Source organism: Ziziphus jujuba, chromosome 9 (assembly GCF_031755915.1).
Source record: "Ziziphus jujuba cultivar Dongzao chromosome 9, ASM3175591v1".
In the NCBI taxonomy this organism is placed as follows: domain Eukaryota; kingdom Viridiplantae; phylum Streptophyta; class Magnoliopsida; order Rosales; family Rhamnaceae; genus Ziziphus; species Ziziphus jujuba.
The window spans coordinates 25,411,874-25,472,821 of NC_083387.1; the positions used below are offsets into that span (position 1 = coordinate 25,411,874).

Sequence of the window (60,948 nt, forward strand, 5' to 3'; positions counted from 1 at the left end):
ATCCAAGACTTTATATAAACCTAGATAAGCATGTTAAATGGGAAACAAAGCCCTAAATACCCATTTTTTCCCTAAAACCCGATAAATTCTCTCCCAGACCCATGGGTCCGAACTAGATCATTTCGATCCGTTTACCGTTGAACCGGGTCATCGCTATTTTGCCCATTTCCGACCAACCACCACTGACACATGCCAGCTAATTAAAAAAGTCACTTGAAGGTGAGCTTAGCCGTGAAATTTCACGGCGAGCGGCGGTCGGACGCGCTCAGATCGGTCCGGTGCAATCTGCGGCGAACGGCGAGGTGGGTCGCCAGATTTTCTCATTTTTTGTCCATTTCAGGCCAACCTATACACCTTTTCCACTTTTTTCAACCCCTCTGAGCTCATTTTCGTTGTTATTTTGTCCATATTCCTCACTGTTTGAAAGATCCAACAATGGGAAGTTTGACTGATGCTTCAACAGTGTTTTTCGGCCACCAGAGGAAACTTTGGAGCAAGGTGAGCATACTGATGAGTTCCTTGTCTCTTGGGCTTTCCATCAATATAAAGTTTGTAAATTTTGGAGGTCATTTGATAATTTTTCCATTTTTGGGTTAATTAGTTAATTTTTGAATAAGTTGGGACTATGTTTGGATAAAATTGGTCAAATTGGTTAAAATTGGAGTTGGATTAGTAAAATTGGATATTATTAGGACCCATAAGGAGGTTCAATTTTGAAAGATTAGGCTACGGGTGAAAATTCCCAATTTTAGATACCCGATCTTAAGGGTACGCAGTATAATTAGACTGTTCGATATCTAATTTATGTAGTTTTATTGTACCATAAATTATATTAAGACATTTGTGTCGTACAAGTGTCTTTGGTTTAGTTAATTGGAGTCTGAGAGTTATGTTATTAATTACAGGCACTCGAGTTGAGCTTGGAGGCGATCCTATAGAGGAGCAGACGTGAGCATCTACAGTACTGTGAGTGGTTATAATTTTAAAAATGTTTTGGGTATATAGTATAATATATATGTGGTTTGAGTATTTTACATATACCTATCATTTGATTTGAATGTTCATTTTATGGATATATGAGGATTTGCTTTTACATATATGTGTTATCATTTTATATGACTTATGTCAATATTTTAAACATTTGGCAATTCTAATGAGTTCATGAATGAACTTTTGGTATTTAAATATTTTGGTATTTGAATTAAGGTTTTAAATCACTTTTGAAAATAATTGATTTGAAAAAGCAGATTGAAAATTATATGATTTTAAGCATGTTCAAGTATTTTAAAATTTGTTTTGCTTAAAATTGGTTTATGGTGAATATGTTTTACTGTGGTATTTTTGGTTCTATATGAAATGATGATTTGAAAATTTTGGAATATTTAAATAAGTAGATAAATTTGGAAATTAAATAAGGCCTTGTGATACAGTATTGTTCGGAAAAGTATTTGAGATATTACAAGATTGTTTTAAGGATACTGTATCGGTCATTTTTAAATTGATGTGCCATGTAATGTCAATATTTTGGATCAGTATTATATAATATTATATTACAGCATGCTGGGTTTTACCACGGTACCGTGAGGTTTGGTTCAGCCTATAGGATATTATTGCCACGGACCGTAAGGTTGGGATGTTCCTATATGTTATTATTGCCACGGTATTGTGAGATTGAGCTCAGCCAACAGGATATTATTGCCACGGAGCATGAGGTTGGGTTTATCCGATGGTTTATTATTATTGCAACGGTACCGTGAGGTTGGGCTCAACCCACAGGATATTATTGCCACAGACTGTGGGGTTGGGTACGGCCCGATGGTTATTTATTATTTCCACGATACCGTTCGTATATTGAGGGTCATGAGGTGGGTGTATCCTACGGTTTACAGATTGGTGCATCGTTTGGTATATCGTGTACATTTGAACATATTGTTGGTTTACAAATATTGTGGTGACTTCTGCATTTTCATATTTATTTTGTGGAACTGTATTTATTATATTTTATGCTCAAATATTTATATCTTGATTTGAGACATTTTATAATATTATAATGATCGTTCATTTTATATTTGAGTATCGGTTTTATGATATATTAGATTGGGATACAATTTTGGGTTTTGTGAAATGATTTTTAAACGGGGAACTTTTCAAATGAGTGGAATGAGAGGTCGTGAGAGAAAGGTTTTTCAGAAATAAATTATTATCTTTCTATTATACTATACCACTCACTGAGATTTCTTTATCTAAAGTTTTATTGTTTTAAATTCGTTCCCCTAAGCCCAGGCAGCTAGTAGCAGTCTACCTCGTGCACAGCTTATCGTTTTGTTCCTTCTATGATAGCAGCTGTATTTATCTTTCCTTTTCTACTGTTATCTTTTGGATTTATTTATTACTTATTTGTACTCCTGGACTTCGTTGATGCTCTTAGAATGCTCTGATTTTAGATATGGGACTCAGCAGAGACCATGGTACTTATACGTGTAGTTATGGCTTGTAGTACAGTAGGCCGGTTGTGGACTTTACACTATTGTGGATTTATTTTTTTTATATACATATTGAGGTATTATTGTTATCGCTTGTGTTTGTTGTCCATGTTTTAAGATGAGGTTCCATTGGATATTCTCTAGGGATTGTCTAGTGGGACTTCACTAGGCGGGGCCACTCGGGAGATCCTGGGAGGGTTCCTGGGGCGGGTCCTGCCAGCTTGGTATCAGAGCTTTAGGTTCTAAATTCCTTGGGGTTGTGCATTGCTGTGCAACTAATCCTATATTTTACCTTCCATACCTACCCTTTTGTTGGTTGTTAAATATATTTTGGCTTATTCCAATATAGAACTTTTTTCTTAATGTCGTGAGGAGGTAGGCGTGGTTGCCAGCATGCTATAGCTAGAGGTATAGAAGAGTCCACTTATTTGGAGCATCTTGTCGAGCGCCTGGCTTGATCACTCAAGAGGAGTGGGTTGATTAGGTATTCTGTTAAGTAGGCTTATAGACTTGGAGTAGTTGGTTGTGATGGCTCCATGGATCCTATGCAATGTCCGGATGAGGACAAGGTCACATTAGTTAGCTTTATGCTAACGGGAAACTCGAGGAAGTGGTGGACGTATGAAAGGACTAGGAGACATCACCCTTGAGCATAGTTTAAGACTGCATTTCACACCGAGTCTTGTTCTCCAACCTTTATTAAGATTAAGAGATTAAAGTTGAGACACCACTTAGGGTTCAGGACAATGGACAGTGAACAACGATAGCAGCCTTTTTGTTTTTAGAGATCTGCAGTCTGAGGTAGCTTATGTGGCAGGTTTCATGATGGATAGTGCCAGTGGGATGGATCATACTTTTATTACAAGCAGTCAAAATACTTTAAAAATGATTAATCTTATCGAGAATATGGTCATGCTAGAGCTTTACGATCGGGTGCACAATTTCAGCGAATTGGTGAATACAAAGTACGTGATACATAGACATGCCAGACTTCATGAGGTTTTGCCAACACTGGACAATGGTCATCATCCACAGCTAGAGGCAAAGGTCAGAGAGGACTACTACTTACCAGAGGTAACGTATATATTATGATTAGTTAAAAGGCACAAATCACCCCGATGTTGTGACAGATACATGATCTATGCTTGGTAGTGACGGACATATTTTATTGGCCTAAGAGCCACACGCTTACGTGAATATGTTGCATAAGTCAGGATTACTCTAGTTCATTTGGGATGTCATTTGAAAATTTCCACCTCCACAAGAGGGTGCATTTGACTTAATCAGATGTTTGATAGTAGTTGTTTTCGTTTCATGGAAATTAAGATTCTTAATATTAGAATCTGGTGTAAATAAAGTTTGGTTGATGCATTTCGGTGATCTGATATGGAACAACTTGTTGAGAACTAAGCTATAAATCTCATAAGTTGGTTTTATGGCATCTGCTTTTGGGTGATGATTTTAGATCTTGGTTTTGATATTTTGTTTTCTTGGAGATTGAGGGTTTTATGCCAACAATGTTTTATGGATCTAAGGTGGTTGATATTCTTGATGATAACTTAATCTCCTAACAAATATGATTTTGAGGGCATAGCTAGATTATAAGACAGTGATTAATGTTTCCTTATGGTTTGAGGATCTAGTAACTAGTTCTTAGTACTTGGTTGTGATATTAGAATTAAGATTTAAATTTCTTTATTGCTTGAGGTATAAATTCTTGGAGTTTGTTTGAAATTGGAAGAATTTGAGGTTTCTTCAAGAATGATATTTGAGATGACAAGAAGACTCGGACTTGATCTTTTGGCTTCATATTTCTTGGTGTTGACAATCTTGAGGATTTTTTTTAGGCTTTATAAGCAATCTAAAGCTCTCCATCGGAATAAATATAAGGAACTTTGTTTTATGACTTTGATGAATTTGTTTAAAAGAAAGATGTTTGTCGAGGTTAAGGAAATTGGATAATCAATGAGGAACATGGATCTTATAATTGCAAGTACTAGGAGTGTAATCGGAGGCAAAGAGAATAATTTAAATTTTAACTTTGTGACACTGATATTTGGCTTGAGGAAATTAGATTTAAGTTCTAAGCCTTCTTTTTGAATTGATGGATGGATTTTCTTTTAGAAAGTTATGATTTGTTACTTATGCTTCTCGACAGTTGAAGAAGCACGAGCTGAATTATCCGGCTCATGAGTTAGGCTGCAATGATCTTTATATTGAAAGCTTGGAGGCACTACTTGTATAGAGTTGCTTGTCGGACCTTTACTGATCATAAGAGCCTTAAGTATTTGTTTACTCAGAAGGAGTTGAACTTAAGGCAAAGGAGATGGATAAGATTGCTCAAGGATTATGATTGCACTATTTCTTTGATGTTTGAGTTGCACAGTTGGGTGTTAATTTATGCATGCATACTTCATGAGGACTTTTTACTAGCTTTTGACTACGAGCAATACTTATGGATTATGTTTTTGAAGTCCCTTACTTGATGAGCATAAGAAGGAAAGTTAAACAAGGGGGAAGTCAGATTTTGCTATTAGAGGCAATAGAGCTTTAATGATTGGTTCTAGGCTTTGTGTTCCTGCAAATAAAGAGTTGAAAAGGCAAGTACTGGATGAAGCGCATAGTTTTGCGCCATGCACCCCGGTAGCACCAAGATGTACCATACCCTGAAAAAGCATTATTGGTGGGCAGGGATGAAAAGTGAAGTTATTGAATATGTATCCAAGTGTTTCATTTGCCAATAATTAAAAGTAGAGAGACAAAAGCCTTTTAGACTTCTACATCCTTTACCCATTCCAGAATGGAAATGGGAATGCATTACAATGGATTCTATATTCAAGCTTCCTTCCAAAGTTCAGAGACATGATGGTATTTGGGTGATCGTGGATCGACTCACCAAGTCCGCACATTTTTTACCCATTCGTGAGAGGTTTTCTTCTCAGAAGTTAGCGAAACTCTTGATGAATCATATAGTGAGCTTGCATGGAGTGCCAATATCGATTATATCTAACAGAGATCCACGGTTCACTTCGAGATTTTGGTGAAGATTAATGAATGAACTTGGTGTCAAGTTGAATTTGAGTACCGCTTTTCACCCTCAAACCGATGGGCAATCTAAGAGGACTATTCAGACATTGGAGGATATGTTGAGGTCATGCGTGCTGCAGTTGAAAGGAAAGTGGAATGAAGATCTACCTTTGGCAGAGTTCACCTACAACAATAGTTATCACTTGAGTACTAATATGTCACCTTATAAGGCGTTGTATGGGAGACAATGTCGGACTCCACTATGTTGGAATGAAACAGGTGAAAGAAAACTTCTAGGCCCTGAAATGGTACAAGCGACAGTGGACAAGGTCAATGTTATACGGGCCAGGTTGAAAGCAGCACAAGACAGGAAAAAGAGCTATGTGGACGTGCGTAGAAAGGATCTCGAGTTTGAGATTGGTGATCGAGTATTCTTGAAGCTCTCTCCTTGAAAAGGTATAGTACTTTTTGGAAAACGAAGGAAGCTAAGTCTTTGCTACATTGGACCATATAAGATAGTAGAGAGGATAGGTCCAGTGGAATACAGGATCGACTTGCCGGAGGAGCTTTCTTGAGGTCATGATGTCTTTCACATCTCCATGCTCTACAAGTATATCTCAGATCCATCACATGTGTTGGAGACATTGGAGTCTGAGTTGAGGGACGACTTGTCTTATAAGGAGCAACCAATGCAGATTTTAGGAAGGGAAGAGAAAAGGCTTCGTAACAAGATTATACCTTTGGTGAAGGTTCTTTGGAGAAATCACCTGAGGATGCGACTTAGGAGTGAGAGGATCAAACGCGGAGTTAGTATCCTCAACTCTTCCAAAACTAAGGTACGAATTTCATGGACAAAATTTCTTTTAGAGGGATAGGTTGTAACACCCCGTACCAAAAATACACATGATTAAACAAGTTTGACCAAGTGAACAATATGTGGGACCAAGTTGACTTTTTCAATAGTCAATATTTTTTATTTGACTGAGGTACTATTGTGTAGATCTTGTCGATACGAGTTCATAGACTGGCGGTACACCAAATTCTGAGTGATGGATAAAAATTTATGGTTTTGAGAAATTTTAAGCATTAGTTTTATATCAGTATCCAAGCCAGTCCCCAGTTTTTATCTGTTAGTGACCCAAGGCTTTATATAAGCCTAGGTAAGCATGTCAAATAGGAAACAAAGCCCAAAATACCCATTTTTTCCCCAAAACCCAATAAAGTCTCCCCTAGACCCGTGGGTCCGAATTGGGTCGTTTTGATCCGTTTACCGTCTAACCAGGTCACCACCATTTTTCCCATTTCTGGCCAACCACGACTTACATGCACTAGCCAAGTAGAAAGGTCACTTGAAGGCGAGCTCAGCCGTGAAATTTCACGACGAAAGGCTATTGGATGTGCCCAGATCGGTCCGGCGAAGTCCGCGGCGGCCGATAAGGTGGGTCACCGATTTTCTAATTTTTTGTCTGTTTCAGGCCAACCCATATACCTTTTTCAATTTTTTTGACCCTTCTGAGCTCATTTCAGTGGTTATTTTGTCTAGATTCCTCACCGCTTGAAAGATCCAACAAGGGGAAGTTCGGCCAATGCTTTAACAATGTTTTTGGGCCACCAGAGGAAACTTTCGACCAAGGTGAGCATACTGATGAGTTCCTTGTCTGTTGGGCTTTCCGTCAATATAAAGTTTATGAATTTTGGAGGTCATTTGATAATTTTTCCATTTTTGGGTCAATAGTTAATTTTTTAATAAGTTGGGACTGTGTTTGGACAAAATTTATCAAATTGGTTAAAATTGGAGTTGGATTAGTAAAATTGGATATTATTAGGACCCGTAGGGAGGTTCAATTTTGAAAGATTAGGCTGCGGGTGAAAATCCCTAATTTTAGGTACCGAATCTTAAGGGTACGCAGTATAATTGGACTGTTCGATATCCAATTTATGTAGTTTTATTGTACCATAAATTATATTAAGACATTTGGGTTGTACAAGTGTCTTTGGTTTAGTTAATTGGAGCCTGAGAGTTATGTTATTAATTACAGGCACTCGAGTTGAGCCTGGAGGTGATCCTGTAGAGGAGCAAACGTGAGCATCTACAGTGCTGTGAGTGGTTATAATTTTAAAAATGTTTTGGGTATATAGTATAATATATATGTGGTTTGAGTATTTTACTTATACCTATCATTTGATTTGAATGTTCATTTTATAGATATATGAGGATCTGTTTTTACATATATGTGTTATCATTTTATATGACTTTTGTCAATATTTTAAACGTTTGGCAATTCTAATGAATTCATGAATGAATTTTTGGGTTTATTATTATTGCCACGGTATCGTGAGATCGGGTTTGTCCGACGGTTTATTATTATTGCCACGATACTGTGAGATTGGGCTCGGCCCACTGGATATTATTGCGACGGACCGTGAGGTTGGGTACGTCTCGACGGTTATTTATTTTTTCCACGACACCGTTCGTATATTGAGGGTCATGAGGTGGGCGTATCCCACGGTTTACAAATTGGTACATCGTGTACATTTGAACATATTGTTAATTTACAAATATTGTGGTGATTTCTGCATTTTCATATTTATTTTGTGGAACTGTATTTATTATATTTTATGCTCAAATATTTATATCTTGATTTGAGACATTTTATAATGTTAAAATGATTGTTCATTTTATATTTGAGTTTCGGTTTTATGATATATTAGATTGGGATACAAGTTTGGGTTTTGTGAAATGATTTTTAAACGGGAAACTTTTCAAACGAGTGTAACGAGAGGTCTTGAGAGAAATGTTTTTCAGAAATAAATTATTATCTTTCTATTATACTATGCCACTCACTGAGATTTCTTCTTTCTATTATACTATACGTCTCACTGAGATTTTTTTATCTCACATTTTATTGTTTTAAATTCGTTCCCCTAGGCCCAGGCAGCTAGTAGCAGTCTACCTCGTGCACAGCTTATCGTTTTGTTCCTTCCATGACAGCAGCTGTATTTATCTTTCCTTTATCTACTGTTATCTTCTGGATTTATTTATTACTTATTCGTACTCCTAGACTTCGTTGATACTCTTAGGATACTCTGATTTTAGATATGGGATTTATTAGAGACCATGGTACTTATGCATGCAGTTATGGCCTGTAGTACAGTAGGCCGGTTGTGGATTTTACACTGTTGTGGATTTATTTTTTTTATATACATATTAAGGTATTATTGTTATCACCTGTGTTTGTTATCCACGTTTTAAGATGAGGTTCCATTGGATATTCTCTAGGGATTGTCCAGTGGGAGTTCACTAGGCAAGGCTACCCGAGAGATCTTGGGAGGATTCCCGGGGCGTATCCTGTCAGCAAATCTTTGAAAATGGCTACTACTGTTGTTCACTCTCTATTGTCCTGAACCTTGAGTGGGTCACTTCTTTAGGACCTACTGTACCTGGGGCTATGTCTGCCTCCTCTAAATCTTCCACCATCCAATGACCTTGAGCTAAAGCTACAGATGATCGCTAGCTATGGGCCTCCAAAGACATGTCCTCATCTGATCGGTGCTTAAACCTACACATAGTGGTCTACCTGTCTACATCCAAGATAGCATCTGTTATCAATTGGTACTTGCAGTGAAACGACACTTGAGATACTCAGCATTTTAGGCTTACTCAATTCATCAAGAATCTTTTTATGTTTATTTTCATTTTTTATTAACCTCATTGGCAATCAAATTAGGACAGAACTCTGATAGCTCTCTGAATCTCCGCTTGCACTCAGAAACTGTCATGCTATCCTGAATGAGCTTCTCAAACTTTAGTCCTTTAGTCTTAACAAAGTTTGGGGGAGAAAACTCGGTGTGAAATGCAGTCTTGAACTATGTCCAAGTGTGACGTCTCCTAGTTCTTTCATATGTCCACCACTTCCTTGTATTTCCCTCTAGCATAAAGCTAGCTAATATGATCTTATCCTCATCTCGATATTGCATAGGATTCATGCAGCCATCACAACCTACTGCTTAAAGTTTACGAGCCTAATTAATAGAATACCTAGTAAACCCAATCATCTAGATTGATCGAGCCAACCACTCAACAAGATGCTCTTCATAAGTGGACACATTTGTACTTGCAGCTGTAGCATGCTGGCAACCACATCTACCTCCTCACAACATCAAGAAAAAGTTCTATGTGATAGAATCGGTCAAAATATGATTAGCACAAATAAAAGGGGAGGTATGGAAGACAAAATGCAAGATGAGTTGTACACCAATGCGCAACCCCAAGGAATTCAGAACTTAAAGCTCTGATACTAAGCTGACAGCACTTGTCTCGGGAATCCTCCCAGGATCTTCCAGGTGGTCCCTCTTAGTGAAGTCCCACTGGACAATCCCTAAAGGATATCCAATGGAACCTCACTTAAAATATAAACAATGAATACAAGCAATGTCAATAATACCATAAAAATATATATATATATATAAAATAAATCCACAACAGCATAAAGTCTACAACCGGCCTATTGTACCATAGGCCATAACTACACACATAAGTAATATGTTCTCTATTGAGTCCAAAACATAGATCAGAGTATTCAAAGAGCGTCAACAAAGTTTAGAGGTAGAAATAGAAAATAAACAAGTACGAAAAGATAAAGGTAAGATAAAAAAAAAAAAAAAAAAGATAAATACTACTGCTGTCGTGGAAGAATGAATGACAAGCTGAGTACAAGGTAGACTGCTACTAACTACCTGGACCTATGGGAACAAATTTTAAAACAAATAAAACATGAGATAAGAAATCTCAGTGAATGGCATAGTGTAATAGAAAAAAACAATTTATTTCTGTAAACCTTTCTCTCAAGATTTCTTGTTCCACTCGTTTGAAAAGTTTCCCATTTAAAAATCATTTCATAAAACCCAAACTTATATGCCAATTTAATATCATAAAATCGATCCTCAAAAGTATAAAAATGAACGATCAATATAATATTACACAATATCTTAAACAAGATATAAATATTGAGCATAAAATCTTAAAAACACAATTCCACGAATTGAATATGAAAAATGCAGAAATATCCACAATATTGAAAACCAACAATATATTCAAACGTGTACAATGTACCATACGATATACCAAATTGTAAACCGTGGATACACCCACCTCACAATCCTCAATATATGAAAAGTATAATGGAAATAAAGAAGAACTGTCAAGACATACCCAACCTCACGGCTTGTGACAATAATAAACTGTCAGGTGAAACCAACCTCACGGCATGGTGGAAATAATAAACCGTCAGATAGACCCGACCTCATGTTCTGTGGCAATAATAAACCGTTGGATGAAATCAGCCTCATGGCACCGTGGAAATAATAAACAGTCGGATAAACCCAACCTCACGGTCCGTGACAATAATAAATCGTTGGATGAAACCAACCTCACGACACCATGGCAATACTGATCCAAGATATTGGTACTACATGGTACATCAATTTACAAATAAATAATTCAGTATCCTTATTACAACCTTGTAAAATCGTGTATGTTTTTCCAACCAATACTGTATTATAATTCATAATTAATATTCAAATTCAATCGCTTGTTTAAATATTTCAAAAAAATTCAAATCATCATTTTATGTAAAAACCAGACATACCACAGTGAAATATATTCACTATAAACCAATTTTAAGCATCCAAAAATTATAAAATATTTTAACATGTTTAAAATTATATAAATTTTCAATCTGCTCCTCAAATCAATTATTTTCCAAAATGATTTAAAACTTCAATTCAAATAGCAGAATATTTAATTAACATAATCCACAAGTTCATTATGAACTCATCAAAGTTAGAAATCATTAGAAATCTTATTAAAATCCACATAAAATGATAACTCATATAAGTGAAAGTAGATATTATATATGCATAAAGCAAACATTTCAATCAATTGATATATACATAAAATATTCAAACCATGCATATATATTATTCTATACACCCAAAATATTTTAAAAATTATAACCACTCATAGTGCTGCAGATACTCACTCCTGCTCCTCTACGGGATCGGCTCCAGGCTCAACTCGAGTGCTTGTAATATAATAAAATATTTCTCATGCTCCAAATAACTAAACCAAAGACATTTGTACGACCTAAATATCTTAAATTGATTTATACTACTATAAAATTACGTAAATTGGATATCGAACGGTCTAATTATACTACATATCCTTGGGACCCAGTATCCAAAATTGGGGATTTTCGGCCGAAGACTAATCTTTTGAAATTGAACCACTTAATGGGTGCTAACAATGTCCAATTTCACTAATCCAACTCCACTTTTAACCAATTTGACCAATTTTGTCCAAACACAATCCGAATTTATCTGATAATTAACTAATTGACCCAAAAATAAAAAAATTATCAAATGACCTCCAAAATTACAAACTTTGATATGAACCTAGGACGACATACTCCTAAACCCGTATTATATTAGCCCGGATCTCAATTAAGTTCAAGTTCTAATGGAATGGACCTTAACCCCTAACCAACCTGTGGTTAGAAACCTTGGTATAATGTAGATGCTACAATAGAGGATGGAAAACCTATTGATAAGTCAAGCTAAAACAACCAATTCTCTAATGGTATTTTAGGTGTTCTCAAAGAACAAAGAGATAATCAATCTCACAAGTATTTTTCTAATCAAATCAAAGTTATATTCTTATTGATAGCTAAGCCTTTAAATAGGCTTTGAAAAGACAACTTAAAAACCCTAGAACATAAAGAAAACCGGCCACCAGTCATAAAGAAACCTAGTTGGCCGAAACTATACTTCATTTCCTAATCTAAGTTTGATTAATTAATTTCTTTATATTAAATTAGGAATGAATTAATTTACAATGGAAAGAATAAAATAAAAACCTTCCTAAAGTTATTTGTTCAATAAGTAAATAAATACAAATCCAAAATTAAAGATAGTTTCCTAAATAAATACAAATCCAAAATTAAAGATAGTTTCCTAAAACAAAAAGTAAAAACAAATTAGGAAACTAAATATGGTAATGACCCTTCTATGATCTAATTGGACTCCAAATCGGCTTCAATAGTCTATGTGGAATGCCAAATAAGCTTATTGTGAAGTTCCTCACGTTGCCCTTGCTTGGAAGTATGAGAAAAGGCTAATACAGTAAAATGCAGTAAAGCCAGCAAGGAATACAGCAAATTCGGCCTTTTCTTCCCCTTGTGCGCAAACCACCCTATAGTTCGGCTTTGAAGCTGCTTTGGCTGATTTCTATGACTCAACCCCATATGAATTGAACCCATGAGGATGGGGTTCTAATTCATACAACCCGATCTCCATATTGTCACCAAAAATGTCACTCGGGCCCGTTTTGGCTTCTATTGCTTGTATGAGTAAAACAGGCCTTGGTTCTTTAGATATGGCCAACCCCTCTTGACTATGACTTATTCCTTGTATGAAGACAGCAAGATTGTCCTTGAACCTCTTGGCTTGGGCTCTAGTGATCGGCCCCACCTTCATCTGTATTGGGTCAGCACCTCAGCGGGTTGTCAGTTGAACAGTCTCGGGCAGATTCGCATCAAGAAGACACTAGGATGGATTTGATAACTAGGACTATCCAGTATGATGCTCCAAGGTAAATGTGGGAGGGTAGACATGTTAACATGTTGTGTTGAATCGTGTTCGTGTTCATATGACATTTAATTAACTCAACCATGACTCGTTAAGCTTTTGTGTGAAAATAGATAAATCTGAACTCATTCATTAAATTATCGTATAACTCGTCGTTCGATCCATTAAACCATTAAGATTATATACAAATTTGAAACAAAAACTTAATGGTTGAAATGTAAAATAGACGTTCTCTTAATAAGTACTTCAAAGAGAGTAATTCTAGAATAAATAACTTCTTAGAAAGTCTTAATAAAAAATAAACATTCCCTTAATAAATCCTCTTAGAAAATCTAAATAAAAAATAGAGAAAATTTGAATAAAAATAGATATTCTCTTAATAAATACTCTGGTAAAAGTAATTTTAGAATAAATAATCTCCTAGAAAATCTAAATAAAAAATCTTATATCAAAATGGGGCCAAAAGAATGAAACCCCAGTGGAGACACAGCAAATCCAGTGGCCACTTAAAAAATGTAACAAAACATCGGAAAATTTTAAACAAATATGTCATGATAATTAATATATATTATTGTATTATTTACATTATATACACAGACAAAGCTAAATTAAACTGTATATTAAACTGCAAAGTTATTAAACAGCAAGTCAACCTAACAAATTTCAGTTAGACTGGAAGGTTGGTTGGTAGCTGACCATTTCATGGCAATCTGAACCCAACATCCCATTCCACGAAATTGATTCCCAACCCACAGCTACAATATATTTATGTTAGTTTTGATTAATTGGGTGTGAAAATATGCCATTGAATTTCTTCAACTTCATTGGCTTCCCACTAAGTTATCTACTTCTGCTATTCTTACAAGCAGCGCTACTTTCTAATGGGTCAATCGTGAAGACTCTTCCGGGTTTCCCCGGTGTTCTACCTTTTAAGCTTGAAACAGGGTTAGTGTTTTTTTTTTTAATTTTTTTAATTTTAAAATTATTTAAGTTATTAGTTGTTTAAATTGGTTTTAGTTAATTAATTAGAGTAGGAGGCTTTTGTTGATTCAGATATGTTAGAGTGGAGGAGTCTGAACTTTTCTATTACTTCGTTGAATCACAAGGCCAAGCTCCATTTGATCCATTTATACTCTATCCTAATGGTGGACCTAGTTGTTCTGGCTTAAATGACTGTCACTACCAAGCTGGTAGGCTTCCAAATCTGTATTAATTCTGATGAAGTAAAAAGAAGGGAATATATATACGGAAATTCTATGGTGAGGACTGTCCGCATGAGGACCGCAATATTAGTGATGGTTTTTCATAGTATTAACAACGGTTTTTTAAAAAATCATCACCAATATTATAGTCAGCATGAGGACCGTCCGTACCATAGACGGACTGTATATATATATATATTTCTACAAATATATTTGTTATAAGAAAAGGCTTCAAATTTTATATCAATAAATCTAACGATAAAAATTTGTTCATTAATTAATTTTTAAATGCCAATTAATGTTAAAAGTTCACATTTAATTTGTTAACCATTAATATGTATATGTTGTATATGGTTTTAATTTGTTGAAACATGTTTCCTGTTTATGCTTATATGATGGAAATCATGCTACATCCACACATATACTACTAAAGGTTGTTAGTTGATCCTTTCAAAATTTTATTTAGCTTTAAATAATTGATTGATGTGAGAATATTTTGACAATGGATCCAAATCTCATATTGTGTATAATGTTTAAATGAGAAAGTTGGTATAAACCGTAACAGTATTGTTTTTTTTTTTTTTTTTTGGCTTGGAACCGTAACAGTAATACTATTCAGTATTCATCATAAATATTTTGCCCAAACTCAGACGCTGTTTACCTCTAATTTACCGCTGGACGATTGTGCATTATTGCTTCTGTTTCTGTTATTTGCTATTTATAAATACTTATAAATAATTATACGATATTTTGCAGGTCCATTAGTTTTCAATATAGCTGATTACACAGGGGGTTTACTGGCTTTGTCCTGACCCAAACTCACGGACAAAGGTTTGTATAATCTCTAAACTAATATCATATTATCTCTGTCGAAACCACTGGATCGCTTTCAAACAAATCATAGGTTAGTTCATCATTAGGCGAAATTTTTTTTTTTTTTTTTTTTAATTTAGAAACTTTTGTGTGAAAAAGTATTTAGCGACCATGGTTGGGTGGGGCTACAGAGCTTTTCGTTGGCGCAAATAGAAACATCGTTGGTCGTTACAGGCCAAGTGGAATGGGCCTCAAGCCCAACCCAAGAATCTTTTTTTTTTTACTTTTTCTTATGAAACCCAAGAATCTAGTTATGGTGATGAATTTGCAGACAGCTAGTATAATCTTTGTGGATGCACCAATAGGCACTGGTTTTTCCTATGCAACGACTCCAGAAGGTAATAGCGTCTCTGACACAAAATCAGCAAGACAAACTCATAACTTTTATCACAGAGGTGCGTCAAAATATATATATATATATATATATATATATATAAAATCAAGTTTAAATAAAAATTTTAATATTATAAATTTTTTTATTTATTAATTATTAGATTAATTTGTTTTTTTTTAAATACAATTTTAATATATTATTAAATCTATTTAATTATTTTTTAAATTTTAAATTTTATCTTTTAATTTAATCTAAAATTAATAAAAACTATTGCTAATAAAAAAATTTGATATTACAATTATCAAGTAGTCTTACAATAAACCTAACTCAAAATATAAATAATGTATGGAATATTAATATATTAATATCAGAATATCCATACTATTTCGAAATTTATGTACATTATATAAGGATCTAGATTTTCTGCCTTTTTTTTTTTTTTTTAACCAACCACTAACATAATATCCTATAAGCAAAAGAATTAATAAAAATTGAATAAAAGAATAATTATTTTTTATTTTAAGATGAATAACTAGTCCAACAAAAATGGCAACATGAAAATATGCACATTTCGGACCTTTTATTTTTAATTTTAAGATGAATAACTAGTCCAACAAAAATGGCAACATGAAAATATGCACATTTTGGACCTCTTAGAATACTTTATCTGTTTTCCTTGGTCTCAATTTTTTTTATCTACCACCTATTAGATATCCTATTATTTAAAAAGATTAGCAAAAGAATAAATAAAAATCGAAGAAAAAAATAATTATTTTTTATTTTAAGATGAATAACTAGTCCAACAGAAATAGACATGGAAATGTACACATTTTGAACCTCTTAGAATACTTTATCTGTTTTTCTTGGGCTGAAATTATTTTCTTTTCTTTTTTTTAACTATCGTTTATTTTTCTGAACCTTAATATATTGCAGTGGTTAATTGATCATCCAGAATTCATAAAAAAATGAATTCTTCATTGCTAGTGATGCATATTCTGGGATAGTAACGCCTGTAATCGTGAGGAAATATTAATGGTATACTCGTGAGTCCTGATTTTTTTTATATATCACTAATTTAAAAAAAAAAAAAACATTCTTCTGTATATGCCCACTTTAAGGTAGGTTAGATAAAATCACTTCCAATATTTTAAAAATGCAGGCAATGAAATAACAGTTGAGCCTCTAATAAACTTGAAAGTAATGATTAATTTGCAGAATTCTTTTTTTTGGTCTCTTTAAAATTAATTAGCTTTAATTGTAATGTTAAAAAAAATGCATCATGCATATTTATGCAATTAATATTTTAAATTAGATGGATATTTATAATAAAAATAGTGTCCTTCTTGAATGGAATTTAGGGGATTTTGATTTTTTTTTCTTTTTGAATACTACAAATTATTCTAAATATTTTATCTTTATAATTCGAACTCATACTTTCATAGGTAGAAATAACACTTATATCAGACAACTTTATCAGGTATATAATACCATTATTAAAGCAATTTTTCCAACACTTCTTCTTCTTCTTCTTTTTCTTTTTTTTTTTTTTTTAAACACCATTTTTTAAATTTTTTATTTTTTATTTGATTTTGCTGTGATAAAAAAATTGATTTTTTTTATTTTATTTTTTTTTTTTTTTACTTTTGCTAAAATTTGACTACTTGCCAATATTATATTTGTTCAGTCTGAGAGAATAAGTTGCAATGACCAGTATGTCATTGTAGATCCATCTAATGCAAAATGTTTGGCGGATCTTGAAGCAATCTATGAGGTTGATTACCCTTACTATTATTTTTTATTTTTATTTTTTGGCTTTTTATGACTTAGATAGTACCTATATAATTAAGCAGCTTTCTAATGAATTATTTTCAAAGGAAATAATAATATCTTAATAATTATGAAATTATAGTGCATTGGACAAATAGACTTTGCCAACATTTTGGAACCCAGATGTGATATTAATCTGGTCGCGGGAGAAAAAGATGGTCAACAAGATAGAAGATATCTCAAAGAGAATCAAACTTATAATTTCATTTCGTCCGTACAAAAAACTGATAAGAATTTTGGTGCCGGGTTTGTTACTCCCCCACCTAGCTAGTCCTATCTTTCATTCTTTTTAATTAATAAATATAGATTTATCAAATAATAATAATAATAATAATCAATACATATCGATCCTATTAAGAATGTTAAACTGTGTAAGATTCAATTTGTTAGGAAAATTAACATATATGAAGTTATAATCCATTTTTTTATCAATTTAAAATTTTGAAAGAAATAATAATTTAAATAGATATGAATGTATTAAGTTTGGCTTGATAAAATATGAAAAAGTCTAATCCAATTTAGTATAGTTCAACATTTTTCAAACGTTTCCACATAGTGTGATAATGAATTAATCATTAGTTTGATCATGTATGTATTTTTGGTTTTTTGCAGAATTTTGTTTATGCATTGTTTAACATTTGGGCTAATGACAGAAGTGTTCAAAATGCATTTCACGATCGACAGGTATGAAAAATAATGAGTAAAACAATCATTATTTATATTAATATCAATTTAGGTTAATTAATCCTCTTTTAACTCCATGAAATTTTCACCTTTTTTTTTTTCTTTTTCTTTTTCCCTCCTTAACGGTTGACAGAGAACAATTAGAGAATGGGTCAGACGCAACAACAGTATAATACAACAAACATACTTGTATGACATTAGGAGTGCAATTGGTTATAAGAAAAATCTTACCAACAGCGGCTTACAAGTCCTACTTTACAAGTATGATCATATAAAGTCGCATTATTTATCTTTTACATTTCTCCATAAATTTTATATATGTTTGATGTAACAACCCATACCAAAATGCACAAATTTTACAAGTTTGTCCAGGTTTGACCAAGTGAGCAATATGTGGGTCTAAGTTGACTTTTTCTATGGTTGAGACTTTTGGTTTGACTGAGATACCATTGTATAAAGCTTGTTATACGAGTTCATAGACTAGCAGCACGCCAAATTCTGAGTTGCAGATAAAAAGTTATGGTTTTAAGAAATTTTAAGCATCAGTTTTATATGAGTGTCCAAACCAGTCCTAAGTTTTTGTCTGTTAGTGGCCTAAGACTCTATGTAAATGTTGGAAAGTGTGCCCAACATGAAACAAGTTCCAAAGTACCCATTTTGTCACCCAAACCCAAGAAATTTCTCTTCGAACCCATGAACCTGAATTTGATTGTTTCAAACCCATTTAACGTCGAACCGGATCACCACCATTTTTGCCCATTCCGGCCACCAACCTTTTACACCCGCCAGCCAGGAGGAACACCAAGTGAAGGCAAACTCGGCCGTGAAATTTCATGGCAAACGGAGACCGGACACTCCCAAATCTGGCTGGCGAATGCCACCGCAGTGGGTCGCTGAATTTTTCCCTTTTTCGGTCTTTTCAGGCCAACCCATACACCTATCCAACCATTTTTGGATCCTCTGAACTCATTTCCGTGGTTCTTTGCCCAGATTCCTAACCGTTTGAAAGATACAACAATAAAAAGTTTGGCGAAAGCTTCAACCAATGTGAGCATACTGCTGGGTTCTTTGTCTCGTGAGCTCTCTATTGATATAAAGTTTGATACGAACCTAGGACGACCTGCTCCTAAACCCGTATTATATTAGCCTGGATCTCAATTAAGTTCAAGTTATAATGGAATAGACCTCAACCCCTAACCAACCTGTGGTTAGAAACATTGGTATAATGTAGACGTCACAATAGGGGATGGAAAACCTATTGATAAGTTAAGCTAAAACAACCAATTCTCTAATGGTGTTTTAGGTGTTCTCAAAGAACAAAGAGATAATTAATTTCACAAGTAATTTCCTAATCAAATCAAAGTTATATTCTTATTGATAACTAAGCCTTTAAATAGGCTTTGAAAAGACAACTTAAAAACCCTAAAACATAAAGAAGACCGGCCACCACTCGTAAAGAAACCTTGTTGGCCGAAACTATAATTCCTTTCCTAATCTAAGTTTGATTAAATAATTTGTTTTAGGAAACTATACTTCCTAAAGTTATTTGTTCAATAAATAAATAAATACAAATCCAAAATTAAAGATAGTTTCCTAAAAAAAAAAGTAAAAACAAATTAGAAAACTAAATATGGTAATTTTCGGCTACGTTGGTAATGACCCTTCTTTGATCTAATTGGACTCCAAATCAGCTTCAATAGTCTTTGTGGAATGCCAAATAAGCTTATTGTGAAGTTCCTCACATTGCCCTTGCTTGGAAGTATGAGAAAAGGCTAATATAGTAAAATGCAGTAAAGCCAGCAAGGAATACAGCAAATTCGGCCTTTTCTTCCCCTTGTGCGCAAACCACCCTATAGTTAGGCTTTGAGCTACTTTGGCTGGTTTCTATGACTCAACCTCCATATGAATTGAACCCATAAGGATGGGGTTCTAATTCATACAACCCGATCTCCATATTGTCACCAAAAATGTCACCCGGGCCCGTTTTGGCTTCTATTGCTTGTATGAGTAAAACAGGTCTTGGTTCTTTAGATATGGCCAACCCCTCTTGACTATGACTTATTCCTTGTATGAAGACAGCAAGACTGTCCTTGAACCTCTTGGCTTGGGCTCTAGTGATCGGCCCCACCTTCATCTGTATTAGGTCAGCACCCCAGCGGGTTGTCGGTTGAACAGTCTCGGGCAGATTTGCATCACTTCTTGTTTACTGATTTGTCATTTCTTACCTCATATGCTTTATAGGTCACAGGTCTTTCAACACACCTTCCTGGGGCTCATAGCATACTTTCTAATATATTTTCGACTGGGTATAACCTTTGATACCATCTGTAACACCTCACTCTTTTACACCATCGATATTGTCTCTAAGTTAACCATCGTATTCCAAATAATATAGAATTTTTTATTCAGACTTCTTAAAAGGTCATCTATACTAGGATTGCTCTAATTAGAGCATGTTTAATTCCAAACTTCTTTTGAATTTTGAGATCAACCACTTTGAAAAGGACTCAATTGTTAATAGAATGATTATCTTTACATTTAAACCATTATTATTTTACACCTAAGCGATATGGGATTGCTCACTAATTTTGTTCCTTCTTGCCTCGCATCTTTCAAGGCTTAGAGGTCTTACGATCTACCCCTTTATTGTTTAATGATCTTATCCCTTCTTGCCTTATATTTTTCAAGGGTCACAAGTCTTACAATCTACCTGTAACAGCCCAGACCACCCGCATCAGAATATTGTCCTCTTTGGCCCAGGGTTCACACCCTCTCTCCCCCCCTGGCCTCAAGGTTTTGCTCACAAAACGCGTCCTGAAGGGAGAGGTATCCACAGCCTTATAAAGACCGCTTCGTGCCCCTCTCCAACCGATGTGGGATGTTACAATCCTCCCCCCTTGGGGCCCAGCGTCCTCGCTGGCACACCGATCCGGGTACTGGCTTTGATACCACTGTAACAGCCCAGACCACCCGCATCAGGATATTGTCCTCTTTGACCCAGGGTTCACACCCTCTCTCCCCCCTGGCCTCAAGGTTTTGCTCACAAAACGCGTCCTGAAGGGAGAGGTATCCACAGCCTTATAAAGACCGCTTCGTGCCCCTCTCCAACCGATGTGGGACGTTACACTACCTCCCTTAGAGCTCAGCATCTTTGTTGGCACATTTTTTGTAACATCAAGTCCCGAAATACACCGAAAATTTCTCAAGTTGACCGAGTTTGACTGTCGTTGACCGAGTTTGACCGTCGTTGACCGAGAAGGGTCAAATTTTGACTTTTTGATTCGGCAAGAATTTTAGGTTAAGCGACGCATTGTTGTAAAGTACGCATCGATTCGAGCTCATAGACTAGTAGCACATTGAAAACAGAGCTACGATTTAAAAGTTATGAGCAAAACAAGTTGAGGTCCGAATTGTCCGAGAATGCCCGAGTTGACTTTTTATTCTTGTGAAATTGAGCTTTGACTCATGTATGGTTGTGAAGTACTCATCGATATGAGTTCATAGACTAGCAGCACTCCTAATTTGGATATTTCGTTGAAAAATTATGGATTTGCAAAATTTTCCGAATACCGTATTATTTTAATATTATTTTTTGAATACCGTATTATTTTAATATTATTTTTAAATGTGTAAACAATGTGTGCCACATGTCAAAAATCCAGCCAACCCATGAGTGCACAGTGGCACCCATGGAGGCTGTTTTCACTTGGTGGAAAAGGGGGGAAAAAAGAGAAAGAAAGAGAAAAGAAGGGGAAGGACCGGCCACCGTCCGTTGACCCATTTTTTGGCCACCTCATCTTGAAGGCCACCTGAAAACCAGTGGCCCAGCCAAAAATTACTGCTAGATCGCTGGCGATGTGCCCAGATTGAGTCATTTTTCGGCAAGTGGTAGATTTCCTTCTCTGGCCAATATCTCCCAATATAGACCTTTGTTTGCCTCACCACTGGTCCCATTGGCTTACCCATCACCAGATCTATCTCCCCATCAAATTTCACAACCAATGGCTGCCAGACGCGCAGCCAGATGTGGTAGATTCTAATGGCCACGGTGGCTCACCGAAAAACCCACCTCCGACGCGTTTTCGAAAACACCTCCTACCCTTTTCCCCTAATTTGACCTCCCTAAATCCAAATCTGATATCTTTTTCCCCCAATTCTTAACGGTTTGTGAGATCCAAGGATATTAAATTCGAGACCTCTCCGGTAAGATTCCAGCCACCACGGATCCAATCTTCAGGAGGTAAAATCCATGATCCTCACATCGTAAGCTTCGAATTGGTATATTGGTATGTCATTTGTGAATTTTGGTTAATGTTTGTGTTAAATCCTACGGATAACCGTGTATAATTTAATCGATCAAAATAGTAATTTAATCGGTTTTGTGTATTGTTGATATTTTAGGAGCACATGTGAATTGTGGAATCGATCCTATAGGGGGTCTTTATTAAATTGCATGCTCAATGTGAGTGACCTATCTTCAAATTATTTTTGGGAGTTAAATTATGAATATTTTGTGTTAATTGAATATTTGAAAATTATATTTTATGTGTTGAATATTTAGTAAATTTATAATTGGAATCTTGATTCAAAATTGAGTAAATTAAAATAACTTGTACATTAAGAAATGTTTTGATTTTAAAAATTTTATGAATTTGGGATTTAATTTAATAATTTTTTAATTTGTTTGTTGGAATATTGCATAATTAAGTATTTGAAAAATATGTTTTATGTATTTGATATTTAAGAGAATTTCCATCTTATTGTCAATTTATGATAATTTCTAATATATGTTTCGGTACCAAAAATATTTGGGAATTTAAAGGAATATTGGTTTTAAATTCTTTTAATTATTGTTATGTTTACTATTAAATTTATTGTGTGTAATTGTATGAATTTAATTGTATATGGATTTATGTGGCATAGATTGATTCTTTGGATTTGAAAGAAACTGTCTCTTTTAAATTTATTATGCATTGATGAATTGTGAGATTTAACTATGCATGAATTTTATGTGATTTTAAGAATATTCTTGATTTAAATAAATTTTGAGAATTTGAGAAAAATATTGATTTAAATTATTACATTCAAAAAATATTTATACATTGAAATATTAAAAGCTTGACCTTATGCCATTGGAAAATTTGTATATTCAAATTGATGGATTTGAAAGTTGATGGATTTATGAGGATGATTTAAAAGAAATGTGAAATATTATGGGTTTAAAGGTGATGTGAACCTAAATATTTGAAAAGTGGAATTTATGAGATTTCGATATTTAAAAATATATTAATTTTATGATTTTTAAATGCACTCGTACAGTACTGGTATTTTGTACTGTATTTACATGAATAAGATTAGCGCGCATGATTAGGCCAATGGACTTGAGGGTTGGCAGGGTATAATGCATAGTGTGCATCAACCGCCTCCTCCATGGCTAGGATGATAGTTGATAGTATCGGTTCGGTGGGACGCCACAGTGATCGAATGCAGGTTCTCTCTTAATCTCACCGTCAGATGGTGCTTTGAGACGCTGGACACCGTTGGACATACTGGTATATAGTATGGTGCGTCAGAATATTTTCAATATGAATTTTCAAATAAAATATTTTAAAATTGTATTTAATTTAAAATGTATTTAATAGTGTTTTATTATTTATTTCAATTGACACTTTAAAAAATGTAGTTTACCATGGTTTTATTAATTAAATTGATTTGATGATTTAAAATGGATTTTATTGTATTTTTACCATTTATTTCAAATAGATGTTTAAATTGATTTAAATAATTTTATTATTATTAAATTGGTTTATTGCATATTATACTGCATTTTATTTATTATTAATTCTTGATTATTTCATGGTTTGATTAATATATTTTATAATTTAATATTGAGTTAAGGTTGTTTGGTTAGTTTGATATGTGCTAGTTTCTTCTAGTATGAATTCTACCATTTATTTGTGACCATATTTTATCTTGTAATATTTTTTTTATAAATTCAATTAATTGTTATTAAATTGTTCTCAAGGTAAATTTTAGATTTTCAATACTGTAATTATTTACTTGTGGATTTCTTAATTTTTGGGATGTACAAATTCCGGAGTCTTGCAAAAATATTTTAAAAGGGAAACTTTTCCAAATGAGTGAAATGGTGGAGGTTTGAAGAAAAAAATATAAATTTTACTTATTTACAAATGTATAATTATGTATTTACTTATTATTAATTCATCAAGTTTATTATTATTATTATTATTATTAAATGTATAATTATTTATTTACTTATTATTAATTCATCAAGTTTATTATTATTATTATTATTATTATTATTACTATTGCTATATATTAGTGTATATAGACTGGATCTCACGGAGATGATTAGCATCTCACGTTTTTAAATTCGTTCCCCTAGATCCAGGTTAGTAGATGTGATCGACCGAGCGAGCTCGACGTTTTAGTTTGCTACTGAATTCCATAGAGTTCTTTCTTTCTTTTCCTCTCTATCTTGTAATATTTCTTTTATCCTTTGTTGTATTAAATTCCATATGTATTTATAAACCTTTGAGGCTCTGTATGCTATTGGAGGTTTATTTATATAATATTGCACTTTTTCCCTGTTAAATTTTGAAGTGCTACAAACTTGTGGGATCAAATTGTAATAAGGTGAGAGGAATAAGGTGGTGCAATTAGAAGTGTGTTTTCTATACAGGAAATTTTATGGTAAGTCCAACCCTTAGGGGAGATGCTGCCCGATTTTCTATTAGAGGGTTCGGTGAGATTTTCCTAGGATCAGGGCTTATCTAGGGTTCCGGTAAGGAATTATGAACGGGTCCTGACATTTTTAGCATGGCATAAGCTTTAATACTATCCGTAATGCTCTACTCTTTTACACCACCAATATTTTCCCCAACTTATCAAGCGCACTTTAAAGGGGATGTAGTTTTTATTTAAACTTCACAGAAGGTCACCCATCTTAGAATTATTCCACTGGGGTACGTTTAATTATAGAGTTCTTTTGTACCTTAAAGCTAACCACTTTAAAAAAATCTCAGTTGCTAAGAAAGTGTCTATTTTACATACAAAGCATCCATTCCACATCAGATGATATGGATTTAGATACCACCATCCAAGTAACCTTTGCCAGTAAAGTAACTTGCTAGTACCTGCACCTACCCACCCCTACGTTGTAGGATCACACAGTTTGCCAACAGTAGTCACAATCCATCCTAGTATATTATTCATTGATCTGACCCTTTTTTATCTCGCATCTTTTAGGGCTTATAGGTTTTACACCTATGGTACATGCTAATGCTTATATAGCATTCATAGGTTTTACACCTATGGTACATGTTAATGCTTGCACAGCATTTTTATTAGGACAAGGACCTATGGTACGTACTGGTATTTTTTGTTTAAGCTTAGTATATTTAGTGCACCTTGTATGGTATACTTAATGTTGCAATTTTAATGAAAAAGATATTTGGTGGTAAGAAACATAATTAATTTTATGTAAATTGCATTTTCATAAGTATCATTTTAGATTTGTAAAAGATATTTTAGTGTTAAAATAATTAATTGGTGGGATTTTGTGACAATCAAGGGTGAAATTGTATGAGGCTACTAGAGCAGGTGTGGGATAGTGCAAACAATACTGGAAAACTACCTTATCGGTAAAGGTCATCTAGTGTCAAATCTTACATTGCTTAGTGTGAAATGATGATGGTTCAAACATTAAGTAGATAATTTCTTAACAACAAAGATCTTTTTCAGAGCATTTGATATTAAGATTTGAAAGAATTTTGGAGTATGATAGTGAACTTTTAGGAAGTCTGAATAAAAATTTCATATCATTTAGAGTGTGTAACTAAATTGAAAATAGTATCATAGCAAAAATTCTATATCGTTTAGAATGTGTAAATAAATTAAAAACAATATCAATAGAGTAGAATGTTAGTAGAATTGATAAAATCAATAACAAATAATATTTTGTGTGAACCAGCAAGATGTTACAAATACAAATATCGACACGTGTAATTTGGAACTGTCTTCATCCCTCCTCTCCCCTTTCTTTTTTTTGGGGTCACCAAAAGATACACAAACTAGTCAGTGTCAATACATGGTCCATAATTGGAATTTTGTGTCAAACAGTAAAAGGTCACACTACTAACAGTGACATTTGTATTTTGTAACTGTATATTTTTATTGTTTTGTGTCAGATAATAAAATGGTCACAAAAAGACTTAGACAAAAGCATTGTCACTGTTTGTATAAGTTTGACAAGATGAAATGATGTAATCAGTGATAATTATATATACAACTTACAGTGATAAATTTATGATCATTCAATGATACTTGCGATTGAATTGAAATGGTTAAAATCACTGATAATCCTAACGATTGTCACAATTGCGGACCTTTTCAATTACAACCAACTTCAACTTCAGTTGTAATTGAAAACTAGTTAGTGTGAAGTTTATAGTTGCGATCCTAAATAGTTTAATTATATTAAAAATTATAATTGTAGAAATATAAGAGATGCTGAGAATGTAAATAAGTAGAAAAAATATTGAAAAAATGGGAAAAAAATTTAAAAGCTGTTAGGGGATAAATTGAGTGGGGAACAGTCAGATATTTTTGGCACAAAACAATAAATATGTAAAAATTAAAAAAATAAAAGTAAATGGCAGGAAAATTGAGGGGAGCTCGTTCCCCTGGATACCGTGTGGAATGTATATATATATATATATATATTTATACATAAAAATTTGATATTTTATAAAATCTAATAAAAATAAGTATGCACTAAAATAAAATAAAAAAAGGACTGGATCCAAATTAAGTAGCATGCAAGGGTGATATGCCTTCTAGTAAAGGATATATTAGAAAAATAAAATAAAATAAAATTTAACGAGGGGCTAACGAGAAGCATACCAGGGGATGATGTACAGTTGTCTTGAAATAATTTTGCAACATTCATTGTGCGAGTGGGGGTCCCGGTTTTGTATCCTAAAAGAAAAACAATAATAATAATAAATGGTGTCGGTATTAGTCTTCATTTCTTACCTACGTCGTACACATCCTTTGAATGCTTAGAGATTCCTTTGTCATTATTCATTCAACCTTTCTTCTCATCCATATTAAATTCAGAAGGTGGTCAGTGTTGCACAAACTTCCAAACATTCAATCGGTGCCATTCATTGCATTGTTTGAGCAATGAGGTTAAAGCAATTATTGTGGTACTTTTTTATTTATTTATTTTTTTTATTTTTTTAATGAAATAATTGTTATTGGTGGTAGGAGTAGATGTCGTTGTGAGGGGACCCAAAACCTGACACTGCGATGGAGAAATAATAGCAACCATTTGGAATTCATGGTAGCTATGGACTATGGTGATACCTGTCAATTTTGCACATCCAACCTTCCTCTTAACCGCGGTTGGGGCGTAATAGTTTCCATAGTTTCTATACCGCGCCTAACAATCGAAGCTTTTGCGAACTTCCTATTTTTTTCAATGCACGGAAAGAAAATTTATATTTTAATACAATTTTTATAATATTTATCAACATTTTTAAAATTTTTATTTTGATATATTTTTCATATAATTATAAATTAATAATTAAATATATAATAATATAAAAATAAAATATTATAAAAAATAGGTGTTAATATTGATTTTATTAATATTATATAATAATTATTATAAAAACAATTATATTTAACACAAAATCTATATAATAAGCATATTAATAATTTTAATATAAAATTATCAAAAAAATTATTTTTTAATAATTATTTATTTTATTTCACATCTTAAAATAAAAATAATAAAGAGTCATAATCTCCCTCATCTCCTCTCCTTCAAGAGAGATATCTAAATCTGTGGCAAGCGGCCATGAATTTATGTTGCTGTTTGGATTGGTGACAAATAATATCGGTTTGCTCTGTCTTTTAGATTTACAATTTTTTATATATATATTTTTAAGACTACTCTTTACGTATATATTTATCTCTTTTGATTTTTTTTTAAATTTTTTTGATAAAATTATAAATTTTAAACTTAATCTTTTAAAATTGTTAACTCTGAACTCAGATTGCCTTGCTTTACTTGTAAATTTTAAAACTAAAATATTTTCACTAAAGGAGCCTTTTGTCATACTTTTAAAACCACAGGGTTTAATATGGAATTATACTAAACCTTAGGGTGTATTTATGGTACTAAACCTATTTTACCAACAACTATGTACTTTATACATTCTCCTTTAAAAAAAAAAAAAAAAAAAAAAAACTACTTTTGCACATATACAAGCAACCACTCAGGTTTTGGCCAAACAATGGCGTTTGCTTCGTCCATCCAGTTCTGCAGTTTGCAATGGCTTCTTATCTTGCTTTGTTTGGGAAATACTTTCTCCCAATCAATTGTGAAGACCTTGCCAGGCTTCTCTGGACTCCTACCCTTCAAACTTGAAACAGGGTGAGAATCTCTAAATTATATATATTCACAATATTTTTTATTATTTAAATTTTTCAGAAGTATTTTAATAAAAGTATTGTTTATGAATCAATTTTCATGAAATGTTTGGGAATTAAATAGTAACAATATGTGTGGTTTTCTATTAGATATGTTAATGTGGAGAGATCTGAGTTCTTCTACTATTTCGTTGAATCGCAAGGAAATCCTCTTACTGATCCTCTCATACTTCTACAAATTGGAGGACCTGGTTGTACAGGTTTAACGGGCCTATTCAATCAAATAGGTAGATTTTCTCATCATTTTGCATGAAAAATTTGTGTATGTGAAATGGAAAAACAACATCAGTCACACACACACATAAATATATATATATATATATATATATATATAGTAAAATGGCTAAAATGTTAAATATGAGTTAAACATTAGATAAAGTAATAATTAATTTTTGAATTCAAATTTAAAACTTTATGCGATAACTTTTAGTATTTATTATATAGTCTCATTCCTTTTTAAAGTTTAAGAATCCCTGACAAGAATATATACACATAACACAAGCTCAGCCATTATTTATTTATTTATTTATTTATTTTTGTTAAATGAACTTCAATGATATTTGAAAATTTTATTAAATGAGAAGCCGAAGTATACCTAGTTAAAATAAGACATAATAAGTAATACCTCTTAATATTCATATAGCTATGATACTACATTAACTTTTAAAATTTTAAATATAAAAAAAATTAAAAATATATATGAATGTAAAATATGGTACATTTAAATACAATAAATATAACATAACATTTTGATATACAAAAAGAACAATAAGAAAACATAAAATATAATACAATAATAATGTTTTTACTTATACTATGAGAGCATGAGTTCGAATCATAAAAATATAGAAATTTATGATAATTTATAATGTTAAAAAAAAAATCCAAAATCACTTTTTAATATATGATTTCACTAATTAAAGTAGCACATCGTAACTCATAATCACAATTTTAACATGAAATTACTTTTAATTAAAAAAAGATAAAATATCATAGTTTTAACTCCTAACTACCCACATTTCTTTTTCGTTGAAAGGGCCAAAACAATTTTTATCAAACACAAAATAAAAACCACTTAAAAATCCAAAATTATCTATGTTTTTAGGTATTTATCCTTTTTTCTTCCTTTCTTTTTACGCAATTTTTCTTGCCTCTTCCTTTTTTCAAATTTATTTATTTTTATTCAATTGGTTTTTTTTTCTATATAAATACACATACCAAAAAAATAATAATAAAAAAAAAATTAGGTTGGGTTGGTTTGAGCGCACGTAGCCCCTTATGTCACTGGACTCACGTCAGGTCCCCACTTTTATCAATCATTGTTCACTGTAAAGGCTGACATTTAAAAATTAATTAATGATAATTAATAAAGTTTTATTTAGATAAAGTAAATTAAATTATTAATTAATTTTTAAATCTTACCTTTTTAACGTAATTTAAAATTAGTAATGTACATCTAATTATGTGTGTATACATATTACTTTAATTGATCAAAAAAGAATTTGATTATTTGCATTTGATCAAAAAGAAATTTGATTATTTGGCATTCTGAAATAAAAAAAAATATTGCACTTTCTGCCTAGTTTAAAACAAATTAATCATGACGTAAACGTCGACCAAATAAAAAAAACAAAATTGAAAAACACCATTCCATGACATTGTCATTTTTGTACTCTTGTCATCAAATTATAATGCTAATAATACTACTAATAAGAATAATAATAAAAATGATTTTTGTGTTTTGGTACTATTGCTATTATTTATTGTAATTTTTATTTTCTTTCATTAAATTTCAATGTTTAATTAAAAAAAACAAATTATGAGAAAAAAAATGACATCTGTCCTCACTAGTAATAGAACATTTGGATTTATAAGCTATATGGTAATTCATGGGACTACAATTAAATGGTTCACTTTGTCACATTATGTATTTAATATTAAACGCTATTAATCAATAATTGTTACATTAATGTTGTTGATGATTATCATACATAGTGACAAATAGTAAAAAAAAAAAATTCAATTTCTAAAACTAAATTATCTAATTTCAAGAGTAAATTATTTCTTATCAAAAAGAAAATTGAAATTTGAAAGTAGATCGTCCGGCAATGATCCTTATTCCTAAGTTTGATACTTCATATATATATATATATACATATACACATATATTAAAAACAGAAACCTTAAAGAAATTTTTTTTTTTTTTTTGAAAACTTTAGTTATTGCATTCTTCTAAGAATTTGTGTTTATGATTATGAAGTAGGGTTAACACAACAAACTTAGGTACTCTTTGGTAACATGATCAATTTTTAGTTTTTATTAGGCATCTAACTAACTACAAATTTAAAGGAGAAAAAAAAAATGACATAAATCCAAAATTGAATACAACTTCAAATTAGGTTATTTTTTAAATTTTTTTAAGCTTGTAATTGTTTAAGATGTTTAATAAACTATAACTACTAGTAACTAATACTTAAGGTAAGCAAATTAAAAAAACAAAAACGAAAAACAAACAAAAATACTAAACAACATCTTAGTTTCAAGATTTCCAAAATTCAGTATTGACCTTATAAATGCTATTATCAACATTTATTTTTAGGTCCATTGGCTTTCGATTCATCAACTTATCAAGCCGCTTTACCATCTTTAAAATTGGTCCCAAACTCATGGACTCAGGTATATACCAAATTTCATTTTAATAACTTTTTACTTTATATAATTACCTCACCACCCCCCCCCCCCCCCCCCCCCCCCCCCCCCCCCCCCACCCAAAAAAAAGAAAAAAAAAAAAAGAAAAATAATTTGAGGGCCAAAAGCAGGCTCAAGCTATACATTTTATTTATTTATTTATTTTGCTTTTAGATTGCGAGCATCATATTTATAGATGCACCTATTGGGACTGGTTTCTCCTACTCAACTTGCGCTGAAGATTATATTGTTTCCTCGGATACAAATACAGCTTCAATGCTTGGCAAGTTCATAAGGAAGGTTTGTGAAAACCATTTAATTAATTATACCAAATAGTTATATTAAAAGGTTGTAATACATGAAAAATTATTCAGTACGCTGGTCCTTTTAAATTAATTTCCCTTCTACAAAACTCACGTTAGGTTCACATGGAAGTAGAGATCTAGTTCTTGTCATATATTTGTTAAGTGGAGGATCCAATAGGATAGACTCCATAATCAATACATAAAATATATGTGTGTTAGAAACGTTTCTCATTCATATATATATATATATATATAATTTTTTTTTTTTTTTTACTTTTCTTTTTCCCATTTTCTTTATAATGCAGTGGTTGGAAGGTCATTTACGATTCAAGGCGAATCCATTCTTTGTTGGCGGTGATTCATATGGTGGATTATTAGCACCAATCATTACACGGGAAATAGTAGAAGGTAATATTTATTATAAATATCATTTTATGATGATCCAAACTAAGGTCAGAAAATGGTCAAAAAGACCAATCAAGGACTATTAAATAATCACAAAACAAAAAGAAAAAAAAGAAGAAAAAAAGGCCTTAATGCAGTGATAACTATGTTTATATTTGGTATATATATATATATATATACACATATACATATATTAAAAGTATGTGTCAAATAGCCAGTGATGTGTCAAATACCAGTGACTAAAAGTTTTACAGTATTAAATTATATTTATTAGAATAAAATTTAGAAGTTATAACTTCAAGTGTGCTCCACACGAAAATCAGACCTTTGCCTGATCAGGAAAAAGTGACCATCTTTTTTAATTAACTGGACTAACCTTGTGGGTGTTTTGGTAATGTTCTTTACCCTTTAGTTTGGACAAAGTTTATTTTTTGCATTTGAGAGTTTTTAAGTTTCAAAAAGTTGTATATTGTTGACAAAATCTTTAAATACTAACAAAAACCTAACTGTTAATCCATTTCCAATCCTAAATTCATCTTTTCATTGTCTTTTTAGTTTCTAATCATTAATTCATCCCAAATAATCCAAAAACTCACCAAAATATTATTGGACAGGTAAAAAGAAAAGAATTAAAATTTAAGGTCAAAATGGATAAATTGCTATGGTTCCCTTATATTTAACTGTGTTGAGCGTAACTCAAGCTTGACAATTGCATGCGAAAATAACACCAGTAGGTTTGGGCAAACTAGAAATCTCATACTGACAGAACTGTTTGGTAAGTAAGAAAATGCATGAAAAGGGCTAGAAAAACATAGAAAATAGAGAGAAAAGAAGAAAGAAAATGATGCCGTTAGTTTTCAAAAACTATTTTCAGAGAATAAATGGAAAAGAAAACAATAAGAAGATGTTTTTTTTTTATAGTTTTTAAAAAAATTAAAAGTATGTTGGTTCACTGTATTTGGCACTTGAGTATTGATAGAGGAGAGTAAGAATGACAATTTGCCCTGCACAATTTAAAACCATGTGCAGCTCCCCTAAAAGCATGCTTTTGGCTTTTGAAAATTGTTTTTAAACACAATTAGCCAAAGAATCATTATTTTCGTAAAACAATAGAAAACTATATTTTTGTTCAATATTTTGAAAACAATGTTTTGAAAATAAAAAATAGAAAACATAGCCAAACAGACCCTCATTTTTTTACATTAATTGTTTTTCAACTTTCTATAAAAACTATTAATAGTACATGTTTTATAGCACCCAACAACTCACGCATGCTTTCTCTTTAAAGCTACAGTTGTAACAAACTAAACACGTGACTAAGCTAACTGTTACAACAAACAAAAAAACATATGACTCTCTTAAGCCTCTTTTACTCTCATAACCTGACATGGAGAATATAACAATACTCTAACACAACAAAAGGACTCCTGTTGACCAAGTACACAACAGTATTTATAGCTTCAACCCAAAACTGAACAGATAACTTAGAGTGTTTCAACAAATTTCTCATTCTCTCCACAATGGTTTAGTTCATCATATTACTTAAACAATTCCTTTGAGGAGTTACCATTATTGTCTTTATCTGACAATCCCATACTCATTGCAATAACCATCAAACAACTCATTGCAATGTTCAAGACCATTCTCCGTGATCAATCTTTTGATCTTCTTTCGAACTTGAGTTTCCACCATAATCTTCCACTCTTTAAATCTTCCACTCTTTAAACTTCTAGAATACATCATCTTTGGTCGTCAAGAAACAGACACAAACTTTCCTTAAGTAATCATTAACCAATGTTATAAATTACCTGCAGCCTTCAATAGATAGTATTTTTGTCAATCCCCACAAGTCAGAATATACATATTCCAAAGTATCTTTGGTTCCATGGGTTGCAATGTTGAACTTTACATATGATTGCTTGCCAATAGTGCAATGATCACAAAAGTCCAACTCCTTAAGCTTATCTTCTCCCAGTAGGTCTTGGTTGTTGAGCTTCATTAGTCTTTTCTCAATAATATACACAAGCCTCCTATGTCAGAATGTATCTTTAATTAAATTCTCAGAAGTAACAACTAATACTTCACTTGAAATTGCAGCCTCATCAAGCACATATAAGCCATCGGCTTTGATTACTTTCATCACCATAAACCATATTTTCAAAACTTTAAGGTTTTTAGCTTTATATGCGTATCCATTATCTTCTTATTTTCACAATGAAATCAAATTCCTCTCAATCTCAGGAATATACATCACATTGATTAGGACCTTCGAGCTACCTCCATGCAACTTTAATTTTATAGAACTAATACCACCAAAGTTATATGCTATAGCATTACCTATGAGGACTCTTCTATCTTTACTCTTAATGAAAAATTCAAATAAACTTTTGTAATATTGATAAAGAGTGAGAGGTCTGCCAGTGGAAGTGTGGTATTACACCAAATTTTGACAAAGAGTAATTGGTTTGCCAATGGAAGTGCTGTATTACACCAAATTTTAAACCTAGGGCTCCGATGCCAATTGCTTGAGCATAATCCAAGCTTGACAATATGTAAAACATATTTTCTGCATGTAGAAATAACATTAGTAGGTTTTGGGCAAACTAGAAATCTCATACAAGTCTTAAGTAAACAATATGTGACAACAAGATAAGACAAAATCAATAGCAACAATCAAGCAATAATCAAATATGAATAAAAAGAAAACAAATGAACAAGAAAACACATAATATTTAATGTGGTTCAATGTTAATGCTATGATCTACATCTACAGGGCAACCAATGAAGATTGCTTATATTAATCTAGAAGAATTACAAACTTTATCTCAAGAATATGCAAATCCTTAGGAGAAGAGATACCCGAGAGCTTCCTTTTTCTTTTTCTAAAAGTACAAGAACTCTAACCCTTAATTTCTCCTTAGACCTCTTAGTTTTTTATGTTTATATAAAAAAACACAAACTAACTAAGGACAAAGAGGTAATTCCAAGAAACTGGACATTAAGAAACGTCATAGTGCCATGGCACTATGCAATCAGCACCACGGTGTTGAAGTTTTTACCAAAAAACATAACCAAAACCATCTAAGTGTCATGGCATTGCAGCACCTAAAACCCAGGGCTGCAGTGCCCAAGCTGCTGTCTAGCACCTTGGTTTAGCTCTTTCAGCTTTGTTCTTCTCCTTTTCCCCTCCATTTGCACCATAGCTTCACACATGCTATACTAAAGCTTCACTAACTCTACATTCAGAGTCACACAACCTCAACAAGCTAGTTTTTCATAATATGTAACTTTTTGGAACTTAAAGGGTACCAAATGCAAATAAATAAATAAATAAATAAATAAATAAATAAATAAACAAATAAAATAAACAAATAAATTTAGAGATTCCAAAATTAACTTTTCTCATACCAAAGGGTAGTAAAATACATTTAACCCATAGAGAAATAATAATAAACCAATAAAAAACCTCATAGCATATAGAAAATTTATTTGGTATTAGAAGATATTATGTATACAAAAGATTAATTAATTTATTGAAGTATATAAGCTATGTCAAAAAAAAAAAAAAAAAAGAAGAGTAAAGTATATATAATTAATAGAGGTTTTGCTATATTTATCTTTGAGATCACAAAGCTCAATAATGGCTATCTTGCAGGCAATAAAGCTGGACTTGAGCCTTTTATCAATTTGGAAGTAATAATCTACACTCTTTTTAACTTTTTAGCTTTCCAAAATTATGCATTGCATGGTGATTTAGAATAATTTGGCATATATAATACTATAATTAATAAATAATTATTCGAAATGAACACAGGGATACTATGTGGGATCCCCACATACAGACACAAACCTTGAAGAAAATTCAAAAATTCCTTATGCTTATGGGATGGGGCTTATATCAAGCAGGCTATTTGAGGTAATTATATAACTTCCATTTGAATTTCTAAGTTTTGTCCACCAAATTGAATTTTAATTCAAGGAAGGTTAATATTTGAAATACAAAAATTTGCTTTAATGTGGAGATTCTTCAAGATTTGTGATACAAATTTAGATTGAATTCTAAACATGCATGTTTCCTGTTAGTCTCTAATAAGAATATTCTGATAGATTTTCTATTAGGACATTTCTTTTTAATCTTTGAATTTCTTCAACGGTTGAGATTTAAAAATGCATTTAGAGATTTATATAAATCTAATGAAATACTAAAACCGTAGAAGAGTAAAACGCAACTTGTCAGGACTCTTATAAACTCTAAATATCTTTTTAAATTTCAGCTTTTGAAGATATCTAATGAATAATAAAAGAAGTCCTGATGAAAAATTCATTATGCATGTTATCCTGATAAAAGAATGATTAAGCATGTCTATAATATTAATAAACATAGACTACAAGGAGTCCATATATAAGGGACCCGCATTTAAAGGCAGTTCTAATTAATTTTGGATAGAAAATGAGTATATCGCCTATGATTAAATGGCAATTAATATATTAGAAATATATATAAAATTTTGCTACAATAGTGTGGGTAGGTGCTAAATTACATAAATTCGGGGTAAAGTGCATGTAACACCCTATCAATTATATATAATTTGGTGCGAATCCGCACCATGATGCTTGTTAATGCATATGGTAGCAGGTCTTTATATATACTTGTCAGGACCCGTCCAGAATTCCTCCCCGGAACCCTAAACAAGCCCTGATCCCAGGGAAATACCACCGAACCTTTTAACGGAAAATCCGGCAGCACCTCCCCTAAGGGTAGGACTTAACAAAAATTACCTGCACTGAAAACACACTTCTATATTCACCCCCTTATTCCTCCCGCAAAACTACAAGTTGTTCCACAATTTACAGCACTTCACAACAATAACAGCAGCCCAGTGCATAAATAAAACATAAGTGTCCAAATAGTATACAGAGCTTTATGAAGTGCTAATCAACAGAAATACAACAAAGATGAAAGAAATAATACAACTGAAATGAATGAGTACAAAGGTACTTCTCGAAACACGATAGCAGCGGAAAATTGGTTCGCTCCGGAAGAACGTCTACCACCCCTTGCACCTAAGGGAATCGGAACTTAAAAACGTGAGATGCTAATCATCTCAATGAGTGACCCTAACTACTGAACACTTTTAATGATAATAATTATAATAATATAACAAATAAGGGAATTGAATTAATACCAACAATTAATAAATAAATAATAACAGTTGGAAATGATAATTTTCCCTCAAAACTCTCACCAATCACTCCGTTGGAAATGTTTCCTTTTTAAAACGATTTCACAAAACCCGATATTTGTACTTCCCGAAAACCAAGGGATCAAACATTTGATAAACAATAAATAAATAAATACCCCAATATATAATTAAAATGTAATAAATTATAATAAACAAATTTTTGAACACCTTTGGGGTTTGAAACTTATTTGAAAATTACACTTGATGCATCACACCATATACCGATGATGCCCTCCGATACCCAGCGTCCTGAGCACCGACTGGCGGGGAGATTAAAGAGAGAAACTTGCAAACGGCACGTCGGCGTCCCGACAGTACCGCTGCTGAAACCATTATCCCGGCCAAGGAGGGGGGCGGCTGTGGCCAATAACAAACTTGCCTACCCACGGTCCAATGGCAACTAACTGGTGAAATAATAATACTTGCGGGCTGAACCACATATACATATACCAGAACACCAATACTGTATGAATGCGTCTAAAATAATTATAAAACCAACTGTACCGTTTTCTAAAATTAGCGTGGAAAATATACCAAAATTTCTCACTTATCATCCCACATATTTTTATTTAACAAATTGGTACGAAAACATCGATAACAAATGAACCATAATTTTCTCGTAATACGAGGTTCAACAATTAAAATACCGCGGGCATAATTTATACAATTTAAACAAATATTTTCATAAAACATTTAACCCAATTATGCCCGAAAATAATACTTAAAACCTCGTATGATTATTACCGAAATATACTTTACTCATGCATAATAAATAAATTAAATCACAATAAAACCATAACTAACTTGTACCACATGAGCATAATTTAAATACCAATTAAACATAATTAATTGCCCAAAATATTTTTGAAGGTGGGTCACTCACCTTAAGCACATAAATCAGCCAAGATCCTCCGCAGGATCAACTCCACTACTCGCGCGTGAACCTAAAACATCCACAGTATACCAACCAAATATATTAATATTTTATTCGGATAATTCCCAAATGGGTACCTGGGGAGCGAACACAACGACAACTAAAAGTTACGAGTTATATACCGAATTCAAGCTTGAGTAATGAGGATCATGGATTCGGTCTTACTTTCCAGTGATCGGACCCGAGGTGGCCGGAATCTCGCCTGAAAGCTTTCGGATTTCGACTCCTCAATTCTCCCAAACCGTCGCGAATTGGCGGAAAAGGATGCCGGATTCGGGTTCAGGAGGTCTAACACAGTGGACAAAGACCGGCGGTGCGACTGGGTACTCGCCGGAACAGTAACTTCTGGCGAGCCGCCGCGGTCACCGGCAACTGTCGCCGGCGGCGGCGCATGCGGTGGCCGTTGGCTGAGATGTTTTGCAGATTTGTATATCGAGGGGAGAGGAATTCAACGGGACTGGCGGTGAGGCAAACGGAGGCCGGACGGCGGAGAAATCGGGGTTTGAAGAATTTCGGCCCCTCGCTGGAAAAAGCTCCGATCCCGGCGCATCGGAGGTTCGGTGGCCGTGCAATTTGGTGGGTAGGCCGGACTTGAGGAGGTGGTGAGGGGTGGCTGGCGCGTGTGACCTAAAAATGGCCGGAAAGGGGTCAAACGGCGGTGGAGGGAAAAATCGCCGCCGAACTTCGCCGCCTCGATCCGGGTGCGTCCGACGACCAACGGCCGTGAAATTTTGGGGTTTTGCCGGATATGGGGAGAGGCGTCCGTCTAGCCGGCGCGTGTAATGTGAATCGGCCAAAAAATTTGAAAATTCCGACGGCCGGTCGGTTTCTCTCTCTCTCTCTCTCTTTCTCTCTCTTCCCCGAGATTTTTGTCAAATAAAAGCCACCGTGGTGACACTGTTCATTCCACGTGGACCAATCAGGTGATGACATGTGGCGTCACTGTGCACTTAAGCCAGATATAATAAAATATTACGGTATCCGGCGAACTTCAAACGTCCATAACTTTTTAACCAAATGTCCGATTTAAGCGTGCTGCTAGTCTATGAACTCGTATCGACGAGTACTTTACAACCATACAAGAGTCAAAACAAAATTACACCACAAGAAAAAGTCAACTCTCGGCACCTTTTGGACTGTTTGCACCTCAACTTGTTTTGCCCATAACTTTCAAACCGTAGCTCTGTTTTCAACGTGCTACTAGTCTACGAACTTGGGGCATCATGCACTTCGCCACGGTACCCTGGTCAACTAGAAATTCCAACTGGGATAAAAAGTCAACTTTTGACCCGCTCGGTCAACGGTCAACCTCGGTCAACGTGCACGGATTCCGGTGCAATTTGGGACGGGGTGTTACATACTTGTTGATATTGAAGATGGGAATTCTAATTATTTGACCATTTATTGGGGAAACTAACAGTTTTATGACTTCTTTATGATGCACCAGCTTATACATTCATCTAATAAAATGGTAACCAATACATATTATATATATATATATATATAAAATGCGAAAGCGCAACATGATGTGTTTTGTCTATTATAGTTTGAAGTATGGACTTTGATTTGTTATGGGTGGATCAGCAAATAATGACCGAAAAATGAATGATTCCGACGAAGAAAATGATTGCAGGCAACAAGTGAATAAGGTGGGATGTCGGATTGGTTTTTCATGAGAGAGAGGGGGAAGGTGGTAACTTGAGAGAGGGAATCTAATTTCAAAATAAAAGAACCTTTAAAATAATAATAATAATTCTAATTTAATACAAAAATATATACGTATATATAAATTATATAGAAACGGCATGCATATATATATATATATATAGAGTTTTTCTATGATCAAGACCGATTTGATCAAAATTGATACGGACCAAAAACATACTAAAAATTAAAGTTATTGGATTCAAAACCATAAACACAGATAGTTCAGATTTAAAATTCCGTCACATGAGAAAAATTGCTAAAATTTCCTTCTCGCTCGGCGCCACAGCTCCCATTTTAAAAAAAAAAAAAGAAGGGCTCCACAATTCTGAGATGGAGCTAGAGGCAAATTAGGTATGCAAGAGACAACAAACCGTGGAAATCTGTTTATGTGATTCAACCTAGAGGCAAGAGACAACAAGCTCACGACTTTGCCATAAAGGAACTGGGTGACAACTTTGCATCATCCTTAACAACCGCAGCTTGGTCGTTGCCAGCGGTGGAAGCACGGCAGTCTTCTCCGAAGTGGGCTAGAACCTGTTCTAAATCGCTGCGCAAAGAATTGGCGGTGGCTTCGTTGGTGTGAGCCAAATCCCTCCAAATCTGATTCTCAACCCATAGACTTCTGACTCGCTCTTGGAGAACCCAGTTGAGCTTTCCCATCCTCTGTATCTCATCGTCTTTCTCTTTGAGTTTCTTGGTGATCCCTTGTTGAATCGCCGACACCAGCATTCTCGATTGCCTTTTTCTCTGTTCTTCCAGTTTCAATTTCTGTTCCTCCTAAAAAAAGAAAAATAAGAACTGAAAAACATTGATTTCGAAACCATTAAAATGGGAATTATTAAAGAAAATAAAAATTCACATGTTGGATGATGAATCGGTCGATCTCGGATTGCTGAAGTTGGATTTGGGAGACAATGACGTTGTCAAGCAATGGTAAAAAGCTGCCGGAGAGTTTGGTTTTTTGAGATGGTATGAAATCGGTGTTGAATTCGTGATGATGATGGGGATCACCCATCATCATCATCATCGAATCCCGTTGGCGTTTCCGAGGTGAAGCAAAAGGAGGAATGTTGTTGTAGGTGAGACTGCTACCGGAATTGTTCAGCGATGAAGGTTTCGGATCCAAGCAAACAGGGGAGGAGGATTGATAGAAAGGTAAGAGAGTTTCAGTCAAAGGCGGAGTAGCAGAAGAATCCATCTGGGTAACCAGTATATTTCCATTTTCTCGATTGATTTTCATGGGAATATTAAGGACAAGATTCTGAGTTTTTTTTTTTTTTTTTTTTTTTAAATATTGGAAACACCAAAGCCAACGCTCTTAGATACTGTTCACACCACAGTTGGGTCTTAGATCAGCAGCTGCAGATACAAAATCTCTTCCATATTTCTTCTCAAAGATGTCCCTAAGTGCTACCAGTTCTGGAATTTCCGAGCACCTTGGGGCTGCAAAAATTAAACTAGAAATCCCTTCTTTTAGATCAGCTGGGCATTCTCTGCAACAAATTGGGTAACAAATACGCATCAGATAAATGATCCTTGTAGCACAAGGTAATGTAATAAAAGCCAACACTTGCCTCTAGCTCCATCTCAGAATTGTGGAGCCTTTTTTTTTTTTCAATGCGTTTCTTTTGTTGGGAATTCTTTAATTGACAGAGTGAGCAGGAGCTGTGGCGGTGAGCGAAATTTTGGCAATTTTTCTCATACGAGGGAATTTTAAATTTGAACCATCTGTGTTTATGGTTTTGAATCCAATGGCTGTAATTTTTGACATATTTTTTGTCCATATCAGTTTTGATCAGGTCGATCCTGATCATAGAAAGACTATATATATATATATATACATATTTGTATAAGCACAGAGCAAACAAGGAATAATTTTGCTTCCAAATAGTAATATAGTTAATAATAAAAAGTAGATATAATTACTTAACATATACATATATATAAAATAATTTGATATAAGTATGTATATATACATATATAGAGTTTTAATATGGTTGGTTACCTAGTCCATCTTATGATATTAGACATTGATAATACAAAACTAAATAGGGATTAAGAAAAAAATAAATAAAATTTTTATTTTTTTTAAATATAATTTTATTTCCACACCATATATGTGAAAATTTAATTGGTTTCAATTAAATGTTCACTCTCCCTTATTAGGTTTTTAGTATTAAAAAATACAAATAAAAATAAAAAAAGGCCTTAAATTAATATTGTCATATATATAATTTGTTGATTTTATCCATAGGTAACCAATAATAAAATTGAGCTAGGTAGCCCATTAAATCATTATTGTGTATACACATATATATAAATATATATATATATATATATGTTTGATATATGAAAAATATATACATGTAGCATTAAAAACATACTAACTTGATATTAAAATAATACAATTCCTTAAATAAGTGAGATCAGATTGGTAAATGACCAAAACATTCCTAACACTATTTTCACTACGACTTTCTAACCATAGTTCGGAATTAGACATGCCACTAGTTCATGAACCTGCATCGACGAAGCCTACACAATCATGTTAAGTCAAATAAAAAACTTAGACTATATAAAAAGCCAACTCTTGGACCCACACATGGTCAATATTATCAACTTTGATCAAAATTGAAAAATTGAGCATTTTCCCATGCCTATATATACTACTTAATTTAAAGCAATATGTCAAATTGAAAATTTTCTTTGATGCCGAAAATATAGAGAAAACAAGATTTTCTTTATTCAAGAAAAAAATTGAGTAATCACAATTTCAGAGATCTAAGCACTACTCTTTTTTTATATACATCGAGAAGCTTCTGAGATGTTGGTTCTAACCAAACTTCTCATCCTTAAGGACTTAGATTGTTATTAACTAATAGTTTGTAAAACTAACAAGCTAAGTTGGTAGGAAGGTAAGTTGACGTCACTCATATTAATGACGTGGCTCTAACACCCTCCCTCAAGTGAAGTCTTCTGAAAACTTAAGCTCTATAGGCTAATACTCAGCAAATAACACGGGAGTTTATCATAGACATAAGAGAATCTAGTAACTCTAAATGCTTCGTAAAAATGTCTGTTGTCTAATCATTGGTGGCAACATACCAAGTCTCCACTTCTTTGCTAAGAACCTTGTCTTGCACGGAATGTATATCTATATTAATGTGTTTGGTTCAAGTATAAAAAAATAGGTTATAAGCCAAGGTTATTATACCAAATGATTAGACTTTGTAAGTTTAACCTAGGTTGCCTTGCAAGCTGAGTCAGCCAATATATCTTAGCAGTTATGCTGGTTAAGGCACAGTACTCTGCTTCAGTGCTAGACCTTGCCACCACGGATTGTTTCTTGGAAGTCCAAGATACAAGGTTTGGACCCCAAGAGACACAATACCTACTGCATGATCATGTATCATTAGAACTGCTGGCCTAGTCCCATCAGTGAAATCATGGAAAACTAATCTCCGTTTATCAAGCTTTTTGAGAAACAAACCGACTTCTTTTGTTCATTTGAGATATCTCAGCAAACATTTGAGGGCTTCCTAGTGAGCAGTCCGAGGTTTACTTACAAATTGGCATAATTTGTTTGCTGAAAAAGTTATTTTTGGCCAAGTAATAGTCAAGTATTGGAGAGCTCCAACCACACTCCTATACTGCTCAGGGTCATTAAGAATATCACCATCACTATTGAAAGTTGTTTTCCAGAGACCATGGGTGTAGAATAACTTTTAGCATTGTTCACCTTTGTTCTACGAAGTAAATCTGTAGCATATTTACCATGAGACAACCTCATTCCAGTAGCTAATCTTGCACTTGTATATCCAAAACATAGTTCAAGTTAAATCCTTGAGATAAAATTCCTTATCCAATTCAACAACAAATAAATCCTCTCCTCAACAAAGTTGATCTAAGCTTGTCAAGCCAGGCTCTAGGAGCCTGCTTTAACCCATAAAGAGCCTTATTCAACTTACAAATACATTTGGGATATTGTGAGCTGACGCATTCCTCTGGTTGTTGCATTTAAACTGTTTCTAGGAGAGTCCTATTTAGAAAACCATTGTTAAAATCCACTTGCCTAAGAGGCCAGTCACATGTAAGAGCAAGTATAAGAATTTTCCGGATAGTGGTATGCCTAATGAATGGACTGAATGTCTCAAAGAAATTGAAAGTTTGAATCTCAACACCTCCAATATCATAAAACACTTTAGAGCAGCAGTAGCTGGTTAGATAATCAGTTTTTTGGTCTTATAACTTCAAGTCATACGTGTTACATTATTTACGAGGCCAATTCGTTTTAATCTTTTATTTTCAAAATTATATTGATTTTCATTTTTTCGTGCAATATCCTTTCTTATGATCACTACTAGAATCGCATTGATAACTGACGCAATAAATGCGTCGCACAAAATAAATAACGACGTATCGCACGGTGTCGCCTAATGTCTTGTCGCTAAATCTATAAGACAACAAGCGACGCATTATAAGAGTCGCCTATCTTTGACTTTTTAGCGACTCATATTTACTTTTAGCGACGCATTAATAGAGTCGTCTATTTAGCGACGCATTGACTATTTAGAGACGCATTATTAGTGTCGCCTATTTAGCGACGCATTTTACTATTTAGCGACGCATTAGTAGAGTCGTCTATTTAGCGACGCATTAATAAAGTGACTATTTAGCGACGCATTAATAGAGTCGCCTATTTAGTGACGCATTAATAGAGTTGACTATTTAGCGACGCATTAGTAGAATTGCCTATTTAGAGACGCATTAATAGAGTCGCCTATTTAACGACGGATCGATACTTTTAGCGACGCATTATTTCTTAATGCGTCGCCCCTTCTTTTTTTTTTAATTTTTTTAAATTTTGTGAAAAGTGATTAAAATAGTAAAAATATAAAAATAATTAAAATACAAAAAAATGAAAACTAGCTTCATCCAAAATAAATAGAATACAAAAATTTTAAATAAATATTTTGTCATAACAAATTAATTATCAAATAAATTAAATATCATCTCATTGATATATTTTTACATAATTTGTAAGCTATTGTATTTTTCATAACAAATTTAATATTAATTAAAATTCCATGAATGCATATTCATTGAGATGGAAGTTGACCTCTTGTTGACGATATTACATCCTCATACTGCATATGGAAACATTAAAAAAGTTATTAGCATGCACTTATGCAAAATAAATAAAATATTAATCATTATTAAATTTGTAATTTAGTATAAATGAAAATTTAAAAAATATTACCATTGTTCTTAAGATTTGACGAATCACATTTCTCCCCTCATAGTCATTACAAACATAGTCACTCTCACATTCATCCTCATTATCATTTTCATCGACACTTGGCAACTATATGACAAATGGATTGTGAGCCATCTTTGTATCTCCAAGAACATCTTCTTCAACAACCGTACGATGTTGTGGTGAAGTTAAAACAATAGACCATCTTGATTCAAGTTAATCTTCAACACAAAATACTTGTTGAACTTAGCAAAATAATGTCAAGCAATATCACAAACATAATTTCTAAAAAAGCAAGATTAATAAAACCCAATGAACCTAAGCTGCAGTTAAAATGAAAAAAAAAAAAAAAAAAAACAACCCACCTCATGTTAAGAAAAAAGAAACTCACCTAAACGATGGAGATAAAGAAAGAAGAAAACCAAAAAATCACGAGGGCGACAAAGAGAAATCTAGCTTCTCGGCCGACGACAACGTAGGCAAATGAAAAATGAAACCTGGAATATCTCACTCTTCAAGTCTCTCTTAGATTGCTTCCAAATCTAATATCGATTAGGTGGTGTACTTGATGTAGTTTTAAAAAAGAAAAAATGGATTTAAAGGAGCGCGTAAAAATTTAAAAACGCGCCAAAAATTTTCAAAAAATGGCAAGAACGCGCCTTTTCTCCCAATTGCATTTTTTTTCTTTGATTAATATTTTTATTTTTCAACTACAAATAAAAACTGAAAATATTTCTTAAAAATGCGAAGCAAAATATCGAAGATTGCTGTTTATTTTTCTGTTTTTCAAGTACACCTTTATTCTTTATAAAATTTGCATGTCTTTCAAAATTTTTGTTTTTGTTAATTGAGAGAATAGGCAACGTATTCTCTTCAAGAAGGATTGCCTGTAGTGTGGTGATTTCTTGAGAGTGTAGGAGGTCTTGGGTTCAATTCTTGTTATGGTCCTATTTTGATTTTATTTTTTTTTAAATGTTTAAACAAAAAAATTAAAAAAAAAAAAAGGAACAGGCGACGCATTTGTTGAGGAATGCGTCGCCTGTTCTTGTATTTGGCGACGCATTGATTCAATAATGCGTCGCCAAACACTATATTAGCCAATATTTGCTATATTAGTACATATAAGTGATTTGGCCTAGTGGTGTGGTGATTTCCTGAGAGTGTATGAGGTCCTGGGTTCAATTCTTGTTATGGTCTTATTTTGATTTTATTTTTTTTAAATGTTTAAACAAAAAAATTGAAAAAAAAAAAAAGAACAGGCGACGCATTTTGTTGAGGAATGCGTCGCCTGTTCTTGTATTTGGCGACGCATTGTTTGAATAATGCGTCGCCTAACACTATATTAGCCAATTTTTGCTGTATTAGTACATATAAGTGATTTGGCCTAGTGGTGTGGTTATTTCCTGAGAGTGTATGAGGTCTTGGGTTCAATTCTTGTTATGGTCCTATTTTGATTTTATTTTTTTTAAATGTTTAAACAAAAAAATTGAAAAAAAAAATGAACAGGCGACGCATTTGTTGAGGAATGCGTCCTGTTCTTGTATTTGGCGACGCATTGTTTGAATAATGCGTCGCTTAATACTATATTAGCCAATTTTTGCTGTATTAGTACATATAAGTGATTTGGCCTAGTGGTGTGGTGATTTCCTAAGAGTGTATGAGGTCCTGGGTTCAATTCTTGTTATGGTCCTATTTTGATTTTTTTTTTAAATGTTTAAACAAAAAAATTGAAAAAAAAAAATGAACAGGCGACGCATTTGTTGAGGAATGCGTCGCCTGTTCTTGTATTTGGCGACGCATTGATTCAATAATGCGTCGCCTAACACTATATTAGCCAATATTTGCTATATTAGTACATATAAGTGATTTGGCCTAGTGGTGTGGTGATTTTCTGAGAGTGTATGAGGTCTTGGGTTCAATTTTTGTTATGGTCTTATTTTGATTTTATTTTTTTTAAATGTTTAAACAAAAAAATTGAAAAAAAAAAAAAGAACAGGCGACGCATTTGTTTAGGAACGCGTCGCCTGTTCTTGTATTTGGCAACGCATTGTTTCAATAATGCGTCGCCTAACACTATATTAGCCAATTTTTGCTGTATTAGTACATATAAGTGATTTGGGCTAGTGGTGTGGTTATTTCCTGAGAGTGTATGAGGTCTTGGGTTCAATTCTTGTTATGGTCCTATTTTGATTTTATTTTTTTTAAATGTTTAAACAAAAAAATTGAAAAAAAAAATGAACAGGCGACACATTTGTTGAGGAATGCGTCGCCTGTTCTTGTATTTGGCGACGCATTGTTTGAATAATGCGTCGCCTAATACTATATTAGCCAATTTTTGCTGTATTAGTACATATAAGTGATTTGGTCTAGTGGTGTGGTGATTTCCTGAGAGTGTATGAGGTCCTGAGTTCAATTCTTGTTATGGTCCTATTTTGATTTTTTTTTAAATGTTTAAACAAAAAAATTGAAAAAAAAAAAATGAACAGGCGACGCATTTGTTGAGGAATGCGTCGCCTGTTCTTGTATTTGGCGACGCATTGATTCAATAATGCGTCGCCTAACACTATATTAGTCAATATTTGCTATATTAGTACATATAAGTGATTTGGCCTAGTGGTGTGGTGATTTCCTGAGAGTGTATGAGGTCTTGGGTTCAATTCTTGTTATGGTCTTATTTTGATTTTATTTTTTTTAAATGTTTAAACAAAAAAATTGAAAAAAAAAAAAGAACAGGCGACGCATTTGTTGAGGAATGCGTCGCCTGTTCTTGTATTTGGCGACGCATTGTTTGAATAATGCGTCGCCTAACACTATATTAGCCAATTTTTGCTGTATTAGTACATATAAGTGATTTGGGCTAGTGGTGTGGTTATTTCCTGAGAGTGTATGAGGTCTTGGGTTCAATTCTTGTTATGGTCCTATTTTGATTTTATTTTTTTTAAATGTTTAAACAAAAAAATTGAAAAAAAAAAAGAACAGGCGACGCATTTGTTGAGGAATACGTCGCCTGTTCTTGTATTTGGCGACGCATTGTTTGAATAATGCGTCGTCTAATACTATATTAGCCAATTTTTGCTGCATTAGTACATATAAGTGATTTGGCCTAGTGGTGTGGTGATTTCTTGAGAGTGTAAGAGGTCTTGGGTTCAATTCTTGTTATGGTCCTATTTTGATTTTTTATTTTGATTTTTTTTAAATGTTTAAACAAAAAAATTGAAAAAAAAAAAGAACAGGCGACGCATTTGTTGAGGAATGCGTCGCCTGTTCTTGTATTTGGCGACGCATTGTTTGAATAATGCGTCGTCTAATACTATATTTGCCAATTTTTGCTGCATTAGTACATATAAGTGATTTGGCCTAGTGGTGTGGTGATTTCTTGAGAGTGTAAGTGCTCCTGCGTTCAATTCTTGTTATGGTCCTATTTTAATTTTTTTTTTAAATGTTTAAACAAAAAAATTGAAAAAAAAAAATGAACAGGCGACGCATTTGTTGAGGAATGCGTCGCCTGTTCTTGTATTTGGCGACGCATTGATTAAATAATGCGTCGCCTAACACTATATTAGCCAATATTTGCTATATTAGTACATATAAGTGATTTGGCCTAGTGGTGTGGTGATTTCCTGAGAGTGTATGAGGTCCTGGGTTCAATTCTTGTTATGGTCTTATTTTGATTTTATTTTTTTTAAATGTTTAAACAAAAAAATTGAAAAAAAAAAAGAACAGGCGACGCATTTGTTGAGGAATGCGTCGCCTGTTCTTGTATTTGGCGACGCATTGTTTGAATAATGTGTCGCCCAATACTATATTAGCCAATTTTTGCTGTATTAGTACATATAAGTGATTTGGCCTAGTGGTGTGGTGATTTGTTGAGAGTGTAAGAGGTCCTGGGTTCAATTCTTGTTATGGTCCTATTTTGATTTTTTTTTTAAATGTTTAAACAAAAAAATTGAAAAAAAAAAATGAACAGGCGACGCATTTGTTGAGGAATGCGTCGCCTGTTCTTGTATTTGGCGACGCATTGATTCAATAATGCGTCGCCTAACACTATATTAGCCAATATTTGCTATATTAGTATATATAAGTGATTTGGCCTAGTGGTGTAGTGATTTCCTGAGAGTGTATGAGGTCCTGGGTTCAATTCTTGTTATGGTCCTATTTTGATTTTATTTTTTTTAAATGTTTAAACAAAAAAATTGAAAAAAAAAAAAAGAACAGGCGACGCATTTGTTGAGGAATGCGTCGCCTGTTCTTGTATTTGGCGACGCATTGTTTGAATAATGTGTCGCCTAACACTATATTAGCCAATTTTTGCTGTATTAGTACATATAAGTGATTTGGCCTAGTGGTGTGGTTATTTTCTGAGAGTGTATGAGGTCTTGGGTTTAATTCTTATTATGGTCCTATTTTGATTTTATTTTTTTTAAATGTTTAAACAAAAAAATTCAAAAAAAAAAAAGAACAGGCGACGCATTTGTTGAGGAATACGTCGCCTGTTCTTGTATTTGGCGACGCATTGTTACAATAATGCGTCGCCTAACACTTTATTAGCCAAGTTTTGTTGTATTAGTACATATAAGTGATTTGGCCTAGTGGTGTGGTGATTTTCTGAGAGTGAATGAGGTCCTGGGTTCAATTCTTGTTATGGTCTTATTTTGATTTTATTTTTTTTAAATGGTTAAGCAAAAAATTGAAAAAAAAAAAGAACAGGCGACGCATTTGTTTAGGAATGCGTCGCCTGTTCTTGTATTTGGCGACGCATTGTTTGAATAATGCGTCGCCTAACACTATATTAGCCAATTTTTGCTGTATTAATACATATAAGTGATTTGGCCTAGTGGTGTGGTGATTTTTTGAGAGTGTAAGAGGTCCTGGATTCAATTCTTGTTATGGTCCTATTTTGATTTTATTTTTTTTAAATGTTTAAACAAAAAAATTGAAAAAAAAAATAGAACAGGCGACGCATTTGTTGAGGAATGCGTCGCCTGTTCTTGTATTTGGCGACGCATTGATTCAATAATGCGTCGCCTAACACTATATTAGCCAATTTTTGCTGTATTAGTACATATAAGTGATTTGGCCTAATGGTGTGGTTATTTCCTAAGAGTGTATGAGGTCTTGGGTTCAATTCTTGTTATGGTCCTATTTTGATTTTATTTTTTTTAAATGTTTAAACAAAAAAATTGAAAAAAAAAAAAGAACAGGCGACGCATTTGTTGAGGAATACGTCGCCTGTTCTTGTATTTGGCGACGCATTGTTTCAATAATGCGTCGCCTAACACTCTATTAACCAATTTTTGTTGTGTACATATAAGTGATTTGGCCTAGTGGTGTGGTGATTTTCTGAGAGTGTGTACATATAAGTGATTTGGCCTAGTGGTGTGGTGATTTTCTGAGAGTGAATGAGGTCCTGGGTTCAATTGGTCTTATTTTGATTTTATTTTTTTTAAATGTTTAAACAAAAAAATTGAAAAAAAAAAAAGAACAGGCGACGCATTTGTTGAGGAATGCGTCGCCTGTTCTTGTATTTGGCGACGCATTGTTTGAATAATGCGTCGCCTAACACTATATTAGCCAATTTTTGCTGTATTAGTACATATAAGTGATTTGGCCTAGTGGTGTGGTGATTTCTTGAGAGTGTAAAAGGTCCTGTGTTCAATTCTTGTTATAGTCCTATTTTGATTTTTTTTTTAAATGTTTAAACAAAAAAATTGAAAAAAAAAAAAGAGCAGGCGACGCACAATCTTATTGGTGCGTCGCGTGTGGGTCGCCTGTTAAACGTATAACAAAAAAGAAAAAAAAAAATCAACCTCAGTTATGTTGCTCTAATATCTTTATGGGTTATTTGTTGTTAAATTAAGATTAATTAAAAGAACTAAAAAAAAAAAGTGGAGGAGAGAACAGGCGACGCACAATCTATATAGTACGTCGTATATTTATTGAATTTTTACTGACGCATTAACCTCAGAGTCGCGGTTTTGTTTTTTCAGACGTGTTTGTTTCGTAGCGTCGCTAAATAAGTGTCGCTAGATATCAATTTTCGCGTAGTGGATTTCTAATATATAATTTTTACATATATGATCATATGTCAGACTTAATCTAACATGACATAGTACACACACACACACACATACACACACATATATATATATATATATATAATTCGTCTATGGTGCAATGATAGTTTTTGTCATATGGATTTTAATATTAATGATAGTTTTTGAAGAAACTATTATTAATACTATCATACAGAAATGAATATTGATGACAGTTTTTTAAAAAACCATTATTAACACTAAAGTCCACACCATAACATGGTGCAGACCATATGCAATGTAGAATTTCCTTTTATATATATATATATATATACACCTAGCTAACAAATTTGTCTCTCTAAAGTTTACAACGGTTCACACTTTCTTTGGACAGAGAGCGAAAAGAAGTTGCAAGGGGGAGTATCTTAATGTAGAACCAACAAATTTAAAATGTCTGGAGGATCTTGCTAAGATTTCTGAGGTTTGAATTTGATGGTTTAAGATTATATCTAGGCTTATGAATATGTGTCACATGCATATTTAATATTTTTGATTAATTTAATATCTTATCTATAGTTTAAATCATAGTGTACAGGAAACCTCAATATTCATCATATATTGAGACCCAACTGCTCTTTATCATTGCCTATGCCAAATAAAGATAAGCAAGCTCGAAGATCAATTGAAGAGACCAATTCAAGATACAATCGTCACCGATATTTAAACTTTTGGTGTAAGGTATATATCTACCTGTACTTTTATTAAAAACTAATACTTTGTTTATCAAACGGCAAATGATGTGTTAATATATATATATATATATATATATGTTAATGGTTGTAAAATCTAATACAAGCTAATAAAAATATTGTCACACATCATTTGCGATATTAAATTGTAAACATGCAATTGGTGTGCTTGGAACATAATTATAATTTAATTTCAAGACCAATTCTTTCTCATTAGATGCAATAAATGAACATAATAATTTACTTAAATTAATGTATTTTCCTAATTTTGAAGGCCACCGAGAATTCAGTATTTAACCAATGGACAAATAACAAAAGTGTTCAAAATGCACTTCAAGTTCGTAAGGTACAAAAAGTTTTAAGGAATATATTTGTATAGAACAATTAGAATATATGTTTGTTAATGACAAATTTTTACTAATACGGACAGGGAACAGTTACAGAGTGGACGAGGTGCAATGACAGTGTGACTTATGGTTCATATATATATGATGTCGAAAGTGCTATTGGCTACCATAAGTATCTCACCGATACACGTATAAAAGTCTTAATTTACACGTAAGAAAGTTCACACTGTTTTTATTTCTTAATAATTTATCTATGCATGTTTGTTTATGGAATTCTTTATAGCATGGACTATTAACTAAATATGCTTGAAAATATAAAAATCCATCATGAATGTCTTAAAAGCTTTGACAATCAATTTTTTCTCTATTTTTATTTATTTATTTATTATTATTAATGCCCCATCCTTTTAATTTAGAATTTGTTGAAATTATTATTATTATTGCAGTGGCGATCATGATATGAGAGTTACACATATATCAACAGAGGAATGGATAAAATCCCTTAATCTAACTATTGACGATGATTGGAGAGCATGGTACATCAATGGCCAAATTGCAGGGTGGGTTTCAAAATATGCGCATATTTTTATATTTATTACATATATCAGTGTGTATAGTTTGAATTATAGCCATTTTTAACAAAATATATACATGTCATATATATTATTTCATTATAGGTGCTTATGTTTTCATATATATATATATATATATATATATATTTGGAAAACATGTCGATGTTATATTTAAAACTTTCTAATATACAGGCATTAACATGATACACTAAAAATAAAAGATTATATAGGTATTTATCCACTTATTTGCTTGGTTATGGTTACAGGTATACAGAGACGTATAAGAAATCTAAATACAGCTTGACCTATGCAACTGTGAAGGTAAGAAATCGCTTTTACTAATTGTGACTTAAAATTAGGATTTTGTCAATAATGGTTATCTATAAATGTGTGAGTAATTATAAACTGATATTTGTTGCATTCTTTATAGGGAGCTGGTCATTCTCCTACCGAATACAAAAAAGCAGAATGTTATGGCATGTTCGAAAGGTGGATCAACAATTATCCTCTCTAAGCTAGCTATTCCTGCTAAAAAAAAAAAAAAAAAAAAAAAAAAGCTAGTCAATGTTACTAGCTACCCATATCAAGTATGGGTATGGGAAACAAGTGAGTTCTGTTGTGGTGAGCTCCTCTTAAGTTGTGGGTTTGAGTCCTCCATTTTGACTTAAAGATATTATATATTTAAAATGCTAACGAGTACAATAGTATGCATGTGCGGTACTATGCATTGGAATGCTTAACCGCTTTGAATCCAATAAAAAAACATAAAAACCGAATTTATTCGTGCGAAAACTACTTTTATTATATAACTAGGTATGGCCACGTGCTCGCACGTGGTTTAATATGAAATTTGAATTTAATATTTTTTTTTTTTTTTAGGAATATTTCTAATTAAAATGATTTTATGATTGATATGACACAATAATTTGAAAAGCGTCTATCTATTAATTATCTTTTCAATTTTATATTAATAGGAAAGAAAAAATTTGTTTTAATAGAATAATCATATAAAACATTTCATAAATGATGAATTATTTTTTATAGAAAATAGGACATCTTTTACTAAGCAAAAAATTAAATGAGTAGTGAAAACACAAAATATTTGTATCATAAACAAGAATATGATAGCATCATTGATACTTTTTTAAATTCTATATGAACATTTTGAATCTTAAATTTCATGTGAACTAATGTAAAAGAACTTAAATATATAAAAATATTAATGAATATTTCATTATTAACAATTATAATTTATTTTACTTTTCGATTGAAGAGTAAGAAACCAACTAATATTAATTACTCTAAACTAAAGAAATAGTGTAGAGTTGCCAATAATATTAATATAAAGCTATTTACATTCTGATAATTTCTATCAATAAATAATAACATACTAATATAACAACTCAATAAAATTAAAACCATTTAAATTTTTTTTAAAAATTTGAAAAGACATATCTAGCAAAGAGACAAACATATATACAAGCTTATCAAACTTCCTTACAAACAAAAGCCATGTCAAATTTATGTTGTAGAAGCAACAAACACCTAAAAAAATTGTTTAAAGAGAAACATTAATAAGGAACGTAATTATAAACAAAAAAAGGAGGTAAAAAAAAAAAAAAAAACTATAGTTGCCACATTTTTTGTGGAAAAAAATAATAATAAAGTTCTAATATCCAATTAAAAGTTAAGCAAAAACAATACAGCAAAATCTAGACCACATAATAAATAATTTTCATTTGTTGTTGTTATTAAATCTTTGTTTGTTGTTGTTTTTTTTATGCAAAAATTTTTGCCTATTAATTAAGTGTCATCAATTGATAGCTCTTTACTATTTTCTTTGAACTAATAAAATGTATTATCATCATTATTATTATTATTTCTAATATTATCCTCTCTCGATTTTTTAGTTTGCAAAAAAATTCTAATAAGAGGATCAAAGTTAAACAAGAATTTATTAATGAATAATTCACAAAAATAATACAACTGTTTTCTTCTTCAAGGAAAGAAAGTGCATGCTTGAGTGGAGCTTAAATAATAAGTTCTTTTATTTTGGGTGAAGAACAGGACAAAAAATGAAATGGAAAGGTCATAGCATAGCATATGTAGTCAACCTTTGGTTACTTTTTTTTATTTGTGGAAAAGTCATGGTGCCCTTTAACAAAAAAAATTTAAAAAAATATATTTCAGATTTTCCAAATAAATTTAAATAAATAGAAAATTGAACTCCGGTTTAAAGTGAAAGAATAAAATATATTTGTTTTTTTTTTAAGTCAAAAATAAAATTAAAAATCCGAACTTGAAGCAATAAAAATGGGCAAAAATAAAAAATCAAAGGTTTTTCATTTTGGGTGAATTCGAGGTCTTTGGTGGGTAGAGTGGAATACTCTGATCCACACAAAGTCCCATTGAGGAAATCCAAAGAGTGAGAGAGAGAGAGAGATGCTGGAAAACCTGTCTTGAAGCATTATTTCTCTTGTCTCGAGGCAAGTTCGTTGTCCGAGTTTGAATAACTCTAATTTTCGAGGGTGTCAATTAGAATCACCTATCCTAACAGGGAATTCATATGGCCTAGCTAGATGATTGAGAATTGCCTTTTCTTTATCGAAGGTCAAGTAATGGGGGCAGATCCAATTCTATGAATCTTTTTGGGATCCGAAATGGTCCTAGATATGGATTGAGTAGTTATGAATCTTATGTTTATGAACCGCTACCATAAAGGAGTAAAATTAAAGTGTTTCAACTTACCTGAAGTGGTGCTTCATGGAGGAGTTAGAAGGCCTTTACCGTGGTTAATTTCTATCCTCATCTCCAAGGAGCTATCGGAGAATGGTTGTCAAGGATATTTGACCCATGTGATTGATGCCCAAGTAGATGGTGAGTGTTGGAAGTGCTCATAGTGGGAAGCAATTCAAAGGCATTTTTCCAACAAGTTGCCTGGATTACGACCGTAAAAAGGATATCAAATCACCATTAAATTGGCTTTGGACATCGATTTGTTTCAGTACCGCCATACCGTGCGACTCCATCAAAGTTAAAAGACTTAAAGGTTTAGCTGCAAGATTTGGTGAATAAAGGTTTTGCTAGATCAAGCTTATCATCATGAATGGCATCTGTTTCATTCATAGAGAAGAACAATGGTTGCCTAAGGGTGTGTATCGGCTACCAACGACTTAACAAGGTCACAACCCATAATCGATACTTGTTGTCGAGTATGGATGTGTGTCGATCAACCTTAAGGTGTCAATATATTTTTCCAATCGATTATCAAAAACTAAATGCTTTCAAAGTGATATTTGAAATTAAAGGTATTTTATTCATGTTTTTATTATTTATTTAACTCGATGTTTTAGCATGAATTTCATTTACATTGATTTTATTATTTATTTAAAATTGTGATTTAAAATGTATTTTAACATGTTTTTATAATTTACGTTAATTATGAGAGGTTACATAAAATATGTTTTCATCATTTATTCAATTAATGTTCTAAAGTGCATTTTACTATGACCTTATTATTTAAATTGATTGGATGATTTAAAATAAATATTATTATATTGTTACTCTTATTTTAAATACATGTTTCAAATGGATTTAAATATTTCTTTTATTATTTAATCGATTCATTTTACATATTTTAAAATTATTATTAAAATGCATTTATTCATGTTTTTATTTTTGTTTCAATGTGGAATTTTAACAACTAAGTTAAGGTATTTTAAACTGACTAAATAATTCTATTATTATTTATTATTTCATTGATTTAATTAGTAAATTTTATAAATTATATTTTGATTGTTGAGGAAATTTGAAAATTTAATTTGGGTTGATGAATTATATATATTTTATGTTGGTGGGATATTTGAAAAATATATTTAGTATTTGTTTTATGTTAAGGTTTTTCTAAAATCGATTAAAGGTTTAAGTATCGCCAATTGAGAATTCAAGAGTAGGATATCGTTGAGTTCAAAAAAAAAGATCCTAAAGGAAGCACGTGATTCGATGTATGTGATACACCCCAAAGGTATAAAGATATATCGAATGCTCACTAAGTATTGGTGGATTGGCACAACAAAGGAAGTTGTCGAATTAGAATCAAGGTACGTAAGTTGCCGAAAAGTGGAAGCGGGAAGTAGAAATGTTAGCGCACTTTTTACTGGTACGAGAGTGGTTCTCATTGAGACAAGTCGGTCGAACTATTCGTAAAGCGTATTATGAGTCTGGACAGAGCATCAATCACCATCACGCCTATTTGAGATTCAAGCTTTACTTCAAGACTATGACGAAGGTTAACAGATACACTTAGAGTGAGGCTTAACTACTGCATCGCCTTCCACCACAGGTCATTGGACAAGCGAAGTGTAGAATTTATACTTCAGAAGTTATGTTGAGACCGTGCATTATGCAATGTCGAAAGAAGCTGGATTGAGCAATTGCCAAAGATAGGATTCGTTACGATATTAGCTACCAAGCGAGCATCAAGGTGTCTTGGTATGAGATTCTATATGGAAGGCAGTGTCGAACCCCACTATATTGGAGTGAAGTAGGTAAGGAGAAGCACCACACGACGACCAACGTGAATTGGATGTGAACACCTATGGATGACCATGCATGAGGTGAAGGTCTTCCGAGAAAGTTTGAAGACCACTCAGAATCGACAAATGAGTTAAGCCGACATGCATGGAAAATATCTTGAATTCGAAGTTTAAGATTGAGTTTCTTGAAATGATCTCCTAGAAGAGGGTCATATGCTTTGGCTGAAAAAGAGAGCTAAGTTCTCGTTATCTTGATTTCTATGAGTTTAGCAAAAGAATTGGTTTTGTAGCGTACGAGTTAGCATTTTTGGAATAGTTAACACAGGTATGTAACGTATTTCATGCATTGGAGCTACGAAAAGACATCGAGGACCTATCGTGTCAGGAGAACTAGTGCAGATTTTTAAATCATGAAGAATGTGTATGGGTTAATAAGACTATTTTCTCAAGTCAAAAGTCTCGTGGTGAATTAATCTAGTCGAGAAAGCGACGTGGAAGCTCGAGGCACAAATCCGCAATCAATATTCCTATGCTTTTCTGTGACGTATAAAATTTCGAGGATGAAATTTTTGTAAAGGGGGAAGATAATAACACCACGTCCCGAAGTACATCAGAATTTCTAAAATTTGACCAAGGTTTACTGGGTTTGACCGTTGTTGACCGAGAAGGGATCAAATGTTGACTTTTTGGTCCTGATGGAATTTCACATTGACCGAGGTACCGTTAAAAATTACACGTTGTCATGAATTCATAGACTAGTAGCACGTCGAAAAACGGAGCTACGGTTTGAAAGTTATGAGCAAAATAAGTTGAGGTCAAAACTGTCCAAAGGGTGCCGGAGTTGACCTTTTGCTCATGCAAAGTTGAGCTTTGACTCATGCATGGTTGTGAAGTACTCATCGATATGAGTTCATAGACTAGCAGTACGTCCGATTTGGACATGTGGTTTGAAAGTTGTGGACCTGTAAAATTTTTCAAATACAATATTATTTTAATATATTTTGACTGAGTGAAAAGTGTGTGCCACGTGTCGTATTTTCAGCCAATCTCGTGAGTGAACAGTGTCACCCACGGGTGGCTTTTATTTTGGCCAGAGCACATGAGCCGAGGGACAAGAGAGAAAGAGGGGAGGAGAGAGAGAAAGAAAGAGCTAGAGAGAGAAACCCAACCGGCCAACAGTCGTTCACCCATTTTCGCCCACCAAAATAGTACACGCGCCACCCCACCTTGACGCCCACTTGAAAACCAACCGGCCAACCGACCACCAACGAGCCCGAATCAAGAGTTTTTCAAGCGGCTGCACTGATTGCTTCAAACCCAGATTTCTCTCCATTTCAACCTCTGTTTGCCTCACTGCCTGTCCCGTTAAGTTACCCATCACCAGATCTACCACTTCACCAAGTTTCACGGCCAGTGGCCATCGGACGCATCGCCGGCGGTGGCGGATTCCGGTGACCACGGCAGCTCACCAGAAAACCCAATTCCGGTGAGTTTTCGATCACCCCACCTATCCTTCCCCACTAATTTGACCTCCCTAAACCCAAATCCGAGGTCGTTTTCCTTCAATTCGCGATAGATTGAGAGAATCAAGGATTTCAATTCCGAGAGCTTTCTGGTGAGATCCCCGCCACCACGGGTCCGATCTCCGGGAGATAAGCCTCAATCCGTGATCCTCGTTCCATAAGCTTCGTTTCAGTATATTACTCATAAATTTTGGTTAACGTTTGTGTTAAACCCCCCCCCCCCGATACCGGGTATTATTTATCCGAATAAAATATTAATTTATTTGAGTTGTATAATATTGTTGTTCTAGGAGCACTTGTGCGTCGTGGAATTGATTCCATGGAGGATCTTGGTTGGATTGTGTGCTCGAGGTGAGTAACTGACCTTCAAAATTATTTTGGGATGTTAAAAATATATATTTTGTGTTAATTGATTATTTGAAGAATATGTTTTATGTGTTGAATATTTAGTAAAATTATATTTGGAATTTTGATGCCAAAATTGAATGGAATTAAATATTTGTCCATTACAAAATATTTTGGTTTTAAAGAATTTGAGATTTTAGTAATTATTATCAAATTTCATTGTTGGAATATTTCATAATGGAATATTTCAAAAATATATTTATGTATTCAATATTATGAGAATTTCTATCTAGAATTGTATTGCCAATTTATAATGTTTTTAATATATGTCTTGGTGCCAAAAGCATATATTTGGGAATTTAAAGAAATTGTGGTTTTGATTTATTTTAATTATTGCTATGGCTATTATTCAATTATTGTGCACAATTATATGAATTAATTATATATGGAATTTATATGGTTTTCATATTACTGATTTAAATTGATTTTTGAGAATTTGAGAAAAATATGGATTTAAATTATTATGTTTTAAAAATATTTATGCATTGAAATATAATGGCTTGACCTTATGCCATTGAAAAATTTGTATATTCAAATTGATGGATTTGAACTTGATGGAATTTAAAGTGATGGATTTATGATGAGGATTAAAGAAAAAAATGTGGGAATGTGAGTTTGAAAAATGGTATAATTTCCACAGTGAATTTTGGAAAAAATTGTGTATTTTAATAATAAATTTGATTATTTGTTTTAGACGCACTCATACAGTACTGGTATTCTGTACTGTGTATGTGGATGAGCGCGCAAGTTATAATGTCTCCCATGAGTTGCCATCAGACCGAGGACAGGCAAGTTTGATATTGGCCATAAGTCGCCCCCCTCCATGACCGGGTTGACGGTTTAAGCAGCAGCGCTGTCGGGACGCCAAAGCGACCGTATGCAAGTTTCTCTCTTTAATCTCCCGCCAGATGGTGCTCGGGATGCTGGATATCATAGGGCATCACTGGTATATAGTGTGATGCGTTAAGTATTATTTTTCAGATATAAATTTCAAATCCTAAAGTTTTAAAACCGCATTTAAATCAAATGTATTTAATTTGTTTTATCACCTATCTCCAATTAGTATTTTCCAAAATGTATTTATTCATATTTTATGTCTTTTATTTTAAATTAATGTTTTTAAAATGCATTTTGCTATAAAAATATTATATAGATTGGTTGAATATTTCAAAATGAATATTATAGTATTTTTCTACCACTTATTTTACATGATTGTTTGTAATTATTTAAATTATATTTTTTTATACTGTTTATTTTGATTTACTAAATCAAATTTTATGAATTATATATTGAATTTTCCTTTATGTTATATTTCTTTCATGCAAGTATTCTAAATTTATTTTATTATATTTCATTAAATTTTATTCATATTTGGATTATTTAATTATTTATTAGATTAATTATTCCTTGATTTTTGGGGCATAAAATATTAGGTTTTGCAAAAATGTTTTAAAAGGGGAACGTTTCCAACGGAGTGAATGGTAAGGATTTTGAGAGAAAATATTATTTTCAATTAATTATTATTTATTTACTTATTTATTTTTGATTAATCAAATGTACTATAATTATCGTTACTATTATAATTGTACAGTAGATAGGGTCACTCACTGAGATGATTAGCATCTCATATTTTTAAATTCCCTTCCCCTAG

The 60,948-nt window shown here is 32.9% G+C and overlaps 3 protein-coding genes and 1 long non-coding RNA gene across 6 annotated transcripts; 3 read left to right on the plus strand and 1 right to left on the minus strand.

The window, feature by feature from the left end:
• Positions 1 to 13,884: 13,884 nt before the first annotated feature.
• On the plus strand, positions 13,885 to 15,623 carry LOC125424325 (serine carboxypeptidase-like 4). The gene is made up of 3 exons (XM_060811433.1): positions 13,885 to 14,099; positions 14,208 to 14,344; positions 15,113 to 15,623. The coding sequence occupies exons 1-3, from the start codon at positions 13,954 to 13,956 to the stop codon at positions 15,166 to 15,168; spliced, it is 339 nt and encodes a 112-aa protein (XP_060667416.1). The 5' UTR covers positions 13,885 to 13,953; the 3' UTR covers positions 15,169 to 15,623.
• Positions 15,624 to 28,317: 12,694 nt separating this feature from the next.
• Positions 28,318 to 53,626, plus strand: LOC107427621 (serine carboxypeptidase-like 13). Of its 2 annotated transcripts, XM_048481422.2 has the most exons (14): positions 28,319 to 28,539; positions 28,686 to 28,822; positions 31,195 to 31,271; positions 31,458 to 31,583; positions 31,894 to 31,996; positions 35,649 to 35,686; positions 35,808 to 35,909; positions 51,561 to 51,647; positions 51,755 to 51,904; positions 52,190 to 52,261; positions 52,346 to 52,473; positions 52,709 to 52,822; positions 53,101 to 53,155; positions 53,265 to 53,626. In XM_048481422.2, exons 1-14 carry the CDS (start codon positions 28,400 to 28,402, stop codon positions 53,346 to 53,348), a joined length of 1,413 nt encoding a protein of 470 aa, XP_048337379.1. In that variant the 5' UTR covers positions 28,319 to 28,399; the 3' UTR covers positions 53,349 to 53,626. The 2 variants fall into 2 exon arrangements, with proteins under 2 accessions (XP_015893490.2, XP_048337379.1); XM_016038004.4 differs by lacking the exon at positions 52,190 to 52,261 and having other exon boundaries at positions 28,318 to 28,539.
• LOC107427622 (BOI-related E3 ubiquitin-protein ligase 1) lies at positions 35,927 to 41,149 on the minus strand. The gene is made up of 2 exons (XM_025077371.3): positions 40,737 to 41,149; positions 35,927 to 40,654 (listed from the first exon to the last, which is right to left on the minus strand). Exons 1-2 carry the CDS (start codon positions 41,115 to 41,117, stop codon positions 40,298 to 40,300), a joined length of 738 nt encoding a protein of 245 aa, XP_024933139.1. The 5' UTR covers positions 41,118 to 41,149; the 3' UTR covers positions 35,927 to 40,297.
• On the plus strand, positions 40,903 to 41,730 carry LOC132799479 (uncharacterized). Of its 2 annotated transcripts, none has more exons than XR_009634103.1 (2): positions 40,903 to 41,032; positions 41,187 to 41,730. It is a non-coding gene; the product is annotated as an uncharacterized LOC132799479 (long non-coding RNA). The 2 variants fall into 2 exon arrangements; XR_009634102.1 differs by having other exon boundaries at positions 40,956 to 41,079.
• Positions 53,627 to 60,948: the final 7,322 nt, after the last annotated feature.

Excerpts from the sequence above, each read along its gene's own strand:
- LOC125424325 (XM_060811433.1), top strand. The coding sequence starts at position 13,954 with ATGCCATTGAATTTCTTCAACTTCATTGGCTTCCCACTAAGTTATCTA. Across the intron at positions 14,100-14,207 it reads CCTTTTAAGCTTGAAACAGG|ATATGTTAGAGTGGAGGAGT; the intron begins GTTAGTGTTTTT and ends TTGTTGATTCAG. Across the intron at positions 14,345-15,112 it reads TGACTGTCACTACCAAGCTG|GTCCATTAGTTTTCAATATA; the intron begins GTAGGCTTCCAA and ends GATATTTTGCAG.
- LOC107427621 (XM_048481422.2), top strand. The coding sequence starts at position 28,400 with ATGGCGTTTGCTTCGTCCATCCAGTTCTGCAGTTTGCAATGGCTTCTT. Across the intron at positions 35,910-51,560 it reads TATCAAGCAGGCTATTTGAG|AGAGCGAAAAGAAGTTGCAA; the intron begins GTAATTATATAA and ends TTCTTTGGACAG. Across the intron at positions 53,156-53,264 it reads TGACCTATGCAACTGTGAAG|GGAGCTGGTCATTCTCCTAC; the intron begins GTAAGAAATCGC and ends CATTCTTTATAG.
- LOC107427622 (XM_025077371.3), bottom strand. The coding sequence starts at position 41,117 with ATGAAAATCAATCGAGAAAATGGAAATATACTGGTTACCCAGATGGAT. Across the intron at positions 40,655-40,736 it reads ACCGATTCATCATCCAACAT|GAGGAACAGAAATTGAAACT; the intron begins GTGAATTTTTAT and ends TTCTTTTTTTAG.